The sequence below is a fragment of the Podarcis vaucheri genome (assembly GCF_965113315.1).
Source record: "Podarcis vaucheri genome assembly, chromosome: 12".
Lineage (NCBI taxonomy): Eukaryota > Metazoa > Chordata > Lepidosauria > Squamata > Lacertidae > Podarcis > Podarcis vaucheri.
Window position 1 is genome coordinate 63,715,592 of NC_138750.1, and position 70,907 is coordinate 63,786,498.

The 70,907-nt window shown below is 48.4% G+C and overlaps 3 protein-coding genes across 9 annotated transcripts; 2 read left to right on the forward strand and 1 right to left on the reverse strand.

The window, feature by feature from the left end:
* The first annotated feature begins 10,813 nt into the window (after positions 1-10,813).
* LOC309514823 (uncharacterized protein) lies at positions 10,814-20,221 on the forward strand. The gene is given in 3 exon segments (XM_082192180.1): positions 10,814-10,961; positions 14,816-15,819; positions 15,823-20,221. Coding segments are annotated over 3 exon segments (3,744 nt in total). The 5' UTR covers positions 10,814-10,864; the 3' UTR covers positions 18,466-20,221.
* A 1,349-nt stretch (positions 20,222-21,570) lies between these two features.
* Positions 21,571-60,469, reverse strand: LOC309514918 (uncharacterized protein). 4 transcript variants are annotated; one of them, XM_082192411.1, is made up of 7 exons: positions 60,000-60,469; positions 37,282-37,396; positions 29,527-30,002; positions 29,243-29,324; positions 26,229-26,311; positions 25,391-25,517; positions 21,571-24,858 (listed from the first exon to the last, which is right to left on the reverse strand). In XM_082192411.1, exons 3-7 carry the CDS (start codon positions 29,932-29,934, stop codon positions 23,741-23,743), a joined length of 1,818 nt encoding a protein of 605 aa, XP_082048537.1. In that variant the 5' UTR covers positions 29,935-30,002; positions 37,282-37,396; positions 60,000-60,469; the 3' UTR covers positions 21,571-23,740. The 4 variants fall into 4 exon arrangements, with proteins under 4 accessions (XP_082048537.1, XP_082048535.1, XP_082048536.1 ...); XM_082192409.1 differs by lacking the exon at positions 60,000-60,469 and adding an exon at positions 37,516-37,624; XM_082192410.1 differs by lacking the exons at positions 37,282-37,396; positions 60,000-60,469 and adding an exon at positions 36,111-36,241.
* LOC309514820 (uncharacterized protein) lies at positions 26,326-57,192 on the forward strand (the record flags this gene model as incomplete). Of its 4 annotated transcripts, XM_082192167.1 has the most annotated exons (5): positions 26,326-27,220; positions 30,373-30,547; positions 41,153-41,289; positions 43,061-46,766; positions 56,646-57,192. In XM_082192167.1, the coding sequence occupies 2 exons, from the start codon at positions 41,193-41,195 to the stop codon at positions 46,711-46,713; spliced, it is 3,750 nt and encodes a 1,249-aa protein (XP_082048293.1). In that variant the 3' UTR covers positions 46,714-46,766; positions 56,646-57,192. The 4 variants fall into 4 exon arrangements, with proteins under 4 accessions (XP_082048293.1, XP_082048292.1, XP_082048290.1 ...); XM_082192166.1 differs by lacking the exons at positions 26,326-27,220; positions 30,373-30,547 and adding an exon at positions 37,839-39,011; XM_082192164.1 differs by lacking the exons at positions 26,326-27,220; positions 30,373-30,547 and having other exon boundaries at positions 41,064-41,289.
* Positions 60,470-70,907: the final 10,438 nt, after the last annotated feature.

A 70,907-nucleotide genomic window follows, 5' to 3' on the forward strand; every position in this document is an offset into this window, starting at 1 on the left:
CCTTGGAAACTTTTTGTGAAACAAAATAAAATTTACCGGGTTTTTATATATATAGGGGGAAATCATTTTTTGTAGTTGCAGTTTGCTGTTTTGCTGCTTGGGGTTGTCGGTTTCTTCTCTCATTGAATCCTGTCAATGCTTATCATTTAATTTCAAATTGCTTTTATATGTTGAGTGTGCCTCTCACATTTTTATGCAGACTTTTGTGAAAGCCAAAAGGCATGTTTTCAGGGAATAGAATATGTGAGGTATAAATGAATGAATGAATGAATGAATGACTGAATGAATGGCTGGGGTGGTGGTGGGGGATGTTTTTAGCTGTGGCCCATGAATGAGGTGGGTCACTAGCAGCTGCTCACATTCCTGATGTGCATTTTCACAGGAGACAAACAGATTTCAGGGGCATAAATTGGGTGGCAAATGTAAGGGAAGGCTTTGAGTCCCTGGGATTTAAATGGCACCGACCTCCCATCTCATAACAGAGAAAGGCAGATTCAGATAGGTAGCCGTGTTGGTCTGACGCAGTTGAAGTACATTAAAACAAACAAACAAAAATTGTCCAGTAGCACCTTAGAGACCAACTAAGTTTGATGTGGGTATAAGCTTTCGTGTGCATGCACACTTCTTCAGCTGCCAGGGAAAGGCAGGTGCAGGCAGAAGCAGCAGGCAGGAGGCAGGTGGCGCTGTGGTCTAAACCACTGAGCCTCTTGGGCTTGCTGATCAGAAGGTCAGCGGTTCGAATCCCCGCAACTGAGTGAGCTCCCGTTGCTCTGTCCCAGCTCCTGCCAATCTAGCAGTTTGAAAGCATGCCAGTGCAAGTAGATAAATAGGTACTGCTGTGGCGGGAAGGTAAATGGCATTTCCGGGCTCTCTGATTTCCGTCACAGTGTTCTGTTGTGGCAGAAGCGGTTTAGTCCTGCTGGCCACATGAACCAGAAAGCTGTCTGCGGACAACGTCGGCTTCCTTGGCCTGAAAAGCAAGATGAGCGCCGCAACCCAATAGTTGCCTTTGACTGGACTTAACCATCCAGGGGTCGTTTACCCACCTTTACCTTATATCCAAACCCTTGGATCCCTCCTGTTGCTAAGGGCTGAGGGGAAGAGAGAGGGAACCTGCAATACTCTCAGAGACTGCATGCTGAGCAAGCCCGGCCCAGCAAGCAAGGCGGAGAGCTTAAACGCTCCTTTTGTACCCATAACCCAGGTGGAGCTGGCACAGAAAGAGCTTTTAAGCTCCCTGCCTTGCTTGCCGGGCAAGGCCCACTCTGCACTCCAGCTCTGGGGGGCTAAGGATGCTCACACCAGATCCTGTGGGTGTCAGAGTTAGGTCCCTGAGGGCTTTTGGGATCTAGGGACACTGGTGACCCTGGGAGCTGTCCTCCTTAGAGGTTTTCTGCATGGAGAAAGACTTTGGGTTTCAGCTTCAGACTTCAGAAGGTGAATTGCAATAAAAATCTTTCCTCTCCCTGTTTCTCTAGCCCCCTTTTCCTGCTTCCCAGCAAGATGGCTTAGCTGGAAGAGAAATTATTATTTTCTCCAACACACACACAGACACACCCCTGACCAGAAAACCCTAACCAGATGTAGGGTGGGATGTATTTACACTGGTGAAATCTCTCCCTTTCTGGGAAATGCTCTGGCCGAGTAGAAACCTTCCTTATAACTGGCCTTGACCGGCTGTGAACTTGAGCTTCCTGTGCCTTCGCCTCTTCCGCTTTCACTTCACTTGGCAGAGCCCAGTTTGAACCCCCTGCACTCTCCCCATTAGATCCAGCCAAATCTCGAAGCTGCCAAAAGGGAGAAGAGCAGGGTCCAGCTTACCAGTGGTGTAGCGTGGGGGGTGCAGGGGGGGCCGGCCGCACCGGGCGCAACATCTGGGGGTTAGGGTTAGGGGGCGCAAATCCACGGGTAAGGGGGCGCAAATCCACGGGTTAGGGGGCGCAAATTACTTGCCTTGCCCCGGGTGCTGACAGCCCACGCTACGCCACTGCAGCTTACAAGACAAGGCTGCTAACATTTGCTCCTATTCCTTTCCCTTTTTGCAGTAATTTAGATAAATGTGTTTTTTAAACGTGAGAAAACGTACACATGATGCCAGCGTCCGCCAGGGCTGGTGAACCACAGCACAGGGCAGCAACTCTAGCCCTGCAGCAGCAGGACCCAGTCTGGCCTGGCCTCAGGCTGTCCCCCTCACTGGCCCATGCCTCCCATCCCGAGGGCTTTTTGCCTTGCCGGAATATGTACTTGGACTGTGATAACGTTGCAGTCCTCTATCAGGGTGACCAAGTCTGTTTCAGTAGCACCAGACAAAAGGATAGCCCAGGGTCATCCAAGAATATCTGAACAGCCCCAACCCACTCATGTGCTTTCCCTCACAGAGATGACTACACAAGAGCCTGAGAGTTGGAGCTGTCTTTGCATCTGAGGAGGGCTTCCTTCAGAGGAGTCTCCTTACCCCACATTCAAGGAGACCAGGACCACACCTGATGGGGCATTAGGTGCCTCCAGCACCCAACTGTTCATCTCACCACAGAGATGCCTGTGATATTCTACCAGGGAAGGTCATCCCAACCACCTTGCAGCTCGTCAACCTCCTTCTTAAATTGTGGTGCCCAGAACTGGACACAGTATTCCAGGTGAGGTCTGACCAAGGCAGAAGAGAGTGGAACTATTACTTCCCTTCATCTGGACTCTAGACTTCTGTTGATGCAGCCTAGGATTGCATTACGTTTTTTGTTGTTTTTACTGCTGCATCTCACTGTGGAGTCATGTTAAACTTGTGGTCCACTAAGACCCCTGGATCCTTTTCACATGTACTGCTAGTAAGCCCCATCCTATATTTGTCCATCTGGTTTTTCCTGCCTAAGTGCATAACTTCACATTTGTCCCTATTGCTACGAGCGCAGCAACAGCCTGCCGTGGAAGAACTCGCAGGGCGTGGGGGCACTGAGGGGGCAGTTCTGGCACCTTTTTTCTAGAGAGAAAGCGCTGCATTTACTGTTGCGGTGTACTAGGTTATGAAGCCCTCAAGCCCTCCTTGTCTGTCCCAGGATCCTTTGAAGACCATGAAATCCCCGAAGACTCCTGGCAAACCCTGCTCTCAGAGCGAGTTGGCCTTCTTGTCAGGATAGGATCACTTCTTCCCTGAAATTCCTCTCTGCCTCTTGACCTTCACTGTTCCCTTTTGGGCTCCTGCTCAAAATATGCTTGTCAGGCAAGCATTTCTGGACACATAAATGTTGATGTGTTTTAATCTTGTACTGTTAATATTAATGTTGCAGTCTGCTATCAGAGTGACCAAGTCTGTTTCAGTAGCACCAGACTAGGGAAGGTCATCCTAACCATGAAAAATTGTTCCCATAGCAATTTCCACGAAGCACAACTCTCTCTTTCAGGCCCTTGCTCCCTGTTAGAAAGGAAGGAGTTAGCTAATTCCCTGTTTAGGGAAGCTTTTAATGTTTGATGCATTACTGTATTTTAATATTGTGTTGGAAGCCGCCCAGAGTGTCTGGGGAAGCCCAACCAGATGGGCAGGGTATAAATAATTTATTATTATTATTATTATTATTATTATTATTATTATTATTATTCTCTTTTTGAACCACAATACGCTTTGCTGCTCATGTCCTGCACCGGACTGGTGACTGGAATGTCATGGAGGACCCTTTGAACATCTGCAACAATCATCGCCCCTTTTGGAACTGGTTTCAGAATAACACTGCCGCAGAGGCCACAAGTCCTTTCAAAAATCTCATACAATAATGAAAATAAATACCTCAGCAAAATCTGCTCAACTGAGGAAGGAAGTTGAGAGGTTCCTTCAGGTCAGCAGCACTTCGTGGAAATCAGTCTCTTCCTCCTGAGTTGGAAGGGACCCCCCCCTCCATGTCTCATAAGAACGTAGAAAAGAACATAAGAAACCCCCCTCTTGTACAATCCTCTTTTAAATAATAATTTATTTATTTATTTATTTATTTATTTATACCCCACCCATCTGGCTGAGTTTCCCCAGCCACTCTGGACGGCTCCCAATCAAGTGTTAAAAACAATAGAGCATTAAATATTAAAAGCTTCCCTAAACAGGGCTGCCTCCAGATGTCTCTTAAAAATAGGATAGCTGCTTATTTCCTTGACATCTAGTGGGAGGGCGTTCCACAGGGTGGGTGCCACTACCGAGAAGGCCCTCTATCTGGTTCCCTGTAGCTTTGCTTCTCGCAATGAGGGAACCGCCAGAAGGCCCTCGGAGCTGGACCTCAGCATCTGGGCAGAACAATGGGGGTGGAGATGCTCCTTCAGGTATACTGGACCGAGGCCATTTAGGGCTTGAAAGGTCAGCACCAACAGTTTGAATTGTGCTCGGAAACGTACTGGGAGCCAATGCAGATCTCTCAGAACCGGTGTTATGTGGCCCTGGCAGCCACTCCCAGTCAACCAGTCTAGCTGCCACATTCTGGATTAATTGCAGTTTCCGGGTCACCTTCAAAGGTAGCCCCATGTAGTCCAAACAGGAGATAACCAGAGCATGCACCACTCTGGCAAGACAGTCTGTGGGCAGGGAGGGTCTCATCCTGTGTACCAGACGGAGCTGGTAGACAGCCACCCTGGACACAGAATTAACCTGCACCTCCATGGACAGCTGTGAGTCCAAAATGACTCCCAGGCTGCGCACCTGGTCCTTCAGCAGCACAGTTACCCTATTCAGGACCATGGAGTCCCCCACACCCATCCATCCCCTGTCCCCCCAAAACAGTACTTCTGTCTTGTCAGGATTCAACCTCTATCTGTTAGCCGCCATTCATCCTCCAACCGCCTCCAGGCAAGACCTTCACCGCCTTCACTGGTTCTGATTTAAAAGAGAGGTTGAGCTGGGTATCATCCGCATACCGATGAACACCCAGCCCAAACCCCCTGATGATCTCTCCCAGCGGCTTCATGTAGATGTTAAAAAGCATGGGGGAGAGGACAGAACCCTGAGGCACCCCACAAGTGAGAGCCCAAGGGTCTGAACACTCATCCCCCACCACCACTTTCTGAACACGGCCCAGGAGGAAGGAGCGGAACCACTGTATGACAGTGGCCCCAGCTCCCAGCCCCTCTAGATGGTCCAGAAGGATGTTATGGTTGATGGTATCAAACGCCGCCGAGAGATCCAGCAGAACTAGGAAACAGCTCTCACCTTTGTCCCTAGCCCGCCAGAGATCATCAACCAGCACGACCAAGGCAGTTTCAGTCCCATGATGAGGCCTGAACCCTGATTGGAAGGGATCCAAATGGTCCGCATCCTCCAGGCATGCTTGGAGTTGTTCAGCAACCACCCGCTCAATCACCTTGCCCAAGAATGGAAGATTTGAGACTGGGCAATAGTTGGCCATCGTGGCCGGGTCTAAAGATTTTTTTTTTTAAAGAAGCGATTTAATGACTGCCTCTTTCAGTGGGTCTGGGAAGGCTCCCTCACAGAGGGAAGCATTCACCACCCTGCAGAGCCTATCGCCCAGCCCTTCCCGGCTCGCTTTTATTAGCCAGGATGAGCAAGGATCAAGGAGACAGGTGGGCGGTTTCACTTGTCCAAGCAGCCTGTCCACATCCTCGAGGGTAACGGATTGAAATTGGCAGTGAGATATTTTACTTTATTGGGTTCCATGATCACTGCAGATGGTGACAGCAGTCACAAAATTAAGACAACTGCTTCTTGGGAGAAAAGCAATGACAAACCTAGACAGCATCTTAAAAAGCAGAGACATCACCTTGCCAACAAAGGTCCATACAGTGGTACCTCGGGTTAAGTACTTTGTTCTGGAGGTCCATTCTTAACCTGAAGCTGTTCTTAACCTGAAGCACCACTTTAGCTAATGGGGCCTCCTGCTGCCACCGCGCTGCCAGAGCACAATTTCTGTTCTTATCCTGAAGCAAAGTTCTTAACCAGAGGTAATAATTCTGGGTTAGTGGAGTCTGTAACATGAAGCGTATGTAACCTGAGGTACCACTGTATAGTTAAAGCTAAGACTTTCCCAGTAGTGATGTATGGAAGTGAGAGCTGGACCATAAAGAAGGCTGATCCCCGAAGAATGGATGCTTTTGAATTCTGGTGCTGGAGGAAACTCTTGAGAGTCCCATGGACTGCAAGAAGATCCAACCTCTCCATTCTGAAGGAAATCAGTCCTGAGTGCTCACTGGAAGGACAGATCCTGAAGCTGAGGCTCCAAGACTTTGGCCACCTCATGAGAAGAGAAGACTCCCTGGAAAAGACCCTGATGCTGGGAAAGATGGGGGGCACAAGGAGAAGGGGACGACAGAGGACATGATGGTGGGACAGTGTTCTGGAAGCTACCAGCATGAGTTTGACCCAACTGCGGGAAGCAGTGGAAGACAGGAGTGCCTGGCGTGCTCTGGTCCAGGGGGTCACAAAGAGGCGGACACGACTAAATGACTAAACAACAACATGACTAGACATGACTCCAGCACTCACAGGACTCCAAATGCTATTTGTGTAAGAGCACTTCTGCGCAGAAGAGACGTTTTTAAAATACACATACTACAAACGGGCCTTCGGTGGAGAAAGGGAGGCTACATTTGGGTCAATGGAACCCAAAGCGCATGGATGCCGCATGGAAACAACGCCCCACAAATGCATGTACTCCCTAGTGCAGGGGCCCATCCTTGTGGGGAGATCACCGCTAGAGGCTTTTGAGGCCAGAATGCTGAGCACTGCAACTAGTTCATACAATCTCTTGACTTCCTTCTCATGCAAGGCGTGTTTTTTGCCTACACGTAAACTTTCATTATCAACCAGATAAAAGGAGAAGTGGTCTGTGTGCCTTGAAACAGACTTGGGCCAAAGAGGAGACGCACATCTTTTCTGGGTTTCCTCAAGACGACGCGAAAAAATCTTGAGGCTAACAGGAGATTCCTCTGATTTCCACAGCCTTGGTAAGTACCTGAAAGGCGGAGGGAAAGTATTGCTTAGAAATGCTCAGCGTCTGCAGCAGTTCCTCTTGTGTGAAGGCTGTTATCCATTCAATCTGGGATACTGAAAGAGGACACCAACAGTGTGGGGCAATGGTTAGAGAGCTGGACTAGAATCCCCACTGAGCCATGAAGCCTAACTTTCCTCGCAGGGTTGTTGTGAAGATAAAGGGGAGACAGGAGAATGCAGACCGCCTTGAGCTCCTTGGAGGAAAAAAGGTTAAATTATTATTATTTATTTCATTTCTATACCGCTTTATATTTTTGAGAAAAATCTCAAAGCGGTTTACAGAATATTAAAACATCAATAAAACAATCTGAAGAAAGTCAAATATAGCATACAGTCAAACCAACACAATTAACAGAAAACTAAAATATTATCTTAAGGATTTCAGAATAAAACATTACAAAGGAGGTCAACTACAGAATACATATCTAAGTAAATAAATAGCTGTTGCTCTGACCAGCTAATTTTTTTCATGGAATTTTTTTTTAGTCAACAAATCACCCTGATTTGGGCCCCACTTGGAGCAAATGTGCCCATCTGTGCCAGGCTTGGGGGGGGGGGCTAAGATGGACCAAGAGTCCGTCTCAGTCTGGCATTTCCCCTCCTGCTCCTTGGAGGAGCGACGGTGGAGCATTTTATTTTCTAAAGACAGGAGTAAATTTGTATTTTATTTAAAATACTTTGGCAGGGATGTAAAGACATGTGTGGATTTTTTTTTTAATTGTAATTATTGTTATATAATAGATAGATAAGGGTAAAAGACGCAGTGAATGTAATCTTAAAGATGGAATCCATGGAGGGAGGGAAGGATGTCTAAGGGTTCGAAAGAACTCTGTATTGCAATGTTGGAAATCGTTTTGTTTTATATGTATATTTCCCCAAAAAAAACCTCATTGAAAAAATTATAAAAAATAAACTTGCATTTTAATGACTGCAGCTGCAGTTTGGGCTGAGAGATATCTGGTTTCCCACATACACCACCAGCTAAATATTGCCATATACCAATATATCACAATGTCTGAAATAAGGGTGGAGCGACCTATGTAAAGGCATTGGCTGGCTTCACGGTTTTCCCCACATTGTGATTTTTTGCATTACACACATGCATGTCATGACTGCCAGCTCAGAAATTATGAAACTGATATCACAATAGGGACTTCAAACCCATTTTGGACGATATATTGATATATCCCCCCAGCCCTCGCTGCAGCAGCATTTTCCTGCAATGTATGTTTCCAGGAACTCTGGTCTTGCTGAGAAGCCAGCCGGGCAAATTCTTGCTCTCTTGGGCACTTTTTTCAGGGCAGCGCGTAGCTAGAACTATGGAACTCCCTGCCACAAGGGGATGTGATGGCCACCAGGAGGAGAGAGGGCTTTGCGCTCCAATCCTGTCTGCAGGTTTCCCTAATTACAATGAGTGGTCACCACTTTGCTTCCAGCTCCATTCAAGGTGTTGGCTTTGACCTTCAAAGCCCTAAATGACCGAGGAACAAGTATCTCCCTGACCCTCTCTGGACTGCGCCTGCTGAGGAACTCAGATCAGATCGCAGGCCCTCCTTTCATACCCTCCTTGTTTCCCAGGTGAAAATAGAGACACCTTGAGACAATTACAACCTCTCCACCAAACCTACCTCACAGGATTGTTGTAAGGAAAAAATGTACAGGGGAAAAGGTCGTGTACAACACTTTCAACAGATAAATGGACTGAAATATGACTTTAGCTGTAAGATGCCTTGAGACCCTGGCAGGGAAAAGGCGAGTAAACATCATCATCATCATCATCATCATCATCATCAGTGTTTCTTTCTGGGGGGATGCAGGGGTACACAGACCCCTAAACATTTTGTGAATCTTTGTACTTTTGTCCATTTACTGTTTTTATTTCCCCTGACTTGAAATATAAAATGGTGATTTTCTTGAGTCAAAATGAGAATACCCCTAAACATTTTTTTAGAAAAAAGCACTAAGAATCATAGAATCATAGAGTTGGAAGAGACCACAAGGGCTATCAAGTCCAACCCCCTGCCAAGCAGGAAACACCATCAGAGCACTCCTGACATATGGTTGTCAAGCCTCTGCTTAAAGACCTCCAAAGTAGGAGACTCCACCACACTCCTTGGCAGCAAATTCCACTGTTGAACAGCTCTTACTGTCAGGAAGTTCTTCCTAATGTTTAGGTGGAATCTTCTTTCTTGTAGTTTGGATCCATTGCTCCGTGTCCGCTTCTCTGGAGCAGCAGAAAACAACCTTTCTCCCTCCTCTATGTGACATCCTTTTCTATATTGGAACATGGCTATCATATCACCCCTTAACCTCCTCTTCTCCAGGCTAAACATGCCCTTAGCCGTTCCTCATAAGGCAATAATTGGTCTTTTCCTGAAAAAAAGAGGTGAACACCTTCCTTGTTCTCTTATAATGGCAATGGTGCCCACCTGAGAAGTGCAGGTGATTCTGGCTGGGGGAAAAAGCCCTGATGATGATGATGATGATGATGATGATGATGATGATGATATAAACTGTGATCATGATCAAGAACATACCAGAGAGTAAATCCTATAGAACTCAGTGGGACTTTGTTTGGTGTCTAAATGCTTTGGATTCAGTTGTAAGGCTGCCCATTCTTGACCCTGTTACCTGGGAGTAAGCTCCACTGAGTAGACGGTGTCAGGTTCCATTTACAGTAAAGGAACCAACACTCCCTGTGTTTCCCAAGACATGCCTGGCTGCTGAGGCGTCGCAATTGCAGAATGCAAAGTGGTGACCTTTTCCTTCAACGTTATAGGAAGGGCTTCGTGTGCCAGATTCATCATGCTAACGGCAGGGCCCTGATCCAGATTGCTCCCCGGCTTTACTAAAAGAGAATCACAGAATCATACAGTTGGAAGAAACCGCGAGGGTCATCTAATCTGACCCCCCTGCAATGCAGGAATCTTTTGCCCAATGTGGGGCTTGAACCCAGGACCCTGTTAGGAGATCTACTTAAGGCTGAATGAAAGCCAGACACACACACACACACACACACACACACACACACACTTTTTACTATTTGGATAGACTGTATTTTCTTCAGCCTCTTTCAAACCACAGGCATTAGCACACTTTTTCTTTTCTGCTTTCTCAAAACTGGCCATGTTTTAGGTTCATCAAACCCAACACAAAGGTATTGAGGTGTGCATGTGTGTGCAAACATGGGGAGGGGGGTGTCAAACTGAGCCTTTGACCCAGATGAAAGAAAATCTAGTCTTCCAAGGGAATTGGTTCCAAGGGAACTGTCAAACCGTTCTCGCCCTCACAAAGTTACTTTATAATGTTTAGCCATTTGAATCCTCTGGTTCAGTCCTGCCCTCTGGAGCAGCAGAAAACAAGCTAGCTCCACCTGGCATCTTCTTCGGTAAAGGTAAAGGGACCCCTGACCATTAGGTCCAGTCGCGGATGACTCTGGGGTTGTGGCGCTCATCTTGCTTTATTGGCTGAGGGAGCCGGCGTACACTTTCCGGGTCATGTGGCCAGCATGACTAAGCCGCTTCTGGAGAACCAGAGTAGCGCACGGAAATGCGGTTTACCTTCCCACCGGAGCGGTACCTATTTATCTACTTGCACTTTGACATGTTTTTGAACTGCTAGGTTGGCAGGAGCTGGGATCGAGCAATGGGAGCTCACCCCATCGCAGGGATTCAAACCGCCGACCTTCTGATAGGCAAGCCCTAGGCTCTGTGGTTTAACCCACAGCACCACCTGCTGAAATAAGCATCTTATTTCACGATGTAACATTCCCCCCTCTTTTTTTGTTCCAGCCTCGCTAGTCCTCCTCGTGCTTCGAAGTCTGCCCTGGCTCCTTCACAGCTCCTGTTTCTTGCAGGGAAGTGAAAGCAGGAGAGCAGCTTGACCTGAGCCATGGCGGGAACAGACAACACGATTGACATCCCGGCCCTGGGCCGCCCGTTCCAGCTGGGAATGCTGTACGACTGCCGCAAAGACTCCCTGATCCCAGGTAAAGCTGGCAGAGAGGTGGGGAGATCACTTTGGGTGGGACATCTGGGGCAGAAAATGGTATTTCATGTGGCATATGAAATACGGAGAGACTTTAGGTACATAAAGCGCCCCCACCCTCCAAAAAGGATCCTGGGAGCTGTCTTCTAACCTCACAGAGCTACAATTTCAGCACCCATAACAAAATGAAGTTCCCAGGACTAGGGGGCTTGATTTAAATGTATTGTACAGTGGTGCCTTGGATCTCAAACTTAATCCATTCCGAAAGCCCGTTCCAAAACCAAGGCACGCTTTCCCATTGAAAGTAATGCAGAACAGATTAATCTGTTCCAGACTTTTAAAAACAACCCCTAAAACAGCAATTTAGCATGAATTTTACTATCCAACAAGACCATTGGTCCATAAAATGAAAGCAATAATCAATGTGCTGTATTATAAAATAAATAAGACAGTATTGTAGATGATAATAATAATAAAAATATTTTTTTCTTACCTGCACCGATGATAGTCATTGTTTGGATGGGGGACTTTTATTAAAAACAAAAACGCAAAATAAATAGCAAAAACAAAAGCGCCGTTTGACTTCTGAAATGTTTGGAAACCAAGAAGCAGCTTCTGGTTGGTGCAGGTGCCCCGGAAACAACAGCCGACAGCTGCATCAGACATTCGGGTTCTGAGAAACGTTCGCAAACTGGAACACTTCTGGGGTTTCAGCATTTGGGAACCAAGGCATCTAAAGACCAAGATACACTGTATATATGTCTCACTTGCTCAATTATTTGTCCATTTTGGAACAGGGCATACTATGTCCATCTCCGTTTCTCTTTTCAGATTTAATTCAAAATAATCTTTTAGGGTCTTTTGTGCTTTCTCAATAATTTTCTGATTTTCCAACAGTCCTTCGTTCAACAATGAATTATCTGTCCCTCTTAACTCCATTAAAATTGAACTATGATCCAAAAGAGTTTTTGGCAAAATCTCAACTTTTACAGTCCTTTAATGTGTGGTTTTTATTGTGTTATATATCATGTTATAGGATCGATGGAATGGTTTTGTTGATAGTTCTGTCAACAGCTTTGTGACCGATTTATGGTGAACAGTGATTTTAGGAATAAATGAAATATAACAACTGCATCTACAGTTAGACTCAATGAAATGAATGGAGCTCTTAACCATGCCTAGTTTGGGCTGAGCGATGTCTGGTTTCCAACATCGTGATATATCACCAGCTAAACATGTAGATGGTCAAGGCAGTCGTGGGCTCAGAAAGGTCAAAAACCTCTATTTTCATGAGAGCGATATGGGAGGGTATGGTAGTATGTCCCTATTTTCATTGGAAAAATGTTGGAGGGGATACAGATTATTCCAACAAACCAGTGTTAGTGGCAAGATGCATCACTTATGATGATGACCGTTTATTAAATTTGTTAGTCACTTTATGTAGCCCAAGGCAACTCCAAGCAACTAACAACCAACCAAAAGAAGCCCAAACCCAGGGGTGTCTTGCCCATAGAGGCTAGTGGCACGGGGTGCCAAGTTCTGGAGGGTGCCAGGGAAGAGGCGGAGGCTGGACGCGGCGCATCCCGGCATCAGCTCGCCGCCCTCACCATGCCGCACCGAAGCAGCGCCATGCCCGGAGCCTCCGTCTGCCATGGCCACCGCGGCACAAAGCGGCCAGCTGCTGCGGCCAGCCTCCGCTTCTTCCCCACCCAGCCGCTGCCCGCCTCCTCCAGCCCCACCAACAGTGCTGTCCTCCCTAAAAAACTCTGGGAAACAGGGGGAAGGAGGGGAGGAGGGAGCTTTGCACCACGGCACCAGATAAAGCTTAAGACAGCCCTGCCCAAACCCCACAAAGATACATGAAAAACAATAGGGAAAGATACAGTTAAAACACCCCCTTTTAAAAGGCCTCAGATAGTTTGAGGCCAAAGACCTGGTTATAAAGATTCTGCCTGGAACCTAAAGATATGTAATGGTGGTGCCAGGCGAGCATCCCTGGGGAGAGAATCCCGCAAATGGGGCTACTGCAGAAAAGGCCCCGTTCTCGTGCTGCCACCCTCTGGACCTCTTGCGTAGAGGACACACAAAGAAGGGTCTTGGGTGATGATCTCAGGGTCTGGGTTGGCTCATTTGGGAAGAGTCGGCCTTGAGATCCTGGGGTCCACTTGCTTCCATGTGGGTTAGCTGTGTTTGGTTTGCTGTTGACGCTGCCTTTCCTACCCTTGTTTGGGCACCCAACTCAACAGGCAGGCAGGTGGTAGCAATGGCAGGCCTTGGGGTCTCAAATTCCAGCGGGACCCTGTGCAACACCAGAATTTGGTGGCCCCTCTCTTGTGCCCCATTCTAACTGTCCATGCTCCCCTAAACTTGCCTCTGGTGGCAGAGGGGGCACCTCAGTGGGCCTCAGCCTTTGCCTCGCTCGAGGGGCGCAAGAGGTTGGGCCTGCTGCTGGTACAGGCCTCCATCTGAGGTGCCTTTCCCTGCAAAGTCCTCCCATCAATTGGTGGCCTCACCAGTTCCCAGGATTCTTTGAGGTAAGCCATGTGCTTCGAATGTGCTCTGTGCAAGCTGAGCAGCATTAAGGATCCCGGAACAACCTGCTCCTCCATTAGGTTTCTAAGGGGCTAAGAGCAGCATAGGGTTCTAGCTTCCTGGGTCCCGCTACACCTGTGGATGCAAACCTCAGGAATCATCTTTCACCTGCAAAAACTTCACAGGGTGGTCACCTTTTGCTCAGGTGTGAACAAAACCTTACAGGGAACCAGGCAGAGGGCCTTCTCCATAGTAACACCCGTCCTGTGGAACACCCTCCCATCAGGTCAAGGAGAAGACATCTGAAGGCAGCCCTATTTAGGGAAGTTTTTGATGTTTGATGTTTTATCGTGTTTTTAATATTCTGTTGGGAGCCACCCAGAGTGGCTGGGGAAACCCAGCCAGATGGGCGGGGGTATAATTTATTTATTTATTTATTTATTTATCATCATCATCATCATCATCATAATCAGAAAGCACCTCCTCGCTGTCCTCCATGTGTGGTTTGTATAGTTTTTTTCATCATATATTGCTCACTTCCTAAACAGAAGAGAACCATCACTAAAAGGGCTTTAGATATTTTCAAGGGCTTGGGAAAATTTTCTGCTCAGGCTTCGGTAAACCTCTGATTTTAAAGTTCTCAGACAGCAGTGGTGCTTATCAAAAAGGTATTCTTGGTTGAAATAGAAGATCAGAACGGGGAACAGGAGAGAGGTTCCCTATGCTCAGCTATGAAGAGAAACAAATCCAGCGATGAAGGTGGCAAATCAGGGCTCATCCATACTTTCGCTTGACCCATATTTTGTGTACAGATCTCTGGGTCCGAGAGCTTTCCTTGTTCTTTGGCAGGTGTGACTTGCAAAAGCCGATCTCAGCCACTAACTGAAGCTCAGTTCAGCACAATCTCTCTTTGCATCTAATCCATGCATCTAATAAGATCTGATTCAGTGGCTAAGATCGGGTTTTGGCAATCACAGCAATGGAGCAACGAGAAAAGCTCTCGGACCCTGGTGGAATTAACTGGCACACGATACAATCAAAATAAAGGTCAAGGGAAAGTGTGGGCGAGACCCTGAATCATCTCTGGTCAAACAGCTTAGGAGTCATTTTGGAAACCTTTACAAAGCTGCACAAAACTGCTCAAGCAGGGATGATAATGGGAGAAAAGAAATGTGTGCCCCATCCTGGGCAACGATGGCTCTATGGGGCCACTTTTAACACAACTATTTCCCTATGCAGGCTTAAGCGTTTTGGATAGAGGGGATCGATATTTATCTGAACATCACTAAAACCTTGTGTGGTTGTTTCTCTGTTTGATTCCAGGAATCACCCTTTGGGACCAAGACTCCCTTCAGAAGGACTTGGATATCAAACCCCAGCCCAAGACGGAATCTGAGATCATTGCTTCCGACTCCATCGATGATAAGGCCTCTGCCCTCAATGTCTCTGCATCTCTCAAGGCCAGCTTTTTGGGTGGAATGGTTAAAGTGGAAGGGTCAGCCAAGTACCTTCAAGACACCAAGCAGTCCAAGCAGCAGGCCAGAGTCACTCTGCAGTACAAAGCTACCACCAAGTATTCACAGCTGACCATGAGCCATTTGGGAATCCAAAATGTCTCTTATCCAGCAGTTTTCGACCATGGCACAGCCACCCATGTTGTCACTGCCATCTTGTATGGAGCCCAGGCTTTCTTTGTGTTTGACCGAAATGTCTCTTCTTCCGAGTCTGTGCAAGACATACAAGGAAGCCTCAAAGTTATGATACAGAAGATGGTCACTATTGAAGGCGAGGCAGCCCTCCACATGAACGACCAGGAAAGAAACCATGCAAGTCAGTTCAACTGCAAGTTCTATGGAGATTTTTCTCTGGAGAGCAATCCAGTGACTTTTCAAGATGCCATGAAAGTCTACACTGCTCTGCCCAAAATGCTGGGTACCAATGGGGACAAGGCTGTGCCTGTCAGAGTTTGGCTGTACCCACTGACCAAGCTAGATTCCAAAGCAGCTAAGATGGTGCGTGAGATCAGCTTAGCACTCATCTATGATGCCCAAACCATCATGGAGCAACTGAGTGAAATTGATATGAGATGCAATGATCTGGCTGCTAATCCCATTGCTAGCACCTTCCCAGAAATAAAGTTGAAAATCAAGAGATTCCAGGATTTCTGCAAGCAACACAGGCAGACTTTCCAGCAAGATCTGGCAGGAATCTTGCCTTTGATCCGGGGAGGGGGGAAAGAGGAAAGAGTTCTGGTAGACATCTTAACATCCATAAATCAATCACCCTTCAATGGACAAAGACTCAGTGAATTTTTGGACACCAAGGAATGAGAGATAAATATGGTCAAGTCTTACCTTGATATCCTGAGTGGGATAGAAACCATCTCCTCCCAGAATAAACTGGAAGAGGTAGTGCTTAACCACCAGAATGAATTTGTTGTCTCATTTACATTCACCTCTTTGCATGATAAGGAACCATTTTTAACCAGCTTACAACACTTTCTACAGAAACGATCAGCAGATCCTACAGGAGTCCAGAATGCACCTGAGGACTGGCATGCTTGGTTTGAGCAAAAAGACATACAGAGAAAAGCTCGGAAAGCTGCCAAATCCATTGTTGATTTTGCCCAAGTCAATGAATCCAATAGGAAGACCCGGTTTCTTGTGGCTTCTGTCCCAGATCAGGACAACCCAGGAGCTACCATTTATCTCTATGAAGATGGGGAGATGGTCAACAGCAACTTTGAGCTGCCCTCAAAACCTCTCCCTCCTCTGGTTGGCCGAATTGGATATGACAGTGTGCAGCTGACATTTCAACCAGCTGAGTATGGGAGGGTTTCAATCTCCAGCTATCAAGTAGAGTACAAGATTGCAGGAGAAGAAAATTGGAAGATTGTGAATACTGAGGACAGTCAGGAGACATTCCAAGTGAGAGGGTTGAGCGCAAACACAGAATACCAGTTTCGATACACTGCTAGGAGCAAACCAGGACTTAGTGAGACTAGTGATTTGAGTAGATCTGTACAGACACTTCCTACCAGCCCTCCTGGGGAACTGAGAGTGATAATCGCAGAGTCTTCCAAAATCAGTCTTGTCTGGGAGAGGCCAAAGGTCATTGGAGCTGATATAAAGGAGTACAAAGTGGAGTACAGGGGGCTGGTGGGCGATAAGGACAACTGGAATGAAAAAAGAACAGGGGCAAGAACAGAGTCCTGCCAGCTGGATGGGCTGAAGCCTCACAGAACCTACAGACTCAGAGTCTCAGCTGTATGTTTTGATGGGGCTGAGAGTGAGCCCAGTGAAGAGACTGAGATTTCCACAGCAATGGAAGAAGAAGAAGAAGGGGCAAATATACTAGCTCGAAAATACCTCCAGGAAAGCACCCTGGTGGAAGATGGGCAACCATCCGTGTATGTACTTCCCCTGGAGGCCACCTCAGATCGATCGGCCCCCGTCCAAACGTATCAGCTAGGAAAAGAGAACATGCAGGTCCCCAACAAAGTAATCGTGATGATGGGGGCAACAGGGTCAGGGAAAACCACTCTCGTCAATGCCATGATCAATCATATCCTGGGTGTGCAATGGGAAGATGATTTCCGATTCAAACTCATTCAGGCTGGAAGTCAGTCCTCAGAAGTGACCGCCTACGTAGTGCACCACCAAAAAGGTTTTGAAGTCCCTTATTCTCTCACTTTCATTGACACTCCAGGATTTGGAGACATGGGAGGTAGGAAGCAGTACAAACGGATAACAAAGCAGATCCGGGAGTTTTTCTCCACCCCGGGAGGAACGGATCATGTCGATGTCATCTGTATTGTACTTCAGGCCTCCAGTGCTGCCTTAACTCGTGCCCAGAAATACGTCTTTGACTCTGTGCTCTCCATTTTTGGGACAGATATAAGGAACAACATCCAGATCCTGATCACCTTTGCAGATGGACATTCTCTTCCTGTTTTGGAAGCCATGAAGAAGGAGGATGTGCCATGCATTAAAGATTCCAGTGGTAGCCCAGTTCACTTCAAATTCAACAATTCAGCTCTCTTTGCCAACAATTCTGAAGAGAATGAAGGGAACCTAAGTCCTAACAACAAGTTCTGGAAAATGAGCACTGCAAGCATGAAGACATTTTTTGACACGTTAAGCTTACTTGACAGTGAAAGTTTAACTCTGTCGAAGGAAGTGCTCAGGGAACGGAAGGAGCTAGAAGCCATCACGGAAGGCTTGCAGCCCCAAATCAGAGCTGCCCTTGGAAAGCTGGAAGAGTTGAGGAAGACGAGACAAGCTCTGGAGGAACACATTTTTGATATAGCAGTCAACATAAACTTTGAGTTTGAAGTAGAAAAATCTGTGCCAGGGAAGGAAGACATCTCTACCTCTGGAAGATTCACAACCAATTGCATGAACTGTCACTACACCTGCCATTATCCTTGCCCGATCCGGAGAGATGAGGGCAAGCGCCGTTGTGTAGCTATCAATGCAAATACGGGAAAATGCAATGTCTGTCCTGGCCACTGCGCGTGGAACATGCACTTCAATCAGAAATACCTGTTTGAATATAAAGTAACAAAAGAGATTAAGTCCTATGGTGAGTTGAAGCAAAAGTATGAAGACGCCTCTGGAGAGGCGATGACCCCAGAGAAGGTGCTTGGAAATCTCAACCAGGAACACAAAGAGGTTAAGCAAGCCTTAGAAGACCTCATCCAGAAATCATCTCAAAGCCTCCAGCGCTTGCATCAAATTGGGTTGAAGCCCAACCCGCTCTCCACTCAAGAATACATTGACCTGCTCATCATTTCAGAAGAGCAGGATCTGAAGCCTGGATACCAGGAGAGAATCCAATTGCTGAAGGAAGTGAGGGAATCTGTTGTAAACAATGAGTGCCCTCTGCTAGTGGATCAAGATCTGTACGACCCAAGTGAACAAGAAAAGTTCTCCTCCCTGCGGGCCAGATTTAGGAAGTTTATTTGCTTCTGATGCCCATCTGTACCCGGGCATCTGGCAGCTGTTATCAAGTGTTTAAAATAAGGGAGTATTTTCTAAATTGGCGCACACACCCTCTGATTGCTTTTGGCTATCAGTAGTGATTTCAAGTTATAGGGCTGTTAATTAGACCAGAGTTGGGATATGTGTGTGGGGGGGGGGTGCTGCCAGATTATTCACGCTGCTTCTTGTCGGGCTGCTTCTCCCCCAGGAAAACCGCAGCAGTAATGTTTGCTGCTTTAGCTAAATTTGCACTATTTCCTCACCTGGCTTTGAGGTCTGTCACCTGGCAGATGACCAGGGGCTTTTAGGTAGGTACTTAAAATGCTTTGCGCTTGGCTACTGACACAACTTGTATACAAGTTCCATATGCTGATTTATATGTAGAGGTGAAAATCTGGGTCTGTGAGCAAATTGAGATGATGGTTGGCTGGGGAACACCCTGGTGATGTGCTTTCCATCATGCCCAAGCACCCTATTAACCAAAATAAAAATAAAATAAAATAAAATAATAAGGGGAGTTACTCCCAAACTACACCCTTACTTTTGACTACCTAGCATCTCACCTCCCTCCGTCTTACATTTTCCTGGAACAAAGCTCTTAGAAGGTATTCCTTTTGACACTTCCATTCCCATCAGTCCCAATTGGCAATGGTGACTGGGTTATAGGCTTGTGTGGTGTTCTATTCTGCAGGGGGAGGGGAGAACATCACACAAGGAATGTGAACAGGGCCTCATATACTGCAGGAGGGTCCTTTGTACACACCCCAGCATAGGATGGTGGTTGGAAGTTGTTCTCTATATGTGCCTTCAATTTTTTGATATTTTTTCCCCTTTGAAACTTCAGCTGATCCAGAACATCCCAGCCTAACTGTTGACTGGAGCTACTTAGCTGGGATATATGCGACCCCTTTGCTGCAACTGCTGCATTGGCTCCACATTCATTTCCAAGTCTAATTATAAGTGAAGGTTATAGCCCCGGAAGGTTATAACCTTAAAGGGCTTACGAACTGGGGAGGCTCCCCTCTGCGTTCCGCCAGAATCAGAGGCAAGATTGCAACCCTCAGAAAGACTGCTCCAGCCCATTCTCTGCTACTCATCTGCAAGATGACGCTCACCTTTGCTCTTCACTTCTAGTCACAGGCCTGGGCTCTTCAGGTCCGTGTCTAAACTCTTTTTCTTTGTTTTGCTCCACTACTTTCCCCATGAAAACCCGCTCTTTGCTGCTGAATCGAAACAAACAGACGCCCACGGAAAGCCTGAATTGCTGTTTGCTCCAATTCAATAGTGAAAATCAGGTTTCCCCGGGGGAAGCTGTGGGGGGCGGGGGGAGTGCTTGGACATGAACCAGGAAAGCGTGGGCCTGTGCCTAGAAATTGCAGGTCAAAATGTGCATAATCCCAAAGACGTATTGTGCCCTAGCTGTGTATTTAACCTGCCATATTTGATCTATCCTGAGACAGGCTTTTACTGCTATATTCTGCTGTTTTCACTCGTGTTATTCTTTTTGATCATTTTCTTATCAATAGCCATGCTGAAAAAAAGAGATATAAACTTCTTTAAATAAATAAGAATGCAACGAATAGTCCATCAACTTAGCCCTTGATATAACTGCCCTTGCAGAAATGCTATCCTGCTACTGCTTGTGCCAGAAGTACCTTCAAAGGAAGCCCTGGATATCTCAGCTTTGCTTTCTCCGTTTACACTAATGAAACATCCTTCAAATAAAAGTTAATCTGTTCTTTAAAAACAGTCTCTGAGGTGTCTTTGGGTGGTGGGGGGTATGGCGGAGACATACGAACTTATGACACTTCCTAGCACAAAGCAAAACCTTTGCTCCATCTTTCCCTCTATTCTCTAATCTGTCCAGCTGCATCAGAACATGAGACGAGTTTGCTGGATCAGGCCAGCACCGTTCTCACAGTGGCCAAGCACGTCCATTTCAGGAAACCAGCAAGCAGGATTCGAACCCAAGAGCCCTCTCTCCTCCTGTGGCTTCCAGCATGCCAGGGTAGGGCTGGGGGAGGAATCCGCATAACTCACCTTCAGAAGTGTGTAGTGTTCCCAAAGCAAGGAAGGATTGGACTCTGATTAATAAAAATACACCCGAGGCTTGACCAGCAAGACTCTGGGAGGAAGTGCCAATAATAATCCCTCTCCACCCCTCAGCCCAGGTCGTTTTATTCACAAAAGAACTTTTTACACAGTGTTCGTAAGAACCAATCAGATTTCCTTTGAGCATTTCAAAAAACCCCACGTGGGGACAAAGTAAAAGTTAAAACTACCGGTATTTCCTACTTGAGCATGCATACATATCTGAGAGTAAATAAAACAGGACTAGAGGAATACATTCAGCAAAACCCCAGAGGTCGTAAACAGGAGAGGAAGGATGGCAGTATATACCATCTCCTTGTGAACTCTCTTCCTGGCCCTTAAGATCTATCTAAAGATTTAAAAACTACATCAAAGTAACTTACTATCTTTATGTACTGAGGATGCCTGGTGAAGCAACTGGCCTGTGTTTATACGCTTATACGTGCCTGTCAGGGTAGAGAAAGCAGATGGCAGAGGTGCAGAGGCCTGTGGGATTCGATCAGAAATTATTGTCAATGAATCAAACCCAGTCAACGCCATGCTTTCATCGCGGACGCAATGGCTTGCTCCATATTTCATAATTCCTCATAGCAATCCCACCTGACCCCCACACTCTCGATATTTGCACCCCTACATAAGCGGCCTCACCCGATGCGATCCAGGCTGCAGCAACCCCATCCCAGTGGAGTCCTTGGAGCATGATGCTACAACATGATTCAAAAAGTTGGGGGTGCTGCTGGGTTGAAGCTGATCAAAGCAGCGGTGGGTGGGAAAAAGAAAGTTACTTTCTGTTGCCTGATCAGTGAAAATATCCCCATGAAGATTCTGAAGTTTGCCCCCACCTCCATTTTTTTAAAAAAACAAACAAATAGAAAGCACCTCTGCGTCTAGGCAGCACCCACAATGTAATGGAGAGTTGGGGGGGGGGTTGCTGGCCCAACATGAGAATATATTTCACAAGCCCCGTTTCTTTGCAGAAAGCCATGATAGTAAGAACATGGTGGGTGGGATTAATTTATTTTTATTTAATAAAATGGATATGCTACTTGATGGTAATAAAAACATCTCAGCGGTTTACTGGAAATGTTAAAATTATCTATTACAAACAGTTAAAAACAAATCATTTAAATTAAACAGCTAAATAAAAATCAAAAACAGTAAAAACATTAACAGTACAAGACTAAAACACATCAACATTTATGCGTCCAGAAATGCTTGCCTGAAAAGAATATTTTAAGCAGGAGCCCAAAAGGGAACAGTGAAGGTCAAGAGGCAGAGAGGAATTTCAGGGAAGAAGTGATCCTATCCTGACAAGAAGGCCAACTCGCTCTGAGAGCAGGGTTTGCCAGGAGTCTTCGGGGATTTCATGGTCTTCGAAGGATCCTTGGCAAGGATGGGCTTGAGGACTTCATAACCTAGTACACTGCAAGTTCACAGCCGGTCAAGGCCAGTTGTAAGGAAGGTTTCTCCCCAGCCAGAGCCTTTCCCAGAAAGGGAGAGATTTCCTTTCACCAGTGTAAATACAACCCACACTACAACTGGTTCGGGTTTTCTGGTCAGCGGTGTGTGTGTGTATGTTGGAGAAAACAATAATTTCATTTTGATTATTCCATTTACTTTTTGGTTTATAGCCCAGCTAAACTGAAAAGGTCTCTACCTGCCTTTTACAGTACAGAACTAGCTGCTTTTAGGGACTGCATGTAGTGAATGTCCGTTCCAGAACACTGAAAAGAATAAATTGTTATGGGCTCTATGGTGGGCACCGTATGCCTGGAAAGAGAATCGGCTAGACAGGGCAATTGGGATTAATCTTGAATTGTTTTGCAGACAGATGGAGAAGGGTATTGGGAGACATTTAATGAACAGGAAACCTAGTCAAAGTCTTAATAAAGAAAGACACTGGAAGTGGTTAAATGTAAACGGATGCTTTAGCTGAGATTCCTGCATTGCAGGGGGTTGGACTAGATTACTCTAGGGGGTCCCTTCCAACTCTACAACTCTATGAGTCTATGAAATAAACCACAGTCTCTGAGGTGCCTCATTTCCAAAGGAAACAAGAATCTGGGCAAGTGCCTAGACCACTGGAATCTCACACTGCTATGGAGACTGGGGTGGCATGGAACAGTATTTTAATGTTACAGTAGTCACATTCAAGAACAGCTATGGGGAAGGACTGCAGGTGATAGGTTGGAAGATAGAATACACATGGACAAAGTTATACATTGGACAGAATCATTTCCCATTCTTGTGAAGAAGAGCAAGAGCATGAGAACCAATAATCTGTGGGGCACCAGACTTATGTGGAGAGGGTCACCACAAGGCCTTGACTCGAGACACAGTCGCCCAGCATGGTTTCAAAAATACCTTGTCCATTGTGACTGAGTCTCAGTTAACATTGGGGAGAAGTAGAACAGTGACAGCTGCTCAAGGAATATATGTGAGACACAGATAGAAACATTCCAATTCATCAAGATCTGTTGATATGTCCACATGACATGGGAAAAAGTGTCAGACACCTGCCACTGGGATGAGTTGTGTTGTTCAGAATCTTGGTTCACTCTAAGCCTTTTTCCATGTGTCGGATGTGTGCAGGTGAGGACTGGGGTTGGCTAAAGCAAATAAACTTTGCTTGCTGTTGCTCCCAACCACCTTTGAGTGCAATAAACACGTAACTTATTCTTCCTCGTGGATAACAATTATTTGCTCCTTGCATCCTCTCAGAATGTACTTTGAATAATCGGAGGAGGACAGCAGGAAGGGAATCCTTGACTTACCCTTCTCACAGAGGGAAGCCTGAAACTTCTGGCTCTCCTGGGAGCTGTCCTGTGCCTGGTCAGGAGATACCAGGAAGAGCTTCAAGCTGACACCACTGCCATCCCGGACATGCTGAGAATGGAAGTAGTGCTCAGGAGCACCACAAATTTGTAAACTATGAATTGCTTGTCAACTTTTCAAAAAAAAATTCAGCATTTTGGGCTGCCTCATCAGTGTTGCCAAATTGTTCTTTACCTTCTCCCCAGAGAGGACATTCAAAACCTTTGCCAATGACTTGCACCTCACAGATCTGGGTACACAGAATAAGAAATATTGGGCACAGGGTGTTTTATAAGACAAAGTCCACTTCTTTGCTGGGTTGACAAACGACAAATACACTAATGCAATCTTTACTCTCATACTAATTAAAGTCTTCTAAAATCAAATTTGTACACAGCCATTGATATGGTTTCTCCCCACTATGAATTCTCTGATGTTGACAGAAGTTTGTGCTTATATTAAAGCTCTTCCCACATTCCAAGCACTGATATGGTTCCTCCGATGTATGAATTATTTGATGGGCAGTGAGACTTTCTTTCCGACTGAAGCTCTTTCCACATTCTAAGCACTGATAGGGTTTCTCTCCTGTATGAATTCTTTGATGGGAAGTGAGACTTTCCTTCCGGCTAAAGTACTTTCCACATTCTAAGCACTGATAGGGTTTTTCCCCACTGTGAGATCTTTGATGGGAAGTGAGATGGGCACTCTGACTGAAGCTCTTTCCACATTCCAAGCACTGATAGGGTTTCTCCCCTGTATGAATTCTTTGATGGGAAATGAGACTTTTCTTCCAGGTAAAGCACTTTCCACATTCTTGGCATTGAAATGTTTTCTCCCCAAGGTGACTGCTTTCATGATTATGAAAGTTTGTGCTTGTATTAAAGCTGTTTCCACAGTCAAAGCACTGATATGGTTTCTCCCATGTATGACTTATTTGATGGGAAATGAAACTTTTCTTCCGACTGAAGCTCTTCCCACATTCCAGGCATTGATATGGTTTCATCCCTGTATGAATTCTTTGATGGGAAGTGACATTTTCCTTCCGGCTGAAGCTCTTTCCACATTCCAAGCACTGATATGGTTTCTCCCCTGTATGAATTCTAAGATGGGAAGTGAGACTTTCCTTCCGAGTGAAGCTATTTCCACACTCTTGGCATTGATATGGTTTCTCCCCGCTGTGAGTTCTTTGATGGGAAGTAAGATGGGAGTTCCGACTGAAGCTCTTTCCACATTCCAAGCACTGATAGGGTTTCTCCCCTGTATGAATTCTTTGATGGGAAGTGAGACTTTCCTTCCGAGTGAAGCTGCTTCCACATTCCAAGCACTGATAGAGTGTCTTCCCAGTGGGATTTATTTGATGGGAAGCAGAATGGGAGCTCTCACTCAGGCTCTCTCCAGAATCCAAAACTTCATACGGATTCTCCACTGGATGGAGTTCGTCACAGTCTCCCCTGTTCTTAATTTCCAATTCATCACCATCTGCAACAAACAGATAAACAGATTAAAGCCTCAGGAAGAAATGGAGGCCCCCACTATTGAGCAATGCTCATGAACACTTGTGATACGAGGAAGAATCGAAGGGAATCATATGTGAGGTCTCACTACAGGGTTCACTACCTTCGTTTGAAAAGCCTAGCTCTTTTCTGGGATGGGTTTTGTTTGGCCCAATCAAGAAATCTGCTCCGTTTCCAAGGTCAGTCATCCCTTTGCTCAATCAAAAACCGACAAAAGCAAAAACAAAAAAAACCTGACAGAAGCTTCTTCAACTCCCCTAACAACTCTGAAGCCTAGGCAATTCAGACCAGCCCAATCATTGTTTAAAAAGGAATAAATGGAAGAATATTTGCAGACCAAACAGTAGATAGCCTTCCATTCTGAATGTGCTGCGGTGGTGTCAGAAAAGCAGGTGCTATAGGTGGCTCTGTTGTGCTCCATCAAAATACAGGAAGTTCGTTACATAGATATGTATTGAATTCCAAAAGAGATATCATGATCCAACAGGGAGCCTTACTCAGAGAGTTCATGATCCCACAGTTCTCCTCCATGACTTCCTTATGCAGAGCTTTCTGGTCGGGATCCAGCAACGCCCACTCCTCATCTGTGAAATGAACAGCTATATCTTCAAAGCATATTAGACCCTAAAAGAAGAAGAAAAATGTCTTGCTCTCAGACAGCATAAAGATTGTCTTCTACACATTGTTATGTTGTTTTCTGCCTGTTCGTTGCTGAGCTGTTTTAATGGGATTGTTTGGCTGCAGATGTTAAGTATGGATGCTGGTTGTAACATGTTAAAAGAATTATTTTATTGTGTATTTTTATGATGGGTATTAATCTTTGTGCAAATGGGTAGAACTCCACATTGTGCTCTTCAAATCAGGTATTCCAGTTGGCCAGACTCAAGGATTCCCTCTCTCTTCTCCTCTCCCCATGTGCTGTTCTGGGGAGGGATACCCCCAGATGCCCTAAAGCCAACTTCCAGGAGCACAGGGGGGCACAGGGAGGGGGAGGAGACAGTGGGAAAGCCCCATTGTGCCCAGTCTGATGGGACTGCTTAAGGGAACCCTGGCAACTGTTTTCTATGGCTTCTCAACTGCTTAGACGCCTATTTTAACATCCAATGATAAATATATAAGCAAAACTACAACAATTGAAAAACAAGACTTACAACATTCAGAAGGTTATGTTAAACTGAGGCAGTTGTTCATTATTCTCAGCACAGAAACCTTGAATAGCATGTTCAGGGCAGTTTTGACAGAAGCTAAAAGGAGGACAGAGGTTTATTTAGCCCCAAAGGCGCCCTGGCTGCCCCACTCCTCAGCTGCTTTCCCCACAATGCTCCTTCTTCCTACCTGGTCTGCTTCCACAGCCACTGTTTCCCCTCCACCACAATGAAAAGGTGAATGCGGAGGTCTTGCTGGAATCCTTCTGTCACCTGACAAAGGTAAGTGGGAAGACATTAGTGAATGCTTTTCTCAGAGGTGAAGCAGTGCATCTCTAACCATAATAGTCATCATGGGGGACTTTAACTTCCCTGACATCTGCTGGGACTCAAACTCTGCCACGAGCGTGAGGTCTGACAAATTCCCCCATTGCCTCAATGACAATTTCATTTCTCAGAAGGCAGGCTGTTGTTGCGCTCATAGCAATAGGGACAAATGTAAGGTTCTGCAATTAGGCAGGAAGAACCAGATGCGCAAATACAGGATGGGGGACACCTGGCTTACTAGCAGTACATGTGAAAAGGATCCAGGGGTCTTAGTGGACCACAAGTTTAACATGAGTCAACAGTGAGATGCAGCAGCAAAAAAAGCTAATGCTATTCTAGGGTGCATCAACAGAAGTCTAGTGTCCAGATCAAGGGAGGTCATGGTCCATCTCTATTCTGCCTTGGTCAGACCACACCTGGAATACTTTGTCCAGTTCTGGGCACCACAATTTAAGAAAGGATGTTGACAAACTGGAAAGGGGTGGAAGAGGAGGGAGACCAAGATGGTCAAGAGTCTGGAAACCGAGCCTGATGAGGAATGGTTGAAGGAGCTGGGTATGTTAAGCCTGGAAAAGAGGAGACCGAGAAGAGATTTGAGAGCCACCTTCAAATATCTTAAGGGCTGTCACATGGAGGAAGTGTGCTTGTTTTCTCCTGCTCTGGGGGGGTGGGACTTAAACCAATGGCTTCAAGTTGCAAGAAAGGAGATTCCAACTAAACATTCGGAAAAACTTTCTGACAGTAAGAGCTGTTCGACAGTGGAACAGTCTCCCTCGGGAGGTGGCGGACTCTCCTTCCTTGGAAGTTTTTAAGCAGAGGTTGGATGGCCATCTGTCATGGATGCTTTAGCATCAGGTAGGTAGCCGTGTTGGTCTGACACAGTTGAAATATATAAAAATATAAAAAAATGTCCAATAGCACTTTAGAGACCAACTACCGTATTTTTCGCTCTATAACACGCACCCGACCATAACACACACATCGTTTTTAGAGGAGGAAAACAAGGGAAAAAATATTCTGAATGAAACAGTGAACGTATCATTTTTGTGCTTCATGCTGTGGCCACAGACATGTGATCTGATGGTGAATTTGGGGTGACCCAATGCAAAAATCCTGAGAATCCCTGTGGATCCATGCTTTGTAACCATGTTTTTGCACCATTGCAGCCCCAGGCAACAGTGGGTGCGTGATTTTGGGGGCCAGGCTGTAGCTATGGACATGCTATGTGCTCTGATGGTGAATTTGGGGTGACCCAATGCAAAGATCCTGAGGATCCATGTGGATCCATGCTTTTTAACCACGTTTTTGCACCATTGCAGCCCCAGGCAACAGTGGGTGTGTGATTTTTTTTGGGGGGGCAGGCTGTAGCCATGGACATGCTGTGTGCTCTGATGGTGAATTTGGGGTGACCCAATGCAAAGATCCTGAGGATCCATGTGGATCCATGCTTTGTAACCACGTTTTTGCACCATTGCAGCCCCAGGCAACAGTGGGTGTGTGATTTTTTTTGGGGGGGCAGGCTGTAGCCATGGACATGCTGTGTGCTCTGATGGTGAATTTGGGGTGACCCAATGCAAAGATCCTGAGGATCCATGTGGATCCATGCTTTGTAACCACATTTTAAGTGGGGAGGGAAGGAAAAACACAGAAGGCTAAGAATGCAGGAGAGGGCTATAACGTGAGGAAAGCTAGGCAAAAGTTTTCCCCCACCCACCCACACAAGCCAGCCAGCGTGCTCTCTCTCTCTCTCTCTCTCCCTCCCCCTCCCACCTGCATGTTTTCCGGCTGCCTGATATTTATTTTTTTTAACTGCCTTGACAGAAGAAAGCATTTTAACTGCATTAAGAACTCTTTAGCAGCGAAACCTAAGCTTTGCCATCCCTTAAGAGGTACAGACACTGTAATCTTCCAGATCGCATGAATTTACAGGCAAAACACTGTTTAAGGATTTTATCCTTTTAAATGGAAGAAAGCATATTTGAATGCTGTGTGTCTCCAAAAACAAAAAGCAGAAAGTCAAATCAGAATTTTAAGCTGAACCTGTAATCTCTCTTCCCTTCACAAACATTGTTCCCTCCGGAGCAGGGAGAGGAGTTAGAGGGACGCTCTGCTTTCCTCTCTGCTTGCCTGGAGGGGAGGGGCTTTCCCTGCTCTTTGTTCCGTTTCAGCAAACACAGCAAGGAAACAGAGGAGGGTGGGCAGTAAGACCCTGAGGCAGAATGCAGGAAAGCACCCACTTCCTCTTTCAGGTTTCCCTTTCAGTTTTCCCTTCTCCCTGAAGCGCGGTTTGATTTTTGCCTCATTTTTCGGCTCCAGGGACCACACATTCGCTGCATAACACGCACAGACATTTCCCCTTCCTTTTTAGGAGAAAAAAATCTGCGTGTTATAGAGCGAAAAATACGGTAAGTTTGTTCTTGGTATAAGCTTTCGTGTGCATGCACACTTCTTCAGATACGGTATCTGAAGAAGTGTGGTATCTGAAGAAGTGTGCATGCACACGAAAGCTCATACCAATAACAAATTTAGTTGGTCTCTAAGGTGCTACTAGACAATTTAAATATATATATATATATATATACTTCGGATGCTTTAGCAGAGATCCCTGCATTGAGGGGTTTGGACCAATAGCATTGGGGCACCTTCCAACTCTACAACTCGATGATTATATGAAATAGGCCTTAGAAAATGTATCCCCTGCTGAGTGCAGTTTTAAGTTTGTACCTATTTCATATTTTAATTGTGGGGGGGAAATGTCTCCCTTCCTGAGGACTCTTGTCCCCAATTGTCCTCCCCAAAAAGATTAAAAGAACCCATGGATTAATTTTAAAATCCACAAAATGAGACCTAACGGAGAAAAAACTCCTTCCTCCTTACCCAGTGTCAACTCTCTGGTGTTCAGCTGAGTCTTCTCTGCCCCAGAGGAATCTGGGCCCATTTCTGCAAACAGATCCTTTTCCTGAAAGAGCAACAAGGATTCAAAGCAGAGAATGAGGAGAAAGATTAGGAAAGTAATGGCAGAGGCAAAAACTTCAGGGGTATCTGATATCATTCTCTGGATACTTTCAAAGAAGAGGTGGGGGCCATTAGGAGAGAATTTTGGGATATTCACCCTCCTGTTCAGACCCCCTTGGGAGTATCCAGAGGAAAGTCTCTCTCACCTGCTGCTCTGCCTGCTTCCTCTCCTCTGCCTGACTCAGGAGGAAACCTTCGGCCAGGGCCACCGCCTGGGAACTGGTCTCCGCTCCACATTCCCTCACCCAGCTCTCCATCTCTGGCGGAAGGACAGCCAGGAACTGCTCCAAGACCACCAGGTCTAGCATCTGAGCTTTCGTGTGACTTTCTGGCTTTAGCCACTGACAGTCAAGGTGGTAGAGTCGGTTGCAAATCTCTCGGGGTCCTTCAGCCTCCTGGTAGCAGAACTGCCTGAACTGCTGGCTCTGCACATCTGAGCAGAGAGTATCCTCCTCACCCAGGATCTTCTGCACAGAGTTTTCCCAGAATCTGCTCCCAATTTTGAAGGCACTGACTTTTCCTGCTTCAGTTCCAGATGAATATTGCTCATCCATCTGTGCTCTCAGGAAGCCTTCAAGAGCCTCCAAGTTCTGACTGCGCTAAGTAGAGTTGCTGCCAAACCCTACAAAGCAAATGCATTGTTTTTGTTACAGAATTGGTACACGGTCAAGATAAGCAAGTGTGGGCGAGTCTTGCTAAGAACCTGACCCGCATGACACTACAGCCAAGACTCTGAGCCTTCTTTAACAACAAAAGGAAGAAAATGGAGAAGCTTTCCTCTAGCCTTCCTAGAAGGAAAGTTACTATGCAAAAGGTGCAGGCAGTTTCAGTGTTTTCAGTCAATGAATGAATTCAGAACTGTGATTGACAAGTGAGTTATTTGTATCTTGTGTAATGTGGACACTAGGCTAGAGTGGGAGTGCTAACCCTGGGGGTCCTCAAGACTTGCTCTCCTGCCTGCCCTCACTTCCTGCTTCTGTCTCATTTTCTAGCACTTCAAATCTCCAATGTTCTCAAGATAGTCTATTGTGGAAAGATATCTATCTGTTATTGTTCTGCTGGCCAACCCCCTGAGGTCCAAGTGAGGGAGGCCAAAGGAGGTGTAGGTGAGGGCTAAGATGAAAACAGAACTAAAAAGCAGCTAGGACCCACCTTCTTTCCATGATGGTAAGTGGTTTAAACTGTTTTTAATATTGTGTTTTAATGTTCCAATCTGCCCTGGGGACTTGGGGTAAAGAACAGGTATTTGTTGCTGGCATCTGTCTGTCTCGAGAGACCATACTGAGCGTCTCTGGGGATGAAGTCAAACTGCTAGGTTAGCAGTACTGAAGTAACCTCTACGGGAGACAAGCCTGGGCAGTATGTACGGCAGTCCTAGGCTGCCCAGACCCTCCTCTCGGCCTCTCTGATGTGGTCCAAAGGAAGGCAGAGCAGAATGTTTGGAACCAGCTTGGCTGCAGGAGTTTCCAGAAGGAGGCGTACAAGGCACCATCCAACTGTCTTAGGGACTCAATTCTGGATTTGTTCAGAGTCTACTCCATATTTTCTTCTCCCAAATATATTCCGCAAGGCAGAAGAGATTTAGGGTCAGAGTTTTCCTTCTTCCAGATGGGCTACCTTCACAGGTTGACAAGCCCCACCTGCCTGTCACTTCCCTCTACAGCACAGGCAGAAGAGACAGTAGATCCCAGAAGGTGCCATGTGGGAAAATGATTGCTTGTACATAAGAGCATGAGCAGAGTTCTTATTATTGCAGAGTGATTTTACAGCACGAGATATTGCTAAGAGCATGATGAGCACGTGACCACCTCATGCTAGACTAATGATTGGCTCACGTAGCATAACACTCTCTTTGTCTGTGGGCAAAAGCAAGGTTACATTCCTTTGATTTGGTACCTTTGAGTACCAGGCAGAACAAGCGCAGTGCTGGAGGAGAGAGGATGATTTATTTCTTACTGCACACAATAAACATGGCACGGCTGAAGCCAAAGCTTTTTCTTCAAGTCATCTTGGTGTGAGACTGATTTTCTTACTGATGTCGAGCTGGGTTCTCGACAATTGGTACCCCGTGTGACTACCTTCGGACTCCACGTTGTTTCTCATCGTTCAGCGCTCACCACACGTCTTTCATCCGCTATGGATCCCGGTGAGTGCTCCCTTGGTACCCCGTGTATGTGATTCTGGACTACGTTAAGGACTTATCAGCACTTATCTCGCCCGGCAAGGGCTGCAGACGCGTCGTTCATCCACCTAGTGGATCCCTGGTGAGTGCTCCCGACCCCCCCCCTTTCTTTTGCCATTATGGGGCAGTCTCTCTCTCCACCACAGAAAAAGTTTTTTGAAGACCTTAAATTTCTCTTGGCCAGCAACAGCCTCATTGTCTCAGATGCTGATATCGTGTCTCTTATAGAAGCCTTGGATACTCATTGCCCCTGGTTTTTTCCTCAGGAGGGGAATTGGCATTTAAAAGACTGGGAAAAAATAGGACAATTTTTCCAAAACCATCCTCAGATTGATGTCAAAGTTTTGCATGCCTGCTGTAAGGTTTATAAGGCTATCTCAAGATTAACTCCTACAAATCTCCTCCTGGCCGCTGCTTCAGCTCCTTTGCCCCCCCTCCCAGTCCTCATGCTGCCTTCAGAAGCACCGACTTATCAGCCTCCTAAACAGGCAGACATTTTTCCTCCTTCGGCTCCTGTCGTCCCTCCTCTGCATTCTTCGCATTCCACACCCCCCATCTCCACTCCTCTCCAAGAAGAGACTCTTTGTACTGCTGCTCCGTTGCTGCCTTTTGATGCTGATACTCCAAATCTCTTTCCTGTGATTGCTCCTGCACCCCCAGCCCCCGTCATGCTGACCCAAACTAATGTTCTTGATGGGCTGACGGGAGGAGGCAATTTTCTTCCTATTGCCCAACAGTTGGCCCTTGATCCTATGTACTGGGCAGCCACCACAGCCTCAGCCCGAGAGGCTCTGGCCTCTGTCCCTGATGACAAGACTGAGCGCAATGGCCGATGGGGCAGCGTCAGACAGGGTCCTACAAAGCCCTATGGACAATTTGTTGATCGCTTGTATAATACCTTCAAGCGGCAAGTTCAGGACCTGGCAGCACAAGAACTGATTGTACGCCAGCTTGCGTTTGATAATTCAAATGAGGACTGTAAGCAAGCACTGAGCCTTCTAATGGCAACATCAAATATAGCCATTGCTGCTATGCTTAAAGCCTGCCAGTCAGTGGGCACTGCTACCCACGGCCTGCTAGCCACGGCCTGGTCCTCCTCCGTGTCCCAAATTCCTGCAAAGGATAAAACCTGTTGGCTTGACAGTGGCTAAGGAAAAAATCCAGCGGACTTTACCCATTACGTACCTGGGACACAAGCTGACAGCATCTGCACCCATTCCAGTTACGCCTCAACTACAGTTTCCTGGTTATCTTAGATTGGTGGATTTACAACAAATTCTTGGACAGCTGAATTGGATAAAGAGTTATTTGGACCTGCCCACCTCCACTTTGTCTCCACTATTTTCTGCCCTTAAAGGACACAAGAATCCAGCGGACAAGATCACAATCACCTCTGCAATGGAAGAGGCTCTTCCACAGCTGTTCCAGTGTTTCCTGGCACGCTGAAAGGCCATCTTCACCTCTACTGCATTGGCCCCCCTTTTTCTTGGGAAGCCACTTCAACCACCAAACATCATTACAGTTTTGCTGCCTCTTGTTTGGGAAGTGAGCCTGGCTTTGAAAGATGTCCTTGCTGGATTGGCATCACTTGGATTTTACCCCCCAGATTTTTTTTTCTCCTCCCTCAGGAGTCCTGCCCTATGATGTGTTCCCCTGAGCATGTACAGAGGGCTGTCTTGGAACTATTGTGGACTCTTGGCAAGGGAGGGGTGAGGGGATTTTAGTGTGTTCCAGTTGTTTCATTTTTGTGCTTTGGCATGGTTCCCGGACAGAAAGAAAGTTGCAATATGGTTCTTTAGCAAGGCCTACGAAGACAATGGGCTCTGTTCTCGACCTTGTTGCAAACTTTTTAGTTACAGCAAGTGGAATATGCTTGAAGCGAAAGAAATATGCTTGGCTAGTGCCCTTTTAGCTGCTGAGAAAAATGATTTTAAAAAGCTTCTCAAAGCTTTCAGCCTTTTTTTGGTGGCGATATTCTAGCATTCCAGTAAATGCTTCATTTAAGATTAGCAATAATATGGACAATCGTATAAGTTTATCACCTGTGTTTTGTTGCTTGCAGAAATAGTGTCTTATTGTTTTTGTTTTAATCATAATAGCAATAAATTTTTAGGTCATTATCCATATTGTAATTGGACCTATGAGTATGTTAATGGATCTTCTTGTTTTCTTAATGTTACCACTATGAGTGGTAGGCCAAAAGTCTCAGTTACTTATGTCACAACCTATATGACTTATGAACAACAGGCTGCATGTATAGATTTTTATGCTTGGTTGGACTGGATGAGAAAGAGCAGTAAATCTGCATATTTGCTTCAATCTGATTTAGGGTTATTCTGTGGCAAATTGGACCGAAGCTTTGTTTTTAATTCTATCATCTTTGTTTTAAAAATAATTAACAAAAAAACAAAAAAAAAAAGTCAGAAATGAGAGTTGCTTTATAAATTTTTTATGCTTTAAATGTAATCTTTGCCTCTAAAGGTGGAATTTATGTCTTAATTCATTTTCATTGTTGTATGTATATAACTGATCAATCAACCAATATCTCTGCTATTATTGATTATATGGAACAAATGATAACCCATAATCCTTTGAATCCACCTGAAGGTTTTGATCCATGGGATTGGTTATTTTCTTGGTTACCTAATGGCTTATGGTTAAGAAATTTATTATTGATTGTAATTGCGTGTATTGTTGATTTTATTATGATGTGCTGATTGTATTCAATGCTTGCTTTTTTTGATTTCCCAATATATTGAATGGTGGTTTCGACCACGGCCCACCACAGGGATTACAAGGGAAATTTATATATTTAAAATATAAACGCTTAGGTAATGGGAATGCAATTTTGATTAAGCGTCCCTCTTATAAACAAGAAAAGAGGGCATGTGGGAAAATGATTGCTTGTACATAAGAGCATGAGCAGAGTTCTTATTATTGCAGAGTGATTTTACAGCACGAGATATTGCTAAGAGCATGATGAGCACGTGACCACCTCATGCTAGACTAATGATTGGCTCACGTAGCATAACACTCTCTTTGTCTGTGGGCAAAAGCAAGGTTACATTCCTTTGATTTGGTACCTTTGAGTACCAGGCAGAACAAGCGCAGTGCTGGAGGAGAGAGGATGATTTATTTCTTACTGCACACAATAAACATGGCACGGCTGAAGCCAAAGCTTTTTCTTCAAGTCATCTTGGTGTGAGACTGATTTTCTTACTGATGTCGAGCTGGTTTCTCGACAGTGCCACTAATTTGCACAGCAGAGAGAGAACATCCATGCACACCCTTGGGGGAAGGGACTTGGGAGGGAAGTGCTTTTGCTCTGGAGGACCTGCCCCCCCTTCATCTTTAATGTGTCCTCTCTAGGAATCCAGCTCAGTTCATTCTAACCCTTACCAAGCTCACCCTTCTCTCCCTTTCCGGAGCAGGGGCCCAGGAGGAGCCACTTGCATTGCACACACCCAGAGATGTTTTATTTTGGGGGGCCCTCTTGGCTGGCCTTCTGAGCTTGGCCAGAAACAGGAGGAACAGCTTCCTTTGAAAATGGCTCTGCAATAAGCAGGGAACCGCATCCTAGAATTGGAAGGGGAACCCCCTAGTCCTCCCCCTCCCCAAATCAGGAAGGAATCTCAGCTAAAACATCCCTGGCAGTTGCCCCCCCCCCCAGCCTCCTCCCCATCCCTCCCTCTGCTGCCGCTTTCCTCCTCGGGTGTCACTGTGGTTGTTTGCGTGGGACACGGGATCCCGTCTTTGTCTGCTGGGCACTCCGGGAAGCAGGCCTTCCCTCTCCGGCTGGCTGTCCCGGAGGCTGCTTAGGCTTGGCCCACCTCCCTCCCCCCCCCCCCCGCCAGGGCCACGATTCTGGGGCGCCCTCCCCGGGGAAGCTCCCCGAGGGAGGCGGGAGGGAGGGAATGCCCGGAAAGAGCCCGCCCGGGAGGAGGAGGAGCCGTGGGGAATTCCTCCTCCAGGAGAGGATGCTAGCAGGAGGCTGGACCCTTTCCTTCCCGGGACTGCAAGGCGCACCTCTTCACGTTCCTGCAACTGCGAGCAGCCCCCTCCTCGGCGGGCAACCTGCCCCGTGCGCGCCTAGGGAGGTGCTGGCATCCGCGCCCTCGGCCAGGCGCGTCCCCTCCCGGCTGCAACACATCCAGGGACCCGAAACATCTGCACCCCCCCCCCTGCCCGGGGCAGGGATTTGGCTCCAGACCCCCACCATCACCACGAGAGAGGCAGAGACAGGCAGGCTCCGGGCGGGATGCGCAAAGCTGGAGCCGGCGCTCTCCAAAAGCGGAGGCCTTGGACTGCAGGCAAAAGACACCGGGCGGGGACCTGCGGGGAGGGGGATCCTGAGCCTCTGAGCATACGCAGAGCGCGCCTGGGAGCAGGAGGGAGCCCAGGCGCGCGGCCAGGGGAGGCCCAGTGCGCATCCTCCTCCTCCTCCTGGCCCAAAGGATAGGAGGGAAACCACCGGCTCCTCTTCCTCCCGGGCTGGCGGGGCCACGCGCCCGCTTCTCCCCCCCCCCCGCGCGCGCCCCCGCCACTCACCCGCCCGAAGAGCCCCGGCAGCAGCAGCAGCCCCAGGCGCGCGCCCGCCCGCCAGCCCGGCCCCTCCAGCTCCGAGGAAGCAGCTGGGCTCGCCGAGCGGGAGGAGCGCATGCGCGGCGGGGCTCGGCGCGCTCCCGACTCCGCCGCGTGCACGACAGGGGGACGGCCCCCGCCTCCCGGGAGGAGAGCCGGGAGCCCCGCCCAGGCGGGGGGAGGCAGACAAAGAGACAGCCCTCCCCCCCCCCGAGATAATCGTTATTGTTTTTGTTTGTTACTATGTGACACGTTTCTGTGTTTTTTATACTGAAAACGGCCCTGTGATCCTCGGGGGGGGGGGCATGTGGAAATGTCAGGAACAAGACGCCCGGAATTTCCCGGACGCACCCAGCATAATGCCGCTGCAAGCAGTTTCGCTTTTCGGAAGATGGCAACCCTAATAAAGTGAAAGTCGCGTGACATCTTTGCGCATCCCTTGCTTTTTCAAATATTCTGCCCACCAAGAAACAGCAGCATCCGTGGGGGGTTTGTTTTGGGGTGGGGGGGAGCAGAAGCGGGGGTCATTTGGGCGGTGCCTGTTGCACTTTGGAGCAGTGGCGTAGCGTGGGTTGTCAGCACCCGGGGCAAGGCAAGTAATTTGCGCCCCCTAACCCGTGGATTTGCGCCCCCTAACCCATGGATTTGCACCCCCTAACCCGTGGATTTGCGCCCCCTAACCCGTGGATTTGCACCCCCTAACCCTAACCCCCAGATGTTGCGCCCGATGCGGCCGGCCCCCCCTGCACCCCCCTCGCTACGCCACTGCTTCCTAAGGAAGCATGAAGCAGTTCCCTCCTAGGCCAGCCATTCATCCCAGTGATACCCCAGTGATGCTCCTCCAGAGGGGATAATCCATGCAAAAGGACAGGCTGAAAGGAGAAACTCCCACAAAGCAGAGCTTCCTCTTTCAGGGTTTCACTCAATGTGAGAAAGTGAAGTATCAGCTAAATCTCTTTCTGGCCTACAATACACCCTGCTGCTTGTGTTCTGCATCCGATTGGCAAATGGAATGTCACGGAGGACCCTCTGAACATCTGTGACCATCATCACCCCTTTCAAATTCAGTTTCAGAATAACTTGGCTGCAGGAGATATGTGCCCTTTCTGAGAACTCGTACAATAATGAAAATTAATACCTTTGCAAAATCCATTCCAACGAGGAAGAAGGTTGAGAGGTTCCAGGAACTGCTCCACCAGGTACATATGTCATGGCAAGTAGCCTCTTTCTCCTGAGCTGATCCAGCCTTCATCCTACAATCCAGAGTGACACAGAAGCACCTTTAGCAAGGTGACCCCCGACCTCGTTGCTCTAATCTTCCTCCTGCAAATGGAAGTGTTTGCCCAACTCTGGATGTGATCGGTTTCCTTACCTAGCAGCCATCTTCATATTGAGTCACTCCCAGAGGAGACAGTGATGGCCACCAACATAGGCGTCTTCGAAAGAGAATTACGGTAGATAAATTCATGGAGGAGAAGTCCATTGAGCTCTCTAGGCAAGATAGCTATGCTCTGCTGCCCCCACAGACGGAAACTGCAATGCTGCTGAATACCAGTTGCTGGAAATCACAGGAAGGAATAGGGTTCTTGCTCTCAAATCCCGCTTGTGGGTTTTCCACAGACATCTGGTTTGCCACTGTGATAACAGGAAGCTGGACTCAATGGGCTAGTGGCCTGGTCCACAAGGCTTTACCTATGCCTGTAGAGTAAATGGCAATGTGTGCTCAACCTAGTAGATTATCTAAGGGCCCATACATACTACGACTTAAAGTGAATAGTCAAGCTTCCTGTATCTCCATTAATTCTCCATTGTCCGTATAATGTTCTCTTCCAAATCACTGCCTTCCAACACTTCCCCCTCCCTCCCTTCACATTTTCTCATACAGCCATAGCTCATGTTACATGTTTTCGGGTTGCGGACTGTGAGAAACCCAGAAGTACCGGAATGTGTTACTTCCAGGTTTCACCGCTCGCACATGCGCAGAAGTGCTAAATCATGCTTCGCACATGCGCAGAAGCGCCAAATTTCACCGGTGTCCGCGCAGACACGGCACTTCAGCTTGCGAATGTTGGGGAGGTGCCTCCGTCACGGATTACGTCCGCGACCCTGTTCCACTGTATTCTCTCTTTTTTTGGAATATCCCTGTTGTGAGATAATCTGGGTGTTGCCCATCAGAAAGCAGACAGAGCAGGCACAATGGTAGTCCTCCCCACTATGGTGAGACATATTTATTATTTTTAAATATCTAGATTTTATTCATTTATTTCTAAATTCTTATTAATACATTGTGAACTACCCTGAGATCTATAGGCAGTGCTTTTTTCCTATTAAAAAAAAGGTTAGGGGTACTCTCATTTTCCTACTCATATTGAAATACTGCCCCTCAATGAGGCCAAACTTAGATTCACAAAATGTTTAGGGGTATGCGTCCCCCTGCGTCCCCCCAGAAAAAGCACTGTCTAAAGGTATAGGGCAGGATCTCACTACAAATCTCCACTCCCCCCCTCCTTACTAGTGTGCATATATCTAGCATGGGACCTTTCCTACAAACCAAAAATTGACAAAACAGCCTTTGTAAATATATAAGAACACAAGAAGAGTCTGACAGATCAGGCCAATGGCTCATATGCTCCAGAGCCTTTTTGGGGTGAAGTGCTGACTAGTGGGAACATTCTCCACCATCTCTCAACTTCCTTCTCTCCTTGAGAGTGATCTTTGTCAACTAGCAAACTTGCATCCCTGAACAGATAAAAGGAGAAGTGGCCTCTGGGCCGGAAACAGAATTGTGCTTATCGGGACAAAGGCAAGTTGCATGGCTCCCTCAAGACAACTCAGGAAAGGGAGATTCATCTGATTTCCATGTTTCTGGTAAGACTCATTTCAACTATTAGAATAAGGTTACCAGATTTTTTTCAATGAATCCGGGGACACTTTTCAACATCAATGGATTTTGTATGGGGACTGATTTGTAAATCCGGGGACTGTCCCCGGGAAACGGGGACGTCTGGTAACCTTATATTAGAAGTTATCTCTGCAACCACTTATTTTGCATGGCTGCTGGCATACTAGAGGGGATTTGGTGATGGAGCTCTTGCGCCAATGTCCTCGCTTAATGCTCTCTGGCTCTTTTGAAAGGTCACAATACTTGGAGCAAATGAATGAAGGCTTCAGCACAAGGCTATCCCAGGCTTTGGGAGGGGCTGCAAGGACCCTCCCAGGATTTAGGGTTGGCCCAGAAAGAGGGGATGGCTGTGGTTGGGTAGCTAAGGAAGAACTTTGTGACAGAAAGTGCTGTTTGGCAGTGCAACACGCTACTTTGGAAAGTGGTGGAGATTTTTGATGGCCATCTGTCAGGGATACTTTAGCTGTGATTCCTGCATTGCAGAAGAATGGACTAGATAAACCCTGGGGTCCTTTCCAAGTCTACAGTTCTATGACTGTGGCCTCAGAAGGTGATGGCCTGTCCTTCAATGGAGGTCTTTAAGAAGAGGTTGGATGGCCACCTCTCAGGGATTATTTAGCTGTAAGTCTTGCATTGCAGGCGGCTGTGCTAGATTCCCCTTTCTTCGTATCCCACTGTTTCCCTGGAGGAGCAAGGAGGGAGGGAGCTGCCTGTGCTTATGAGGGCAAAGACGCAACCCTCAGAATTGTATTAGAAGATTGTGCTACCTCAGAGGGTTACAGGAACACCATCTGCAGCAACGCCCTCCTTCAGTCGATCTCATTATTTGCCTCCTTCCACACACAAGAGAGAGTGGGGTCTTGCTGGGAATCCATCAAGGTAGGATTGCTCTCTCAAGCACCTGCTTCCTCCAAAGATAGGGAGCAGATGGGAGAGAGGAATTATGGGTGCTCCTGCTTGCTTCAGAACCTTCTCCATCCAAACCTTCATTTATTTTTATTTCTTATTTCCTCACTTCCTACATACATAAAAAGGTATGGCTGTCATCACACAGCCCCCACAGGAGGATTTGTAGTAATATATCACAATCCTGGATTTGCATGAAATCAGGGTGGGGGAGGAAAGCAAAAGAGAAGGCAGGGTTTAACAAGGTGGCTTTAAACCACAACAGAGGACTGAATAAGCCCTGGTGGAGGAAAACCAAGGAGCTATGAGGGGATGAGGAGGTTGAAGGAGCTGCAAGGATATGGGGAACTTGAAAGAACTGGAGGGGGGGTTGAAGGAGCTGTGGCAGGGTGATTGTATGCAGTGGCAAAGCTACCTGCTCTGACACTGGGAGCGGCATACATCTGGGGGCATGGCTGGCACACATCCCAGGGGGCGTGGCGCGACACTGCAAAGGGGCGTGGCACACGTTGGGTGTGTGTGCAGCAAGTGGCGAGCATCCCGGGGCGCAGCTGCAATGTCACACACACACACCTCGAATGGCACCTGGGGTGGCCCGCCTACCCCGCCCGCACCTTCGTCCACCAATGAGGGTATGAAGGGTGCTGTTTGGCAGAGCTGGCAATCTACGCAAGCAGGGGCAGCAGCACCTAGTATTGCATTTTATTGTATTACAATTTTCATCCAATGGAATTCAAATTGCAAGACAATAAATTGCAATGCAACGAATAGAATGAGTGAAAAATGCCATTAAAAACCAATCTAAATATGTGGTGCAGAGATGCTGCAGACCCCCCTGAATGAAGCTTGTGGGCAACTGGTGGTCCACAGACCAGAGTTGGGGAACCCGTCTTCTAGTGCAACATAGGACTGCAATGGAGACAGGAAGAGGGGGCGGCTGATGCTCAGATTCTCCTCCTGTGCTCTGGGTGTGCCTGCTACTTCCCCCAGCACTTCTAGCTGAAGCAGCATTTCACTGACCTTCCTGGAAGCAGTGCCATTGCTGGTGTGTTTAAGTATCTTGTTTGTTTATTTGTTTTATCTTTTTGTGTGTGGCAGGCATCCTTCTTTCGATGGCATCACTAGTTCCTCCCTTTGTCCTCTCACACCCCACATCCGTTAAAATCTGTCCTGCCTCCTTCACATCTCTTGTTTCTTGCAGGGAGGCAAAGGGAGAAGGGAGAGTGATTTGGACCGAAGCCATGGCCATTTCAGATGGAGCGGTTGAAATACCAGCCCTGGGCCGCCCATTTCAGCTGGGGATGCTGTATGACTGCCGCAAAGATGCCCTCATCCCAGGTAAAGCCAATGGGGAGATCACTTTGGTTGCCATGTCTGGGATGGAACATGGCACTCAGAATGAAGCACACTTACGCAAAGACTCCAAGGGAGATGACTTCAGCTTCTTCCAGAATAGGGAAGAATTATTGGTTATATGATGCAGGGCTGGGCTAGTGAGCCCTTTGTCAACAAGGTATCATTACTGATGGACTCTGTTAGAAGCAAGAAAGCTTCCTCCAGAAAATGGAACTCATATCCAGAATAGAAGAAAAAGGGATAGAAACTTTGACAAAGGAATGCAAGCAAAAATTAAGAGATGCTTAAAAAGAATTGGGGGATGTAATGTGTATGGGTTGCTCGTGCGTAAGTTGCCGCCTCTCCTGGCTGTGTTGCCTTGTTAAACCTTTCAGTCTGGGCAGCCCTTCACTTCGTGGCTGCCTCAGTCGCTAGCAGAATCCGTCAGTGGGCGTCTCTTAAACCTTTTCCAACATAAAAGTTGTTTGACACCCAGTCTCCTCCTACTCTCTCTGCGCGGAGGTCTTCTGCGCAGGGTGGGCGTGGGTAGCGGAGGACCCATTCTGTCCCCGCTGGTGTCCGGTGAAGAGTCCTGGAGCCCCCTCGCCGATTCCCCCATCTGCCCCCCTTTATCCCTGGTGTTGCGCTGATTTGCTTCCCCATCTGTTGAGCTGCCTCTCTCCCTGCTGGGCCCTTCTCCAGCATAATTTGAGAGCCTTCCCTCCGCCTCTAGCTCCGATGTCAGTTCCCTGACAGGGGAGCACCGTATTTTTCGCTCTATAAGATGCATCAGACCACAAGACACGCCTAGTTTTTGGAGGAGGAAAACAAGAAAAAAATATATTCTGAATCTCAGAAGCCAGAACAGCAAGAGGGATCGCTGCACAGTGAAAGCAGCGATCCCTCTTGCTGTTCTGGCTTCTGCGATAGCTGCACAGCCTGCATTCGCCCCATAAGACGCACACACATTTCCCCTTGCTTTTTAGGAGGGAAAAAGTGAGTCTTATAGAGCAAAAAATACGGTACATTATGAAAAACATTAAAACCAGCAACAGGAAGTTCTTTAAATACCTTTGTAGCAGGAGACCATCTATGGAGGAGGGAGGTTGGACACTTTGATGACAAGGGAGTCAAAGGACTGCTGAACGAATTATTTGCATCTGTCTTCATGACAGAAGACTGAGGGCCGATCCCAGTGCCTGAACTAACGTACTCAGGAAGAGAGTCTGAGAGGAAATGAGACAGGTTGTGGTGACAAATCAGGTCAGGATAGCATCCACTTGAGTTCTTAAAGCACTTAATTGTGATATTCTTTGAGAATATCAGAAAGCATATAGATTCCTGTGGCACATAATTCACAAATGGTGCTCACCAAGAGGACATTCTTGGGGGCTTTAGCAAATCAGCAAGGGACACAAAAATGAGTTTCCTATGCTGAAGAGAAACAAAAAATAAAATAAAAATTGTGACAGTTGAAGGTGTCCACAGGGAAGCGCAATCATCTACAGGGTTCATATGCCTCCTACTATCATCTCTAGTAAAACAATTTTTAAGCCTTTGCACAATGCTTTAGAAAAGGTGCAAAGCTGTTTGACTTGGGGTGAAACTGAGACCAAAGAATTAGTGTACTCAGCATGGACAATGGTGGCTTTATTCTACCACAATTAATACCTGTTGTTTCCCCATACATCCTAAGCATTTCAGGCAGCAGTGCTGTTCATTTATCTGAACATAACTTAAAGCTTTGTGTGTTTGTTTTTCTGCTTCATTCAAGGGGTCACCCTTTGGGACCCAGACTCACTTCGGAAGGACTTGAGTATCCAAAGGCAGCCCAAGACTGAAATTGAGATCATTGCTTCTGATTCAATTGAAGATAAGACCTCTGCCCTCAATGCCTCGGCATCACTCAGAGTCAGTTTTCTGGGGGGACTGGTTGAAGTGGAAGGATCAGGCAAATTCCTTGAAGACACCAAAAAGTTTGGGCAACAGACCAGAGTCACTCTGCAGTACAAAGCTACCACGAAATATGCTCAACTGACGATGAGCCATTTGGGAATCCAAAACATCTCTTACCCATCTGTATTTGAGCATGGCATGGCTACCCACGTTGTCACTGCCATCTTGTATGGAGCCCAGGCTTTTTTTGTATTTGACCGAGAAGTCTCTTCTTCTGAGTCTGTAAAAGAGATAGAAGCAGAACTCCGAGGTGCAATCCAGCTCTTTATAGTCTCTGCTGAAGGGAAACTGGCCTTCAAAACAACAGAGAGGGAGAGGAACTACACTGAGAAGTTCCGCTGCAAATTCCACGGAGATTTTGTTCTGGAGAAGAATCCAGTGACTTTCCAAGATGCCATGCAAACATATGCCATCCTTCCTGCAATGCTGGGGAAGGACGGGGAGAGGGCTGTTCCTGTAACCATTTGGCTTTACCCACTGACCAAGCTGGATTCCCAAGCAGCCAAGATGGTGCGTGAGATCAGCTTGGCCCTGGTCTTTGATAGTCAAGCCATCATGGAGCAACTGAATGAAATCAGGATGAGATGCAATGACTTGACAAACACCCGCATTGCGAACATCTTCCCAGAAATAAAGATGAAAATCAAGAGTTTCAAGGATTTGTGCAAGCAGCACAGGCAGACTTTCCAGAAACACCTGGCAGGAATCCTGCCTTCTATCAGAGGAGGGGGTAAAATGGAACAAGCACTGGTGGAGATCTTCATTTCCATTAACCAGTCTCCCTTCAACAGCCAAAGACTCACCGAGTTTCTGGATGCCAAGGAACGAGAGATTATTTTGGTGAACTCTTACCTTAATATTCTACATGGGATGGAAGTAATCTCCTCCAAGAACAAACTGGAAGAAATAGTGCTAAGCCCTGCAAATGAGTTTGTTCTCACATTTACCTTCAATTCTTTACATGACGAGGAACCATTTTTAGCCAGCTTACAACAATGGCTTCAGAAACCAGCAAGAGGAAAGACAGAGCATTGGAAAGCCTGGTCTGAGCAAAGAGAGAGAACCCGAAAAGCTCGGAAAGCTGCCAAATCTATTATGGATTTTGCCCAGGCCAATAAATCCAATGGGAAGACCCGGTTTCTTGTGGCTTCTGTCCCAAATCAGGACAACCCAGGAGCTTCCATTTACCTCTATGAAGATGGGGAGATGGTCAACAGCAACTTTGAGCTGCCCTCAAAACCTCTCCCTCCCCTGGTTGGCCGAATTGGACATGACCATGTGCAGCTGACATTTCAACCAGCTGAGTATGGGAGGACTTCAATCTCCAGCTATCAGGTAGAATACAAGATTGCAGGAGAAGGAAACTGGCAGATTGTGAATACAGACAACAGTCAGGAGACATTCCACGTGAGAGGGTTGAGGCCGGACTCAGAATACCAGTTTCGATACACTGCTAGGAGCAAACCAGGACTTAGTGAGACTAGTGATTTGAGTAGAGCTGTACAGACACTTCCTACCAGCCCTCCTGGGAAACCAAGAGAGAGAACTGTAGACTCTTCCAAAATCAGTCTTGTCTGGGAGAGGCCAAAGGTCATTGGAGCTGATATAAAGGAGTACAAAGTGGAGTACAGGGGGCTGGTGGGCGATAAGGACAACTGGAATGAAAAAAGAACAGGGGCAAGAACAGAGTCCTGCCAGCTGGATGGGCTGAAGCCTCACAGAACCTACAGACTCAGAGTCTCCGCTGTATGTTTTGATGGGGCTGAGAGTGAGCCCAGTGAAGAGACTGAGATTTCCACAGCAATGGAAGAAGAAGAAGAAGGGGCAAATATACTAGCTCGAAAATACCTCCAGGAAAGCACCCTGGTGGAAGATGGGCAACCATCAGTGTATGTACTTCCCCTGGAGGCCGCCTCAGATCGATCGGCCCCCGTCCAAACGTATCAGCTAGGAAAAGAGAACATGCAGGTCCCCAACAAAGTAATCGTGATGATGGGGGCAACAGGGTCAGGGAAAACCACTCTTGTCAATGCCATGATCAATCATATCCTGGGTGTGCAATGGGAAGATGATTTCCGATTCAAACTCATTCAGGCTGAAAGTCAGTCCTCAGAAGTGACCGCCTACGTAGTGCACCACCAGAAGGGTTTGGAAGTCCCTTATTCTCTCACTTTCATTGACACTCCAGGATTTGGAGACATGGGAGGTAGGAAGCAGTACAAACAGATAATAAAGCAGATCCAGGAGTTTTTCTCCACCCCAGGAGGAACGGATCATGTCAATGTCATCTGTATTGTACTTCAGGCCTCCAGTGCTGCCTTAACTCGTGCCCAGAAATACGTCTTTGACTCTGTGCTCTCCATTTTTGGGAAAGATATAAGGAACAACATCCAGATCCTGATCACCTTTGCAGATGGACATTCTCTTCCTGCTTTGGAAGCCATGAAGAAGGAGGATGTGCCATGCATTAAAGATTCCAGTGGTAGCCCAGTTCACTTCAAATTCAACAATTCAGCTCTCTTTGCCAACAATTCTGAAGAGAATGAAGGGAACCTAAATCCTAATGACAAGTTCTGGAAAATGAGCACTGCAAGCATGAAGAGATTTTTTGACACGTTAAGCTTACTAGACAGTGAAAGTTTAACTCTGACGAAGGAAGTGCTCAGGGAACGGAAGGAGCTAGAAGCCATCACGGAAGGATTGCAGCCCCAAATCAGAGCTGCCCTTGGAAAGCTGGAAGAGTTGAGGAAGACGAGGCAAGCTCTGGAGGAACACAAGTCTGAGATGGCAGCCAACATAAACTTTGAGTTTGAAGTAGAAAAATCTGTGCCAGGGAAGGAAGACATCTCTGCCACTGGAAGATTCACAACCAATTGCATGAACTGTCACTACACCTGCCATTATCCTTGCCCGATCCGGAGAGATGAGGGCAAGCGCCGTTGTGTAGCTATCAATGCAAATACGGGAAAATGCAATGTCTGTCCTGGCCGCTGCGTGTGGAACATGCACTTCAATCAGAAATACCTGTTTGAATATAAAGTAACAAAAGAGATTAAGTCCTATGGTGAGTTGAAGCAAAAGTATGAAGACGCCTCTGGAGAGGCGATGACCCCAGAGAAGATGCTTGGAAATCTCAACCAGGAATACAAAGAGGCTAAGCAAGCCTTAGAAGACCTCATCCAGAAATCATCTCAAAGCCTCCAGCGCTTGCATCAAATTGGGTTGAAGCCCAACCCGCTCTCCACCCAAGAATACATTGACCTGCTCATCATTTCAGAAGAGCAGGATCTGGAGCTGGGATGCCAGGAGAGAATCCAGTTGCTGAAGGAAGTGAGGGAATCGGCTGAGCTAAAAGAAAACATTGCAAGCAAGGAGCCTCTGCTGCTGGAGGAGGAGGATCTGTACAAAGACAGTGAAAAGGAACGGCATTCTGCCCTGCAGGCCAGATTTAGGAAGTTTGTTTGCTTTTGATGCACATTGCACCGGGACAGGTATAAATAAAATATGAATGGTTCTAGATTCAGGTAGGTAGCCGTGTTGGTCTGACGCAGTCGAAACATATAAAAAAAATTAAAATTGTGCAGTAGTGCCTTAGAGACCAACTAAGTTTGTTCTTGCTATAAGCTTTCGTGTGCATGCACACGAAAAAAGCAAGGGATAGTATGCATGAGACAGGAATCCAATATCTCTATTAAGACCAGGTCTCTCCATAGTTTTCAGTATCTGTCAGGGGTTCAGGAGCAGAGGCGAGGGCAAGGGAGGAAACAGAGAGCGAGGGGGAGGAGGCAGAAGAAAGGATGAGTGATGACGACGACCCGAGATCTCCGAGCCTTTCCAGTGAATCAGAAGATTCACAAAAAGGAGCACCAGTGGCCAGGGCAAGGGGGGAGACTAGGGGGACACCCCAGGAAGAAAGAACCAGAGGGGACTCAGAGGGGAGCAGTTGGAGATCGGGACCAACGTCACCGCCAGAGAGTAGGAAAGAGGAAGAGCGCCAGGGAGCAAGCGCTGGCAGCTCGCAACAGGAGGGAGGGCACGAGTCAGGAGTGGCCACACCTTCATCGGGGAGCGAAGTGACGGTTAGAAGGAAAGTGGAAGGTTGGGCGCGCGCGCCAAGTTCAAATGCACAGGAAGGTGGCGCAGTAGGCAGCCCGGAAAGGGAGCCAGGTCCTAAAGCCCGGCGCAAGGAGACAGAAGGGTCCGGGGGGTCAGCGTCAGAAGAATCCCGGAAGGAAGAGACCCAGGGGGCCAGAGGGACCCAGAGGAGAACTGTCAGGCGGAAAAGGTGGAGCAGGGCTAGGATATTAAGTTGGTGCGCAAGGGGCGGAGACTCAGACGGAGCTTCGCCGATCTAAGCATAAGACGTAGGGTTGCACGCAGCAGTTCGAGAATGGAGACTGTAACTCAATAAAGACTTTTATTTAACGACCGCTGGCTAGCGTGATCCTCTGTGAGCTCGGATCTGGAAGTAACCCTGACAGTAAGCTCCGTCCCTTCAAATTGTGGGCATCCACGGCCTCGCGGAGAGGAGAGAAAGCGGGTGCCTACAAGAGAGCTCACGAACGGCAGACAACATGACGGCCGAACAGCAAATAACGGAACTCAGAGAAGCAGTTTCACGACTGACTGCCGAGGCGCTGGCGTCCAGGAAGAGAGAGGAGGAAGCAGCTGCCGCCTACAGGGATCTCCAGGTCAGGTTGGACGTGCTTACGAAGCAAGGGCAACAGACACCCAAATCAGAGGGGATTGGGTTGGGGAGACGCACAGGCGGTCTAGTCTCGCACTTCGATGGGAATTTGCAACAGTACCCCAACTTTAGAGCAGACGTAATGTGTGCACTGCAACTACTGCACAAAGACTTTAGAGATGAACAAGAGAAAGTGGGGTTCATCATGTCCCATTTGCATGGAGACGCAAAAGCATGGCTGCGCAATTTGTGGAGAGATAAGGATCCTGCGCTCCAAAATGCAGACGCCTTTATTAAAGCGATGGATGGCTGTTTTTTATCAAGCATTGACGTGGATCTTGCCCGAAAGGAGGTGCATGGACTAAGGCAAGGGAGGGCCAGCGTAAGGCAGTATCATGCCCGCTTTTTCGCTTTGGTCAGTGCCCTGGAATGGGACAGAGATTCGGCTCCCGTCAGAGACCTTTTTTGGGAGGGCTTGCACAACTCGGTTAAAGATGAGATTGCGAGGGGGGAGAGACCCCGGACCACGCAGGAGATCGTTCAGAGGGCGCTGGCGGTGGGGGTGCGGCTGGAAGAACGTCCGTGGAGCAGGGACGAAGGGCGCAGCGGGCGCGAACCAGCCAGGGGCTCCTCCTTCCTTCCCAGAGAAGCAGCGCGTGCGCAATCCACGCCTCCAACAGGAGGAGGGGTGGAACCGATGGAGGTTGGGAGTGCAAGGGCTCAGTCAGCAGCCAGAGCCCTAGCACCGGCAGCAGTGAAAGCGAAGCCTCCTAGAGGGAACAGGAAGTGTTATATCTGCGAGGATCCAGGGCATATGGCGAAAGAATGTCCCCGGAGGCTCCACAAGCACACTGCAGCCTCAGCGATGGTGACTGCAGCAACGCAGCACGGAGAACCACAGCAGGGAAACGACGATGTCTGGCTGGAGGAAGAGGCACTGGGGCCCAGCCAGACGTGTCAGTGAAGCAGTCCCCAGAGATTTTACCGCCCATGGACCCCCTCCCGCCCAAGCCAGTAGTGAGGCTCACCGCATCGCTCCAGCTACCCAATGGAATCACCATGGACGTGCCAATCACCGTCGACTCGGGAAGCAATGCAGACTTCATAGGGCAGGACTTTGTCGACCGGCACGCTATACAGTTGCTGCCTGCCACGCTGCCCCTGCAGGTTGTCACGGTGGATGGCAGGGAGCTGTTAGGGGGGCAAGTGGTGAAGCAGACGCCACCTATGGTGCTGCGGCTTGGAAATCACAGGGAAATCATCAGCTTCAACGTCACTCAACTCTCGGACACGCCTATTGTATTGGGCATGAGTTGGCTGGACAGGCACAGCCCGACGCTGGCTTGGTACCAGAGGCAGCTGACCTTCGGTTCTTCCTTTTGTGCTGAACACTGCATCATGCCCCAGCAAGAAGGGGAGCAAGAGGAGTCACAGCTGCTGCTCGGCACGCTGCAAGCGATTCCCCACAAGTACGCAGAATTTTTGGAGGTTTTCTGCGAGAAGGAGGCAGACAAGCTACCCCCCCACAGACCATATGACTGCAAAATTGACCTGCTGCCGGGGGCGGCGCTGCCCAAAGGGAAGCTGTATTCCATGTCTGAAGACGAACTGCAGGAACTCAAAGAGTTCATAGATCATAATTTGAAGCGCGGTTTCATCCGAGAGTCCCAGGCAGCGGGGGGCAGTCCTGTATTCTTTGTGAAGAAGCGAGACACGCCCCAAAAAAGACTCGTAGTGGACTACCGCATTTTGAACAGTGTCACCAAGCCATCGGACTTCCCCATGCCCCGAATCGACGACCTCCTCGCAAAAGTACGCAAGGGCAGCGTGTTCACCAAGTTGGACCTGCGAGGGGCGTACAACCTCATTCGCATGCGGGAAGGAGATGAGTGGAAGACAGCCATGTTCACGCCCCTGGGCACCTACGAATATAGAGTTATGCCTTTTGGATTGCAAAATGGCTCCCATGTTTTTCAAGCTTTCATGCATCACGTGTTGGCGGGGCTCCTCTACAAGACGTGCGTCTGCTTCTTGGATGACATCCTGATCTTTTCGGAATCGCAGCAGGAGCATGACAGACACGTCAGGGAAGTGCTGAGCAGGCTCCAGCAACATAGGCTTTACGCCAAGCTGGAGAAGTGCCAATTCGACGTGAAGGAGGTGGATTTCCTGGGCTACAAGTTGTCTGACAAGGGGCTCGCCATGGACAGCGCCAAGGTGCGAGCGGTGTTGGATTGGAAAAGCCCACGCAACCGGAAGGAGGTCCAACGGTTTGTCGGCTTCGCGAACTTCTATCGCAAGTTCATCAAAGGCTTCGCTATGCAGACAGCGGCCATCACGGACACGCTCAGTTCCAAGAAAAAGAAGTTCATCTGGACAGCGCAGGCGGAGCAGTCTTTTCAGGCACTCAAGCGTCTTTTCGCGTCGGAGGAACAGCTGCTTCATGTCGACCCCAGCAGGCCGATGAGAGTTGAAACAGACGCCTCGGACAGGGCCGTCGGAGCAGTCCTGCTGCAGAAGGACCCGCAGGGGGTTTGGAGGCCCGGAGCGTTTTACTCCAGGAAGCTCAGCAAGTCCGAACAGAACTACACCATCTGGGACAGGGAGTTGCTGGCTATTCATGCAGCGTTCAAAGCATGGAGGCACTTCCTGATCGGCGCCAAGCACACGGTGCAAGTATGCACGGACCACAAGAATCTGGAGCACTGGCGCACGGCACAGTTCCTGAACCAGAGGCAGATACGTTGGGCTGAGTTCTTTGCGAACTTCGACTTCCGGATAGAGTATGTCCCGGGGGACACCAACATCATGGCGGACGCGCTCTCCCGTAAGCCACAGTATCTGGAGGACGCCACGCCAGCGGCCGCCATGCACATCTTCGCACCAACAGTGTGGGCGTGCGCTGCGGCGACAGTGGACCTGGAGGCGGTGCGACGAGCGTTGCAGAACGACTCCTTCGCGCAAGCAAAGATGGCAGAGATGCAAAGGGGCACGGCAGCGACCGACGGGTTCCAGCTGAGAGATGGATTGCTCATCCGCAAAGGGGCCATCTACGTGCCGGGAGACGAACTTCGCGCCAAGGTACTGCATCAGCTGCACGACGCACCCACTGCCGGGCACTTTGGCACGGAGAAGACGGTGGAATTAGTCGCCAGGGATTTCTGGTGGCCCGGAATGAGAGGGGAGGTCGCGGACTATGTGGCGAGGTGCGACACCTGCCAGAGGGCCAAACCAGTGCACAGACCGCCGGCCGGACTGTTGGAACCGCTGCAAACTCCGGTCGAGCCATGGGAGAGAGTCGCCCTGGACTTCGTCACGGATCTGCCCAGCTCGAGGGGCAAGACGGCCGTGCTGGTGGTGGTGGACTTGTTCTCCAAGATGGCACATTTCATCCCGTGTGCGAAGGTGGCCACGGCGGAACAAACCGCCAAACTGTTCATAGACCACGTGTTCAAGGTTCACGGTCTGCCACGGTCTATTCTGTCCGACCGCGGGTGGCAGTTCATCTCGAATTTCTGGCAGAAGCTGATGGGCTTCCTAAACGTCAAGATCAACCTGGCGTCGGCGAGACACCCGCAGACCAACGGGCAAGCGGAGCGGGTCAATGCCATCATGCAGCAGTACCTGAGATGCTATGCGAATCAACAGCCTGCGACGTGGGTGGATTACCTGCCGCTCGCCGAGTTCGCCTACAACAACACGAAGCACGTGTCCACGGGGGTCACGCCGTTCTTCGCCAACAACGGGAGGCACCCCAGAACCTTCCCGGGACTGGAAAGACTGGTGGAGGGGGAGCCGCAGACAGCAGATGCGTTCGCGTCGGAGTTGCAGGAGGTCCACGATCAGCTGCGGCGGCACCTGGAGCTGGCCAAACACGCATACAAGGTGCAGGCAGACAAACACAGAAGGGTTGGCGAAGAGATCCAGGTGGGAGACTGGGTCTGGTTAGCAGCCCACGCAGTGCCGGCCAGGTCGTTGGCCAAGAAGAAACTAGGGCATAAGCAACTGGGGCCATACCAAGTCGAAGAGCAGGTCAACCCGGTGGCCTTCAGGCTGGCGCTTCCGGAGGGTTCCAGAATGCATCCGGTGTTCCACAGATCGGTGCTCACTCCCTACAAGGCACCGCACAGGTTTCAGGAACCCGGAACGGCGCCGAGTCCGCTCCGAGAGGGAATCAGGCAACAGGGAGTGGCACAGGAGGTGCGCCTCAACGAAGTCACGGAGATTTTGGACTCCAGATGGGGGGAAGAGGGGGTAGAATACCTTCTCGCTAGGGAGGGCACCCCGGCCAGTGCCAACAGCTGGGTGCCGGGCTACGCTTTAGATGAACCTCTGCTCAAGGAAGAGTTTCATGCCCTCTTCCCCCATAGGCCAATGCCAGCGGACTTTTTCGACGACTGGCTTTTCACGCCCACGCTTTCAGCCAGCACGTTCCGGGGGTTCGACTCGGATGAGGAACCGACACGAGACGCCCGTTCCCCGGAGGGGTCGCCCTCGGGATCTGCTTCGGAACCCTCGTATTGGTGGGATGATCGACCAGAGGAGCAGTGGCGCAGACAGTGGCTGGAGGGTCCAGGACGAGCAACGCCTCCAGAAGGAAGCGAGGGAGAGACGGACATGGACGTTTTCGGGGACGACCAGGGTCTCGAGCACGGCGGCACAGAGATGGAAGCAGAGGTGACCGCCGTCGACGAGAGCAGGGAGGAAGAACCGGAAGACTTCGGAAGGAGGCCCGCCACGGGAAGCGAACTGTACCCGACATTCGTCCCCTTGACACTGCAGCACCCAGTTCCCGCACCGGAAGGAGGGGAGGGGGGAAGAGGGGGCTTCGAGGGGGGGATGGATGTCAGGGGTTCAGGAGCAGAGGCGAGGGCAAGGGAGGAAACAGAGAGCGAGGGGGAGGAGGCAGAAGAAAGGATGAGTGATGACGACGACCCGAGATCTCCGAGCCTTTCCAGTGAATCAGAAGATTCACAAAAAGGAGCACCAGTGGCCAGGGCAAGGGGGGAGACTAGGGGGACACCCCAGGAAGAAAGAGCCAGAGGGGACTCAGAGGGGAGCAGTTGGAGATCGGGACCAACGTCACCGCCAGAGAGTAGGAAAGAGGAAGAGCGCCAGGGAGCAAGCGCTGGCAGCTCGCAACAGGAGGGAGGGCACGAGTCAGGAGTGGCCACACCTTCATCGGGGAGCGAAGTGACGGTTAGACGGAAAGTGGAAGGTTGGGCGCGCGCGCCAAGTTCAAATGCACAGGAAGGTGGCGCAGTAGGCAGCCCGGAAAGGGAGCCAGGTCCTAAAGCCCGGCGCAAGGAGACAGAAGGGTCCGGGGGGTCAGCGTCAGAAGAATCCCGGAAGGAAGAGACCCAGGGGGGCAGAGGGACCCAGAGGAGAACTGTCAGGCGGAAAAGGTGGAGCAGGGCTAGGATATTAAGTTGGTGCGCAAGGGGCGGAGACTCAGACGGAGCTTCGCTGATCTAAGCATAAGACGTAGGGTTGCACGCAGCAGCTCGAGAATGGAGACTGTAACTCAATAAAGACTTTTATTTAACGATCGCTGGCTAGCGTGATCCTCTGTGAGCTCGGATCTGGAAGTAACCCTGACAGTATCACTAAACAGAAAACCGTGTAGAGACCTGGTCTTAATAAAGATACAGTAGTACCTTGGTTTACAACCATAATCTGTTCCAGAGGTCCGGTTGTAAATAAAAACAGGCTGTAACCCAAGGCACACTTTCGCCAATGGGCCTTCCCCCCCAAAATTGGTTGTAAACCAAAAAAAAATAATGGTTGTAATCCAAAAAAAGGGACACACACTTCCAGGTTTGACATGGTTGTAATCCAAAGCGGTTGTAATCTGAAGCGGTTGCAAACCAAGGTACCACTGTATTGGATTCCTGTCTCATTATATATGCTAATCATCTGCATACTATCCCTTGCTTTTTCCTGTAGGACTAATTGCAATTGTTAACAGGTTTACCATACCCATCGAGTCAATCACCCATCTCCTACTACCCTCCTGAGAAAAACCCCACCCCACCCTCCCACTATATATAATAGTCTGGTGACTTCTGTTTCATAGAATCATAGAGTTGGAAGAGACCACAAGGGCCATCGAGTCCAACCCCCTGTTTCAGTGTATCTGAAGAAGTATGCATGCACATGAAACCTTATAGCAAGAACAAACTTAGTTGGTCTCTAAGTGCTACTGGACAATTTTTTTATACGTTAAAATATTAATTTTAAAACCAATATGCTGATGACACTCAGCTCTATCTGCTGATGGATGGCCACACCAACTCGGCCCCGAACACACTGACCAGATGCTTGGAAGCTGTGGCTGGATGGTTTCGTGGCAGCCGATTGATACTAAATCCTTCGAAGACAGAGGTCCTATGGCTGGGTCGGGATGGCATGGGGATGAGGGACCAACTCCCTTCTCTTGCGGGGGCCCAATTAGTGCCATTGCCTTCCGTTAAGAGTTTGGGTGTAATCCTTGACGCCTCCCTTTCCATGGAGGTGCAAGTTACAGCAACAGCCAAGGTAACATTTTTCCACCTTCACCGCATCAAGCAGTTGGTCCCTTACCTTTCCCGCCCCGACCTGGCCACAGTGATCCATGCGACGGTCATCTCCAGGCTTGACTACTGTAATTTGCTCTACGCGGGGCTGCCATTGAAGCTGTCCCAGAAACTCCAGCGGGTACAGAATGCTGCAGCGAGGCTCCTCATGGGGTCTCTGCCATGGGAGCATATTCACCCAGTGCTTTTCCAGCTGCACTGGCTCCCGGTGGAGTACAGGGTCAGATTTAAGGTGCTGCTTTTGACCTTTAAAGCCCTTCACGGCCTAGGACCCTCGTACCTATGGGACCGCCTCTCCCGGTATGCCCCACGGAGAGCCTCAAGGTCCATAAATAGCAACACCCTAGTGGTCCCAGGCCCGGTCTGGTGGAACGCTCTGCCTCATGAGACCAGGGCCCTGCAGGATCTGATTTCTTTCCGCAGGGCCTGTAAGACAGAGTTGTTCCGCCTGGCCTTTGGCTTGGAGCCAATTTGATTCCCTCCCTCTCTTTCTTTTTTCTTTTCCTTCTCCTACTGCGATGAGGCTACATTTTAATATTTTAATGTTTCAATATTTTAATGCTGTATTTTAATTTTGTTTTTAAGTTGTAATCATTCAACTTGTTTTTATTATTGCTTGTAAGCCGCTCTGAGCCCGGCCTTGGCTGGGGAGGGCGGGGTATAAATAATAATAATAATAATAATAATTATTATTATTATTATTATTATTATTATTAATGTATATTGTTGCAGACGGACTCTTGGCTATCAGCGGTGAGTTCAGGTCCTCTTGAGTGTTATTCACATCATGTTGTGGGTGTGCACATGGGGGATTGTGAAACCCTTTTTAACAAGTACTGCAACAGGTTCTTCATTTTTCTGTTGCTTTAAATAAAATGCTTCTCAATCAGTGTTTAGGGCTGTTCAAGCCCCACCCCACCCCAAATCCAGTTCAACATCCAATTTGGCAGTTCAGCCCAGACCACAATTTGGACTGAATTGATTGAGAACCAAATTGTTTTGACCCTCTGAATCAGAAATTTGAATCTTTGGTACTCCCATTTACTTGCATTAAGAAACCAAATACCGTAGCTATTTTCTGTTTCTCTCTCTTTGCTCTTTTCACCAGTGTAGCAGGAACCCCCCCACCCCAATCATTCTGTTTCCACAAACTTCACACACACTCACACTCACACACTACATACGCCACATTTCTGTTATAAATTCATAGAAAATCAACCATACATCGGATTTGCACTGTTCCATTTTTTACTCCATGTGACAAGGACTATCAAAGGGGGGTGCTTGGTTTCTGGTCAGCCATAATCCCTTCACCATCCCAGCACATCCACAGGAGCCCTGCCCAGTTGCTATGTCAACCCTGATAATCCCAGACAGAAGACAATCAAAATCACAAAGAACAGTGGATTCACCACAGGCTGAAACAAAGGACAATGATCAGATCTTCCCTCTGGGGGCAGGAAACTGCAAACTCCCCATTGTCACCTGGAAAGTACTCATGGGGAGGGGGAAAGGAGGAACCAGCTGGGTGACAGGACACTCAGGTTACCACCACAACTCCTCCCTCAACCCCTCCTTTCTGTAATGTATGCATGATGTCAACCCCTCCTTTCTGTAATGTATGCATGATGTCAACCCCTCCTTTCTGTAATGTATGCATGATGTTTCTGGGGGTGGGCTTGACCTAGAGGAGGGGAATTTCAAAAGTTTTTATAAGGTCTTGCAGCCCATTGTTCTGGGTCTTTCCTCTCTCTTGCAAGGGAAGGGAACCCTGTTGCAACAGTTCAATAAAGGCCAAGCCTACAGGCTGCTGTTTTGCTCCAAGTTATCCTGGTTGGTGTCTTTGTTTTGTCCAAGAGAGCCCTCAGATTTTTCCGTTAACACCAGTTAGCCCCTCAAGATGGGATTGATGCTGCCAAAGGTTAGAAGGTTGGCTCCAGGAGTGTTTGTGTCAGCAAACAAACTTTTTAAAATAGGTGTATGGGATTTGATTTATTGGGAGAGGATGGGGGAAAGATGGCAAAATACTGTGTTAAGTATTTTGAAGAGTAAATTGAAGGCAAGTAAAGATAGGGTGGAGATTGACTGTGAAATGATGGAAAACATCAATATATAAACTCTCTCTCTTTTTATCTCTCTAGGGACTGGGCACAGTACTGAATGATAAAACAAGCTGAACAAGCAACCAAACTCTCTTTCTTTTTCTTTAACATGTAACAATGAACTTGCAAGAGTGAAGGCAGTGGGACTGAACTGGGACTTTTAAGATTTCACCACCCCTCTTCCAAACCATTGTATGGAGACTATTGGGTGAGATTCTAGCCCCAGATTGGAAGCTAGAGCTGTTAATGAGCAAAGGCATTAACATGACAAAAGGAGTTGATGGCCCATCTGAGAGCCTGGGTCTGAGCAGACAGGTTGTCATGGTGATGGGGTGTGGGTTCGAAGTGACAGGAAGAGAGAGTTTCTACCAAGGGGTGCTGGGAAGAAGGAGGGGAAGAAAAAAGACTGGGCTCCATCTTGGGCAGGCTGTCTGCTGGTTAGCTGAGAGAGATGCCTTGGACTCCAGGGTTGCACTGCTCTGAGGGACAAGCCCCTCTTGAAATGACCGTGATGTAAGATCTGGACTCCCTCCATGCAAACTAAAGATGTAAACAGGTGAATAAAGCATATTTTTTAAAGCTACAACAGTCTCTGTCGTGCATCAATTCTCCAAAGGAATACAGACCCAGGGTGAGTGCTAGGAAGCCCTGGAATCTTGCAGAGAGTGGGGGGTGGCACCCAACTTTTGTAACAATACAAAGTGCTTTGTATGTCAGCTTCACCTTTTCCTTCATTTGGTGCAGGTATTTCATTTTCAGTATAAACAGGACTTCATTTTCATAGCTCATTGTATGCCACAATGTCCTTTTTGTGTATTAATGTGATGTAAACGTGAATGTTGTCCTCTGGACACACACATACAGAACACACATATTATAAACAAGCAATAAGGTAAAGGTAAAGGTACCCCTGCCCCAACGGGCCAGTCTTGACAGACTCTGGGGTTTGTGCGCCCATCTCACATCTATAGGCCGGGGGCCAGCGCTGTCCGGAGACACTTCCGGGTCACGTGGCCAGCGTGACAAAGCTGCATCTGGCGAGCCAGCGCAGCACACGGAACGCCGTTTACCTTCCCGCTGGTAAGCGGTACCTATTTATCTACTTGCACCCGGGGGTGCTTTCGAACTGCTAGGTTGGCAGGCGCTGGGACCGAGCAGCGGGAGCGCACCCCGCCGCGGGGATTCGAACCGCCGATCTTTCGATCGGCAAGCCCTAGGCGCTGAGGCTTTTACCCACAGCACCACCCGCGTCCCAAGCAACAAACAAGCAATACTCCAGTTCTTATCTTGCAAACCTGCCGTTTAAATTGTTTAATCATGGCAATGGCTCAGCTATGAACTCCAAAATCTGGGATCCCCTCTAAACCAGTTGAACTCAAAAATCTGGGATCCCCTCTAAACCAGTGCCAAAGTTTTACAGTCGTTTTGCAACATTTTACAGTGCCCCACATAGTACAGTGTTACCTTGGGTTAAGTACTTAATTCATTCCGGAGGTCCGTTCTTAACCTGAAACTGTTCTTAACCTGAAGCACCACTTTAGCTAATGGGGCCTCCTGCTGCCGCTGCACCCCTGGAGCACAATTTCTGTTCTCATTCTGAATCAAAGTTCTTAACTTGAAGCACTATTTCTGGGTTAGCGGAGTCTGTAACCTGAAGTGTATGTAACCTGAAGCGTATGTAACCTGAGGTACCAGTGCAATTGATATAGGAAACCTGGGATTGTAGTTAATGTCCCCAAATGCAACATTGTCCAATTCACTCCAAACAAGTGTCAAACTTTGGCAAACAGTTTGCAGTGAAAATCCTGTGGTTTGCAACTCCCCACAAACAGAGTGATACACACTCTAAGCTGGGAGTCTAAATCTCACCAAAAACCAAACATTGTCTAATTCACTCTAAACTGGCGCCCAACTTTGGCAAACATTTTGCAATGTCTTGCAGCAAAACCCCTGCATTTTGTAGCACCCCACCAACGGAGCAATAGTCCCTCAAACGGTGGGGCGGGTCAAAAGGTCACAAAAAACCCAATGTTCTCTGATTCACTCCAAACCGGTGCCAAACTTTGGCAAACGTTTTGCAGCGAAACCCGCATGGTTTGCAACACCCCACAAAAAGAGCAATGCCCACTCTGCCACAGGCCGAGTGCTCTGTTTGTGGGGCGCCGCAAAACATGGGGTGTTCGCCACGAAACACTGCTGCAGACCTTTCGTTGGTGTTTGGCTCCACTTCGGAGTGAATTGGATGATGTCGGGTTTTCAGGAACCTCGTGACACACACTTATGGTGCTGATTGCTCCATTTTTGGGGCGCCGCAAAGCATGGGTTTTTGCTGTGAAAAGCTATCGCAGACCTTTTGTCAATGTCTTGTACTGTGAATCGAATGACGTTGGGTTTTGGGTGGCCCCGTGACTCCATGGGTTAGGGTGCCAATTGCTTAGGGCTGCCATACGTTTTTTGTGACCCCGCCATCTTACATTGACTCCACTTATCTGAGCAGTGTGGAGTTCCAGGGGTGCACTGCTGCCTACACACAGAGCTTAGGTTTCATTGTTGGAATGCTATGGCATTTTGCAACATTTGAGTTCATATTTATGTACTGGAAGCATTCAAACACACTGCCCCTGGAGTCCCACCCCAGGCAGCCTGTTCAGAAGCTACTGAAAGGTCCAGGAGAACTAAGACCATCATAGTCCTCCTCCAAGCCTTAGCCAACCAGCAGAGTGACCATATCTGACCATGCCAAGTCTGGGTCAGAAACCAATTTAAAATGAATCTATATAGTCCAGTGCACTCTAAATATGTTGAGAATTAAACAGCCAGAACTCACCCAAAAATCTTACCCCCAAACTGTACAGTGTCATGGCAGGAGTGATGGGGTGGGGAACATCAACTGTGCCATTCTGGGGGTGGGCACCATGCTCAGGTTAGGGCGGGGTGAAGTGGCACTGGCAAGCTACCCCCTGCTCCCCACCTTGCCTGGAGGACACCACTTCTGCTCCCACCCCACCTCATGCGCTGCCACTGCTGAAGAAAATGTGTGACTGGCAGACATCTGGAAGCATCCCTTGTGTCCAAGGACTTTGTTCAGAATAGTCTCACAACTGCCACATTTAGGGAAACCAGGAACACTCCTCCTAGGGTCAGGCATTCATCCCTCCACAGATACTCCTGTGATGCTCCACGTGAACGGACAATCCTAACCGTTGCAAAAGGAGATGCTGCGTTTACAGTTTGCAAGAAGGACGACTTCCTCTTTCAGACCCTTGCTCCATGTTAGACCCTCTGAACGCCTGTGAGCATCACCACCCCTTTCAGATTCAGATTCAGAATAACTCGGTCGCAGAGGCCACATCCCCTTTCCAGTGTGCCTTGTACAATAATGAAAATAAATACCTTTGCAAAATCTGCTCAGATGAGGAAGAAAATTGAGAGGTTCCAGGAACCGGTCCTCCAGATCAGCATTTCATGGAAACCTCCTTCTTTCTCCAGAGCCGAAACAGGCTTCATCCTACAGTTCAGAGCAACAGAAATGTCTGGAGGGACCTTAAGAACATAACATTTAAAATATCCACTACGTGTCAGTCCCGCAATGTAACATGTGCCTGTAATACGACTGCCCTTGTTATTTTGCATTAACCAAAAGAGAGGTCTTGGGGGAACTACTGTGGCCAAGCAGAGCCCCACCAGGACACTTTGGCCTTGTCCAAACTTCCACTTGTCTTGCGCTTTCCAGGCACAGGTCCGAGTGGTTTTGCCCTTGCCCCACTGCTTTCCCCGGGTGAATCCCTTCTCTACCACTGGATCGTTAAGAAATGTCAATTGGGTTTGTTCAAATTCAGCAGTAAACAGCAGGTTTTCCCAGATAAGCAGCAAAGCTGTGGATTTTGGGGGTTTGTAGAGATGAATAAAAACAGACAACGAGATGTTTTCTTTCAGAGAGCTTGCGTGTGTGCCAGATGAAAGTGAGAGAGAGAGATTCTTCCTCCTCCAGCCTCACAGCATCTCCTTTTATTCAAAGTTACAACAAGCATGGCCACGAATGTGCCAGTGGCTGATTGGCTCAATACAAGACAAAGAAACTGAAATCCTATTGGCTCATTTGTATGTAAGGCGGGCTTACATAGCTCCATAGATCTTTGGCACATGAAAGACAGAATGTTAGAGCTGTATTTAGACAGGCATATAAACTCTTAATCCACCTATGACTTAAGATTGATAATGTTATGACTAAGGTGTTTACTAATGTTTAGATTGTTATATAAACTCACACAATTAATTATACATTGAGGATTAACACATCATTGTGATTTACACATCATTGTGAACTAAAGGTGAACTAAAAGAGACAAGTGTGGTATGTAAGGAATGATATACAAAAGGATCTGTGCCAGGCACAGACCTTTAGCCTTGTGCGTGAAAGAGAGGGAGAGAAGCGTGATTGATTATAAACAGGTCTTATAGTCTGTTTTAGAAGCAAAGGGAAGATAGAAATAATTCCCAAAAATGCAGGAGGAAAGGAATATTTTACTATACTAGGCACATAGAAATAACATGTCTACATCTCCTCCTTTTTTTTCTTCTTTGCGAGGTAAGGCAACTCGGTGAATAAAGCAACAATACTTCCGGATCAGTGGTTTGCCATCAAATGCCGGAAATAATACTGCTAGGCTTGATGGGGCAAAAGTACTTCAAGATTAGTGGTGTGCCAACAAATCTCAAAATAATCCTACCCACATCTCCCCTTTTGTTTTTGTTTTTTACTTACTGGTGGCGTTGCCATTTCGCATAATAGGCTGCAAGGAGCGCGCTAGGTGGTGGTGGAGGAGAGAGAAGGCGAGAAAAAAGATTTGTAAGGCTAGGAATGCATTGGAGAAAGCAACAAAACAAAATTAATATACATACAATAATAATGGTATAATAAAAGGCATCGCGTAGCCATTTGAGATTAGGTAGCCACGCCGTCGACCACAAGGAAAAGGAATCCCAGAGTCCGGAAAATCCGATATCCTCTTTGATGTGGTGAGTGAGATTTTGCAAATGAGAAATTTGCCTTTGAACGGCCTTAGAATTGTCAGTGATGTTAAAACAGCACATTTCCTTGAATTGTTCACAACCATAATGATGTACCATGAGTAGGTAGTCCAAAGTAGATTTCGACCTTAATAAACCATTGCGAAGTTCAGCTTGCTCTGTGTTGAGAAGATGGAGCGCCTTAGACGTAATATTCAGGGATTTTGCTGCAGAGCAAGCTAAAGAATTAATATTTGCGCTATTACGCACAGCCAAACCTGGAACACCTAAGAGAGAGACAGCTAAAGAGATGTATTCAGACCTGCTAGGGAGAGAGACAAGATCATCACAGTCATCAGACAATTCAACACTACGCTGATGTCTAGAGTAAGAGAAATGATGTTTTTCAGGCAATATGATAGACAGACGGCTTAAACAACAAGGTGTGCCGTGACTAATGTTTGCCGGAATGTAATTGAAAGTGTAACCTGGGCAGGACCAAAACCAGCCTGCTGGCAGTTCTGTGTACTTATATATATAAGAAATGTTTACATAATCAGAGCAATTGAAGTTATTTTTGCCCATTTTCACGCAGTTCTGTTTCGTACAGTTGACCATACGTGCACAAACAGCGTTATAAGAGGCCACATATGGGGTTGTCAAATCAATAGCTAAAGGTGGGCGTTCACGCATTTGCGTTCCCCAATTGTGATAACCTTTATACCCAAGGGTACGAAGTGAATCATTTTGAGGTAGGAATGAGAAAAACCAAGTATCATTCTGTATGTCATGAGGATCATGGCAAACTGGAATGAGACAAGAGCCAAGGATATCACCAATGGCTACTTGCTGAGTAAGGCAAAATGATGAGACATTGAGCGTCCTTGCAAACGATTCCCATACATTTAATGATGTGGAATCACCAGTAGGAAGAGCTGAAGTAGAGAGAGGCAAAATTAAAATACTGAAAATGAGAATTATCATGGAATTCATATTAAGACAAGCAATGAGGGATAGAAGCTGGTTAGTAGGGCTTGCTTCCAGTTGCTGTTCTCTCCTATACTGTTCAGCTTGAAGAGAGAGCGATTTTATTTGGCCCCACGTCACTGGGGGATTGCGATGTCCCCGCTTACGAATCCTGGGGGGGCTGGACGTCACATCGTGGGTGATCTGGAGTTGGTGGTTGAATTGAGGCAATGGATCCGGAAGAACCTGTCGCCACGCCATGGTGCAGCCGAATCCAACGTGCAGGAACCCACCGAGCACCCTGTGGAGTAGAAACTGCAGCGTAACCCTTACCCCATGTAATCAATTTCACTGGTTCACTCCACTCATTGGAGGGTAGAATTTTATAGCGCACCAGTGGAGCTGGAAGAATTTCCTTTTGCTGGAAATGCTTTTGAAGACGTGTGTAAGATTGGTGATCCTGTATGGAGATATTCAAATGATTAAGAGTGAAAAGCACACTTGACAACCAACTTTCCTTTTCTGAAAGTGAGTTTGGAATGCCTGCTTTCTTTTCCTGCCTGTTCAGTGCAGTTTTCAGGGTACGATGAGAGCGTTCAACTATAGCTTGACCTTGAGAATTATAAGGGATGCCAAACAGATGATGAATATCCCAAGTTTCACAAAATTTTGCAAAGCCTTTTGCACAATACGCTGGGGCATTGTCAGTTTTTATAGAATGAGGCTTGCCCATAACTGACATTGCACGAACAAGATGATTGCAAACATGTTTTACTTGCTCTCCTCTTTGAGGCGTAACCCAAAGGTAGCCAGAGTATGTGTCGACAGAGACATGTAGAAACTTCCAGGGTGAAAAAGGGGCAAAATGAGTTACATCCATTTGCCACAACTGATTTGCTTCCAGTCCACGGGGATTAACCCCAGGGCTGGGATGGCCAATCTGATTGGAGCATTGAGGACACTGCTGAATAATTGCACGCGCCTCTTCCAATGAAATTTGAAATTGGCGGCTAAGGGCTTTTGCATTTTGATGATGAAAAGCATGACTTTCTATAGGAGAGACAGGCAAAATCTTTAGCAAAGAATCTGCTTTTGCATTTCCATCTGAAATGAAACCTGGAAAGGGTTGGTGAGAGCGAATGTGCACTACAAAGAGTGGGTGAGAACGATTAGAAAGAAGCAGTTGCAAAGACAGGAAGAGACTCAACAAGTTATCATCTAATAAAGGACTTACATAACTGCCTTGCATTCTACATATGACGTTTGAAACATATAAGCTGTCAACAATCAAGTTAATTGGTTGTGAGGAAAAATAATGCAGAGCTTTTATAGCAGCTGCAAGTTCAGAACGCTGAGCAGACTTTTGTGGGAGAGTGTACAGGCTACGCCACTCCTCATTCTGTTGCCAAGCAACAACTCCTCTAGAAGGAGCCCCGTCAGTGAAAACAGTCAGGGCATTCAAAGGAACAGGGGAAATGATAGAAGAGAAAGACATAGGGAATTGCTTGCTCATTTGCAGGCGCGTATCGGGTGGAATATGACAATCCACCTGACCCACAAAATCAGCGAACGCACACTGTAAATCCATGCTAGTGGAAAGAGCTGTTTCCCATTGTTCTAAAGGCATAGGGAGAATAATTTGATTACAATCAACACCAAAAAGATGCTTACAACGTCGTCGTCCCTTGCTAATGAGCTGAGCAAGGAGATCCACTAAAGGGTTTACTGTGTTTCTTGGTGCATGATGTAAATAAAGCCATTCTAGTATATGAACTTTTGATGGACCTTTCTGAATAATTGCAGCAAAAGGTTGTACAGAATCCGTCATTATGACCAAATCAGGCATAACATTAGGAATCGCTCGATCCACCCAATGAATACGCATGAGTGCTTTCAACTCTGCAACAGTTTTGAGTTGATCAGAGTTCAAGGTGATTTGCTCACCTGGAGATTGATGGCCTTTTAAGGCTGAAAACAGTGGCCTTAGCACTTCAAGAGGGATTTTAAAATAAGGCCTTATCCAGTTAATATTTCCCAGCAATTGTTGCAGTTGTACATATTTCATTGTTTTTGAAATATGAAGTTCAGGGATTATTGGAATAGAATAACTAGCTATCATTTTATGTCCTAGATACTGAAAGGGGGGAGATTCCTGAACCTTCTCTGGAGCTATTTTTAAACCATACAAAGACAAACAGGTTATTAAATCATGTTTCCAATTAGGGGGAAGGACTGGAGAATAAAAAAGAATATCGTCCGTATAATGCTGAATCTTAAGATGTGGGTACTTAAGACGAAAGGATTGAAGTGCCTTATCCACAAAATATTGGCACATAGTGGGGGAATTTATCATGCCTTGAGGCAGAACCTTCCAGTGATATCTTTTAGATGGTGTACAATTATTTAATTCTGGAATTGTAAAAGCAAAAAATTTGCGATCCTTTTCATGCAGGGGAATAGAGAAGAAGCAATCCTGCAGATCTATTATAGCCAATTGATATGAATGTGGAATCATATTTGGATTAGGCATACCACATTGCAAAGGCCCCATGGGTTCAATGATGCTATTTATGGACCTCAGATCGTGCAAAAATCTATATTTCCCATTTTTCTTCTTAATTACGAAGACTGGGCTATTGAAAGGGCTGACAGAAGGTTCTATATGGTCAGCTAATAATTGCTGATCGACCAATTGTCTCAAAGCAATCAATTTCTCTGTAGTAAGAGGCCATTGCGGAATCCATATAGGATCAGTGGACTTCCAAGTAAGTGGAAGCACAAACTCACTCATTTATTTGAATGGATGCTTGTAATTGTTGCAACAAATCTCTTCCCCACAAATTAAGATGGATTTTGAGCACACAGGGCTGAATATATGCAATAACTTCAGAGCTATCAGGCAAAGAGACAGGCAGCCATTGTGCGCTTTTGCAAGAAGTCTGATTACCTCCCACGCCCCACACTTCAGGAGAAGTTTCAAGCGGCCAATTTTGTTCCCAAAAATTATTCGAAATGACCGAAACATCCGCACCAGTGTCTATCAGACCCTCTAATATTTTTCCATTGATTTTATACTTACTGTCAGAGCTGCTACCAGGTCCCAGCTCACATAGGACCACGCCACACAGCGTCCTCTTTAAAAGAGTCTTTATTGAGTTACAGGTTTCATTTCCGAACTGCAGCGTGCAGCTCTACACCTTCTGCCCTAGGTCGGCGAAGACCCATCTGAGTCCCCGCCTCTTGCACACCAGCTTAATACCCTAGCCTTGCTCCACCTCCTTCGCCTCTCCCTACGTCTCTGGGTCCTTCTGCCCCCCTGGGACTCCTCCCTTCTACTCTCCTCTGACGCTGACCCCCCTGATCCTTCCGCTTCCTTTCGGCGGGCTTTGGGACCTGGCTCACTCTCCGGGCTGCTTACTGCTCCAGCTTCCGCTGCATTTGAACTTGGCGCGCGCGCCCAACTCTCTACTTTCCTCTTGACCGTTGCCTCGCTCTCTGAGGAGGGCGTGACCACCCCTGACTCGTGCCCTCCCTCCTGCTGACGGCCTCCGGAACCCGATGCCTGGCTGCCTTCCTCCCTGCTGCTCTCAGTCTTGAGCGTGGGTCCCGACTTCCAGCTGCTGCTCTCTGAATCTCCTCTGTTCCCTTCCTCCTGGGGTGTCCCCCCGGATCCCCCCCTTGCTCTGCTCACTGGGGCTCCCTTTTGGGAGTCCTCTGACTCACTGCTTAGGCTTGGAGATCTCGGGTCGTCATCATCACTCATTCTCCCTTCGGCTTCCTCCCCCTCGCTCTCTGTTTCCACCCTTCTCTGCGTCTCTGCTTCTGAACCCCTGACATCCATCCCCCCCTCGAAGCCCCCCCTTCCCCCCTCCCCGCTGTCAGGTGTGGGTGCTGGGTGCTGCATCATCATGGGAGGGAATGCTGGATACAGGTCGCTCCCCGTGGGTGGCCGCCAACTGAAGACCTCCGAGTCTTCCCCCTCGCGGTCGTCGACGTTGACTTGTTGCTCTTCCATCTCTGTACCGCCGTGCTCGAACCCGAGGTCCTCCCCGAACACGTCCATGTCAGTCTCTGCGTCGGTCGCTCGACCTGGCATCTCCAGCCACTTCCTGCGCCATTGCTCCTCTGGTCGATCGTCCCACCAATACGAGTTGCCTGATGCCGAACCTGCCGGTGAACCTTCTGGGGAACGGGTGCTCCGTGCGGGTTCCCCTTCTGAGTCGAATCCATGGAACGTGCTGGAAGAAAGTGTGGGTGTGAACAACCAATCGTCGAAGAAGCTCGCTGGCATGGGTTTGTGTGGGAAGAGGGCATGAAACTCGTCCTTGAGCAGGGGTTCCTCCAAAGCGTAGTCTGGTACCCAGCTATTGGCGCTGGCCCGGGTGCCCTCTCTGGCTAAGAGGTATTCGACTCCCTCTTCCCCCCATCTGGAGTCCAAAATCTCCGTGACCTCGTTGATGTGGTCCTGGTGCTTCACCCCCCGCGTCTCCGTCCGTTCCCGGAGCGGACTTGGCGCCGTCCCTGGCTCCTGGAACCTGTGAGGTGCCTTGTAGGGAGTGAGCACCGACCTGTGGAACACCGGATGCATTCTGGAACCCTCCGGCAGCGCCAGTCGGAAGGCTACCGGGTTGATCTGCGCTTCGACTCGGTACGGACCGATCTGCTTGTGCCCCAACTTCTTCTTGGCAAGTGACCTGGTCGGCACTGCGTGGGCTGCCAACCAGACCCAGTCTCCCACTTGGATCACTTCGCCAACCCGCCTGTGCTTGTCAGCTTGCACCTTGTAGGCGTGCTTAGCTAGCTCCAGCTGCCGTCTGAGTTGATCGTGGACCGCCTGCAGCTCTGACGCGAACGCGTCCGCCGTCTGTGGTTCTCCTTCCCCCACTCCCTCCAGTCCCGGGAAGGTTCTGGGATGCCTCCCATTGTTGGCAAAGAACGGCGTCACTCCTGTGGACACGTGCTTCGTGTTGTTGTAAGCGAACTCGGCTAGCGGCAGGTAATCCACCCACGTCGCAGGCTGTTGATTGGCATAGCATCTCAGGTACTGCTGCATGATGGCATTGACCCTCTCTGCTTGCCCGTTGGTCTGCGGGTGTCTTGCTGATGCCAGATTGACCTTGACATTTAGAAAACCCATCAGCTTCTGCCAGAAAGACGAGATGAACTGGCGTCCGCGGTCGGACAGGATAGACCGTGGCAGGCCATGCACTTTGAACACGTGATCTATGAACAGTTTGGCGGTTTGTTCCGCCGTGGCCACCTTCGCACACGGAATGAAATGTGCCATCTTGGTGAACAAGTCCACCACCACTAGCACAGCTGTCTTGCCTCTCGAGCTGGGTAAATCCGTCACAAAGTCCAGGGCCACCCTCTCCCACGGTTCAAACGGCGTTTGCAGCGGTTCTAACAGTCCCGCCGGTGGTCTGTGTACCGGCTTGGCCCTCTGGCAGGTGTCGCACCTCGCGACGTAGTCCGCGACCTCCCCTCTCAGCCTGGGCCACCAGAAGTCTCTCGCGACTAATTCCATCGTTTTCTCTGTGCCAAAGTGACCGGCCGTGGGTGCGTCGTGCAACTGTTGCAGTACCTTGGCGCGAAGGTCGTCTCCTGGTACATAGACAGCCCCTTTGCGTAGGAGCAAGCCGTCCCGCACCTGGAACTCGTCCGTGGTAGCCGTGCCTCTGAGCAGTTCCGCCATCTTGTCTTGCGCGAATGAGTCGTCCCGCAATGCACGTCGCACCGCATCCAGGTCTACTGTAGCTGAGGCACACGCCCACGCCGTCGGTGCGAAGATGTGCATGGCCGCCGCTGGCGTCACCTCTTCTAGGTATTGCGGTTTTCGGGACAGTGCATCCGCCATGATGTTGGTGTCGCCTGGGACGTACTCTATTCGGAAATTGAAGTCAGCAAAGAACTCCGCCCAACGTATCTGCCTCTGGTTCAGGAACTGAGCCGTGCGCCAGTGCTCCAGATTCTTGTGGTCCGTGCAGACCTGCACCGTGTGCTTGGCGCCGATTAGGAAGTGCCGCCACGCCTTGAAAGCTGCATGAATGGCCAGCAACTCCCTGTCCCAGATGGTGTAGTTCTGCTCCGACTTGCTGAGCTTTCTGGAGTAGAACGCTCCCGGCCGCCACACCCCCTGCGGGTCTCGCTGCAGCAGGACAGCTCCCACGGCTCTGTCTGACGCGTCTGTCTCTACCCTCAACGGTTTACTGGGGTCGATATGCAGCAGTTGCTTCTCCGATGCGAAGAGATGCTTGAGCGCTTGAAAGGACTGTTCCGCCTGCTCCGTCCAGATGAATTTCTTTTTTTTGGAGCTGAGCGTGTCCGTAATTGCTGCCGTCTGCATCGCGAACCCCTTGATAAACTTGCGATAGAAGTTGGCGAAGCCGACAAACCGCTGGACCTCCTTCCGGTTGCGCGGGCTCTTCCAATCCAATACCGCACGAACCTTGGTGCTGTCCATGGCTATCCCCTTGTCCGACAACTTGTATCCCAGGAAATCCACCTCCGTCGTGTCGAACTGGCACTTCTCCAGCTTGGCGTACAGTCTATGTTGTTGCAACCTGCTGAGCACCTCCCTCACGTCTCGGTCGTGAGCTTGCTGCGAGTCCGAGAAAATCAGGATGTCATCCAGGAAGCAGACGCATGTCTTGTAGAGGAGTCCCTCCAACACGTGATGCATAAAAGCTTGAAAACAGTGAGAGCCATTTTGTAATCCAAAGGGCATAACTCTGTATTCGTAGGTGCCCAGCGGTGTGAACATGGCCGTCTTCCACTCATCGCCCTCCCGCATGCGGATGAGATTGTACGCCCCTCGCAGGTCCAACTTGGTGAACACGCGTCCCTTGCGCACCGTCGCGAGGAGGTCGTCAATCCTGGGCATGGGGTAATCAGACGGTTTGGTCATCTGGTTCAAAAGGCGGTAGTCCACAACGAGTCTTTTTTGGGGCGTGTCTTTCTTTTTCACGAAGAAAACGGGACTGCCCCCCACTGCCTTGGACTCTCTGATGAAGCCACGCTCCAGATTATGCTCGATGAACTGTTTGAGTTCCTGCATTTCATCTTCAGACATGGAGTATAGCCGCCCCTTCGGCAGCGTCGCCCCCGGTAGGAGGTCAATCTTGCAGTCATATGGCCGGTGAGGGGGTAGCTTGTCCGCCTCCTTCTCGCAGAAGACCTCCAAAAAGCTCGCGTATTTGTGGGGGACCGCTTGCAACGTTCCCAACTGCAGTTGTGATTCCTCCTCCTCTCCCTCCCGACGGGGCAGGATGCAGTGTTCTGCGCAATAAGAGGAGCCGAAGATCAGTTGTCTCTGGTACCAAGCCAGTGTCGGACTGTGCCTGTCCAGCCAACTCATGCCCAACACAATGGGCGTGTCTGACAGTTGGGTGACATTAAAACTGATGACTTCCCTGTGGTTGCCAAGGCGCATCACCATCGGTGGCGTCTGCTTCACCACCTGCCCCCCTAGCAACTCTCTGCCATCCACTGTGACGACTTGCAGGGGCAGAGTGGCAGGCAATAGCTGTATAGCGTGCTGCTCCACAAAGCTCTGCGCTATAAAGTCTGCGTTGCTTCCAGAATCCACAGAAAGCGGCACTTCGATAGTGACGCCGTCGGGTAGCTGGAGAGACGCTGTGAGCTGCACTACTGGTTTGGGTGGGAGGGGATCCGTGGGTTGCAATATCGCTGGGGACTGCTTCACAGATGCGTCTGGCTGGGCCCCAGTGCCTCCGTCTCCAGCCAGACATCGTCGTTTCCCTGCTGTGGTTCTCTTTGCTGCGTTGCTGCAGTCACCATTGCTGAGGCTGCAGTGTGCTTGTGGAGCCTCCGGGGACACTCTTTCGCCAAATGGCCTGGATCCTCGCAGATGTAACACTTCCTGTTCCCTCTAGGAGGCTTCGCTTTCACTGCTGTCGGTGCTTGGGCTCTGGCTGCTGACTGAGCCCTTGCACCTCCAACCTCCATCGGTTCCCCTCCCCCTCCTGGCGGAGGTGTGGATTGCGCACGCGCTGCTTCCCTCGGAACGAAAGAGAAACTTCTCGCTGCTTCGCGCCCTCCACGTCCTTCATCTCTGCACCATGGACGTTCTTCCAGCCTCACCCCCACAGTCAGCGCCCTTTGGACCACCTCCTGCGTGCTTCGGGGCCTCTCCCCCCTTGCAATTTCATCCTTAACCGCAGAACTTAGACCCTCCCAGAAGAGGTCTCTGACAGGGGGCGAATCCCGATCCCATTCTAAAGCACTGACCAGCGCAAAAAATCGGGCTTGATACTGCCGGACGCTCGCCCTCCCTTGTTTTAGTCCATGAATCTCCCGTCTGGC

Coding starts and splice junctions, on each gene's coding strand:
- LOC309514918 (XM_082192411.1), bottom strand. CDS start 29,934: ATGGATGAGCAATATTCATCTGGAACTGAAGCAGGAAAAGTCAGTGCC. Junction 29,325..29,526: donor GGAAGCAGGCAGAGCAGCAG/GTGAGAGAGACT, acceptor TTGCTCTTTCAG/GAAAAGGATCTGTTTGCAGA. Junction 26,312..29,242: donor CACCAGAGAGTTGACACTGG/GTAAGGAGGAAG, acceptor TACCTTTGTCAG/GTGACAGAAGGATTCCAGCA.